We start from the raw sequence: 55973 nt of genomic DNA, 5'->3' as shown, positions 1-55973 counted from the left end.
GCCTGTGCAGCTTAGCTGAGATCTGGTCCTTGCTGGGACGTTCTCATTGTAGACCGGAAATTTCAGCTAAGATGGGCCTACTTATAAAATTAAACTACCAAATTAATAAGTGCATATTGCAGAATATGTGGAAATGGTGGCTGAGTCCCTTTTGAAAAGGGTGATTGTTTCTCATTGCAACACACCCATGCTGTCTTTCTATTCTCAAAGTATGTCTGTTATTTCATTAAGGTAACTGTTTATTAATTGCTTCTCTGTCTGGACCATTTTCCCTAATTAATTTATCCTCTGGGAGTAACTCATCTATGCAGTAAACAGAAATGTGTTAAATGCAGGGCGTGCTAGACCTCCATGGCTCCAGACCTCTCAAAATACCTTGTGATCAAAGCTAATGGCTGGATACCATCCCAGGTGTTGCTCAATTTAATCACAACAACCCCAATACTCCTTTGTTTGAAGGGTGGAACACTGAAGCTAAAGAACAAATCTAGGTGGCTAGCACCTTTTCACTAATTAAAGCACATGGGTCTCTCCTCTTGTATTGTTTTCTGGAATTCCTGTGATTACTCATGTAAATTAGCAAAATGCTTTGAAAAACATTGGATTGAAGAATATAAAAGAGAAGCAATGGAAATAAGCAAGCAGGCAAGCTTCAAGAGAAGAGGAATCACTCTTGACAAGAAACTGAAGAACTACCATCTTGCCCAGCTGCCTTCTGAGACCACGGATCCAGGCTCTCAGGGGAAGCTTCTAAGAACCCATCACCGCCTCTTGCCTGCATTGGTGAGGATAATTGCTTTTGCAGCTAAAATATACTGGACTTTTGGTTTGGGGGCTCATTTTATATGTTTATAAGTATAGTAATTAAAGCCTTTCTGTCATTATCGAACGAGAGTCGTGTCAATTCCTGAGCACACTAATAGCAGATCCCAGTCTGTGAGGTAACACTCGTTGGGAGGGGAAGTCAGCGCTTCAAGCCAGGCCCCTCTGAGAGAAGGCCAAAGCCGTGGAAGACAATACGATGGCATAGATAACTGACTGAATCTATTTTAACTGTAAGTAAGCAAAAAGGTGCCTACAGACCTTGTGTCAGCCCGCCATGGGTGTGAATAAGTTTAGCAAATTTATATTTTTATTTTTTCATAATTTCAACAGATACTACCGATACTTATTTTTAAGCATTTTAAAAAATTTTTAGCCATTAATTTTTCCCTTTAAGTTCTGGGAAATGATTTGGGGAGACTCAGATAATTATTAAATGACAGTGAAGACTGTGATGTAAAAAGTCTAAGCTTTTTAACTGTGTGAACAAAATTTGTCAACATAATGTCAAAATATACGAAGTCAATCTCTAATCATACCTGTTCCTTCGCTAGCCGATTTGTAAGAAGCCTAATTCAGACAAATCTAATAATTCACTGAATTTTGACAGGAATAAGCAGTCATGCAGCATTTATCTTACTTTGCCTATTGGTAAATTTTGAATATTACCAATGGAAATATTTATTCATCAATTTGTTTTGCTGCAATGAAATTAACATTTACCAATAAAAATGTGATACTTGCTAGCCTAGTTATGCATTAGAGCTCAGAATTAAAGTTCAAAAAGTCCTTGACAAATTGGGGAATTGGTCTGAGATTAAATTCAATAAAGACAAGTGCAAAGCAGGAAGGAAAAAATCAAATGCAGAAGTACAAAATGGGGAATAACTGGCTAGGTGGTCATACCATTGAAAAGAATCTGGGGCTTATAGCAGATCATAATTTGCACGTGAGCCAACAATGTGATGTTATTGTGAAAAAGGCTACTATCATTCTGTGCTGTATTAACAGGAGCGTCGTATGTAAGACATGGGAGGTAATTGTCCCGCTCTACTTGACACTGGTGAGGCCCCAGCTGGAATATTGTGTCCAGTTCTGGATGCCACACTTTAGGAAAGATGAGGACAAATTGGTAAGTCCAGAGGAGAGCAACAAAAATGCTCAGAGATTTACAATACCTGCCCTGTGAGGACAGGATAAAAAACTGGCCTTGTTTAGTTTTGAGAAGAGGAGACCGAGAGGGGACCTGATAACAGTCATCAGATAGGTTAAGGGCTGCTATAAAGAGAAGGGGGATCAATTGTTTTCCATGTCCATTGATGGCAGGACAAGAAGTAATGGGTTTAATTTGCAGCCAGGGGTATTTAGGATAGGTAATAGGAAAACTTTTCTGTCTCTAAGGCATGGTCTACACTCCCGGCGAAATTCAGCGGCAGTTGACAGGAGATATGCAAGCTATATAGAGTAGCTTGGCTATCTCCTGTGGACTTCCTAACTTCTACTTACCGTGGCATCACCACTACACTGCGCTGATGGGAAGTGCCCTGCTGTCAATGCAGTGTTAATCTTTCTGCGGGGGTGGATTAACACTGTTGGCTTCAGGATCGATTATGCAGGTCTCCACTGCCACTCAATCAATCCTGAAGATTCAGTCCGGAGGCACTGACAGTTCTGCAGTCAATACAGACGTACCTTAAGGATCAATGACCAGGCTTCCAAGGGAGGCTGTGGAATCCCTATCATTGCGGGCTTTTAAGAACAGGTTGGATAAACACCTGTCAGTGCTTGTTTAGGTTTACTTAGTCCTGTCTCAGCACAAGGGGCTGGACCCGATGACTTCTTGAAGTCCCTTCCAGCCCAACATTTCTATGATTCTGTGAAGGATGCTTAGTTGAGCAGCTAGTCTCTGTTCTGGGTTGTAAGGGAAATCAGCATGCACGATCAAATGGGCCCTTCTGGCCTTCAGTGTCTATGAAAATGTGGCCAGGAGTGTCACACTGAGAGCTGCAGGGAGCTGAGCACTTTTGAAGATCTGCCCCATAATTCTTTATTTGTGGAGGGAGAAGGGGAGCCAAGGAAATTCCCACACCAAAAACTTTGTGAATTTACAATTAAGATTGCTATAGTCAATAATCTATTTTCTTCTTCTTTTTCTTCTTTTTCTTTCCTATGGCTTAGAAACAGCAATGCTAGATGTCCAAGCTGGCTGATCCAATTGATTGCTTCAGGTGACGCAGAGCAGATGGCAGAAATATCGCCAGGATATGTTGGTTTGGAACACTGGCTGATGACATGTTCCATAGTTTCGAGGCCATTTCCACAGTCACAACTAGGTTGTGTCTCAATCCCCATTTATGGAGAAGAGAGGAGCATCTGCCATGTGATATGGAGATGCTCTTCTAAGTAGACCATATTTTCTGTGCGAGTGAAAAGCAACTGGGGTTTTTGGTTGGGTCTTTGATTATGTGTTTGTTCAGGATGTTGGTGTCCTTTCACCTTGCTACCCATTTATCTTTGAGGGAGAACCCTGAGTTTTTGATCTCCTGCGCAGAGAGTCAAAAAAGATTTTCTGGATTACAACCTCAGTAAGTTACTTAGCTCTTCATGTATTGGAAGATCCTTGTTCCCTCAAATATGATGGGATTCTCTATAATCTAACTTCCTCTCCTGCAAAGAGAATTACCACTAAAAAACCCTTGAGTGTAAAAATAGACAGCTGAAGTGATTGACATATTTATTGGATTGCCTTCATGGTTCGTCAGCCAGCAAGCAGTGCAAGGGACATGTGAAAATCCAACTTGCATCCTCCTATAATACCCCATAACTAGGCTTGGCAGAATTTGATTTTATTGGTAAATGTCAGTAAACTTCAGTTTCACCAAACACTCACATACACACACACACACACAAACCAATGAAAAAATATTTCCATAGATAATAATCAAAATCTACAGACAGACAAAGAAAGAAAAATGCTTCTTGAGAACTTATTTGAGTATGCTTTAAGAATGTTTACTCCGTCTATTTTGACGTCATGTTGACAATTTGTGTTTGAACGGTTATAAAGCTTTAACTTTATGAATGTCAACAACTACTGTCATTAAATAATTATTTTCTGACTCCCTCTAATTGCATGAACCGCTGTAATTTCCCACAACTGTGAAAATTTAAGTAGAGAAAGTACAAAAAGCTGAAAAATAAACATTGATCTTATCCATCAAAATGAAAAATACAAATCGAATTCTGCCAAGAGTACCCTAACCTTTGCAGGTTTTCTTGCTTGTAAGTCTGGAGTTAAATGACTCAGGTCAGACAGCAGAAAAGCAACTGTGTGCAGAATAAACAGATCAAGTCTACAGGGGAAATTTAAGTATTGATTTTGGTACCCTTTCTGCCAGCTGAAAAAGACGTGGCTGTGATATCTTATGTAACCCTTCTGCCAGACAGAGTCGGCAGCAACCAGAGCAGGGTTCTATATCTAGGGGTTCCTGTCAATGATACAACACCAAATCAGATCGAGCCCCCACCCAGTCACCTGGGAAATCACACACTATCCCCTGGGCGCCCCCAAAAGGCAATACCTCTCCTCTCGCAAGCACAGAGTCTGAGTGCTCTGGGTGTGCAGAATTGTTCGGTGTTATCCTGGGCTGATGTGGAATTTCATGGTGTCGGACACCATCAGATGGTCCAGGGACACCTACATGGAACACATCACTGGGCATACGCAATACCAGCAGGAATGAGCCAGAGCACAATGGAAAAGTGATGCAGAAAGACCTTTGTTTTGTGGATTGTATTTGCTGAAGGACTAACCAGAATGTATCATTTAGTGAGGGACAACCAACACTCATGGTTATAGTTACTTGTCACTAGTCAAGCTCAATATTTCTTTTGTATGAGTGATGTACCCGAATGTTTCAATGTTTATATCTCAGCTGTATCACTAAATTGATATCCTTTTAATTTAGGATCATTCATAGAATCATAGAATATTAGAGTTGGAAGGGACCTCAGGAGGTCATCTAGTCCAACCCGCTGCTCAAAGCAGGACTATCCTCAGCTATATCATCCCAGCCAGGGCTTTGTCAAGCTGGGCCTTAAAAACCTCTAAAGATGGAGATTCCATCACCTCTCTAGGTAACCCATTCCAGTGCTTCACCACCCTCCTAGTGAAAAACTTTTCCTAATGTCCAACCTAGACCTCCCCCCCTGCAACTTGAGACCGTTGCTCCTTGTTCTGTCATCTGCCACCACCGAGAACAGCCTAGCCCCATCCTCCCTGGAACCCCCTTTCAGGTAGTTAAAGGCCGCTATCAAATCCCCCCTCACTCTTCTCTTTTGCAGACTAAACAAGCCCAGTTCCCTCAGCCTCTCCTCATAAGTCCTGTGCTCCAGCTCCCTAATCATTTTTGTTGTCCTCCGCTGTACTCTCTCCAACTTGTCCACATCCTTTTTGTAGTGGGGGGCCCAAAACTGGACACAATATTCTAAATGCGGCCTCACCAATGCCGAATAGAGGGGAATAATCACTTCCCATGACCTGCTGGCAATGCCCCTCCTAATGCAGCCCAATATGCTATTAGCCTTCTTGACAACCAGGGCACACTGCTGACTCATATCCAGCTTTTTATCCACTGTTACCCCCAGGTCCTTTTCTGCAGAGCTGCTGCCCAGCTCGTCGGTCCCCAGTCTATAGCTGTGCATGGGATTCTTCCTTCCTAAGTGGAGGACTCTGCATTTTTCTTTGTTGAACCTCATTAGATTTCTTTTGGCCCAATCCTCCAGTTTGTTTAGGTCCTTCTGTATCCTATCCCTACCTTGCAGGGTATCTACCACTCCCCCCAGTTTAGTGTCATCCGCAAACTTGCTGAGGGTGCAATCTATCCCATCCTCCAGATCATTAATGAAGATGTTGAACAAAACTGGCCCCAGGACCATACTCTTTGTACTGTATGACTTTCAAACCAAACCATGTGCCTTTTGGATAATATATGGATTATTCCTAGATGTACAGAATTTCATCCCTTCAAAAACTCTGTATTTGATCATTTTATAACATTAGCTTTAAGAAATTTTTTTAAAAGTAAATCTTTTAATAGAAGTAAGGAAGTAACTCACCCCTGGTTTCGGAAAACAGTGCAAACAATTCATGAACACAAAACCACCCGAGAGTTCGTGGGGCCATGACCTTTGACTCTCCCTTCTCACTTCCCCTTACACTGCCATCTTCTCATTTCAGCTCTCAGTTCATGGGAAAGCCCTCTGCTGACACAGGACATTTTCCCCTGATATAAACAAAAGAAAAGACTCCAAAAGGAACCCCAATAACTCTGTCTTTGAACAGTGGGAGGAAATAGTCAATCCATGCCTGAAGGCTGCCCGCAGTCAGAGCTGGGGCAGCCTCAACAGGAAGACCATAATCCATCCCCTCCCTGCTGCCTTCACAGTGTCCTGGCATCTAAACCCCTCTTTTCTTGGGTTCTGTTTGGATGAGAGTGAATATTTCATCAGATCTGGCTAAGCACAGCTCTGCTGCCATTTGTTCATTCAATAAGGGGGCAACATTTCATTGCCCCTGCAATTAGCACTAAAGTGATTCGTAACCCAACCCCCGCCAGACTGACCATTTCCCATCATGCTGAGCACCTCGGTGTGCTTATGCAGATACAGTGCAATCATGCTGAGCAGATAACTGTACTCATGCAAATACAGAGCCTATGCTAATAGAGTGCCCCCCCTTTCAGTTGGCTGAGAAGGGGAGGGCCACTCAGATCTCACTTACATCCTCCCCCACAGCTGAGAATTTGTCATTCCAGCAAATCATGCTCCAGATTATACGAACCACTTGAGTTCTCCCCAAAGGGTCTAAGAAAACCTACTACAGGTGCCACAAGTCTGTCAACTAAGTGTATTACTTCCTCACTATTCACCCCAGGTGCATCATAAATTAACCTGTTGACTGGCCTTATAACTCTGTTGTGCCTCTTGAGTGTGGGTCTGGCAGGAGCAGGGGGAACTTCTTCTTGGGCTAGGGATGGTGAGGGTTCCTTGGTGGGTCTCTTGGCTACAGGCACAGGCCCTGCATCTCTTGTTCTGGTCCTCTCTGATCCAGGGCACCAGGGACACCTTCCACCTGTATGTCCCCACTGTCCAACAGCCTAGCCGTGTCATCACTGGTCTGTTGCTCTTCCACAAGGTCTGAGAATGTTGGTGAGAAAAGCTCATTGTCCCATCCTGGTCCCATTGTCAGTGTGGGTGCATCATCAACAAGCCTAAATGCTTCTGCCATGGGCTTTACAGCTGAAGAATTGGAGCTCTCGCTGGACTCCTCTGATCGAGGCTGGGAGCTGGTCTCCATCCTGGGGTACATTACTGGAAAATCCTCTTCTTCAGACTCACTCTCAGATGTTCTCAGTAGGGGTTGGTTAACTCCTGAGGGGCCACTGCATGTTTTGGGTGGTGGATTTGGTCCAGTGTCTCTGTTTCTCCCTAGTCCCATGTCATAGTCCATTCTATCGGGACACTTACCAGTTCACCCACAGGTAGTAAGAGGTTTCTATGCACCATCTTCATTTGTCCTGGCCCTGCCTCAGGACTAATCTTGTAAATCAGCATCTCCCCCAGCTTTTCCACCACCAGGGAAGATATTGCCTTCCATCGGTCAGCTATCTTCTATCGCAATATAGCACCATATTGGTGCTTGTTTCTATCTGAGTTCTTGCGGGCAGCAGGTGTATCTAAGCGATAAGCATCCTGCAGCTTTTATCTCAGTTGTGAGACATATTGCTGATGTGTCTCATAGCTATCCCCATCCTCAGATACGCCGAAACACAAGTCTATGCGTAATCTTGGTTCTTGCCCAAACATCAAGAAATAAGAGGTGGCACCTGTAACATCATTCTTTGTGGCATTGTAGGCATGCACCAAAAATGCTACATCCTGGCTCCAGGTTGCCTTTTACTCTGGCTGTAAAGTCCCCAGCATATCCAACAGAATTTGATTAAACCGTTCTGGCTGAGGATCACCTTGCGATTGGTAAGGTGTTGTCCTGGACTTCTTAATTCCAGCCATTTCCTTCAGTAGGTGACTCTCAATGTCCCGTCCCCGATCAAAGCGTATCCGAGACGGGAATCCATATACTGAAAAATATTTCTCGCACAACATACAAGCGACAGTGGTAACCTTCTGGTCACGTGTGGGGTTGGTCTGTGCATACCATATAAAATGGTTCACCACCACTAAGATATTCCTCACATTCGTCCTGTCCACTTCCAAAGACAAGAAGTCGATGCATACCAGCTCCAAAGATTTGCTGCTGGTGATATTCTTCAGATATGCTACTGTGGTGGGCAAGGTTTTCCTTTGAACACACCTAGAGCAGATCTCACATTTCTTGTGAACATCCTCAGCCATCCGGGGTCAATACAACCTACTAGGAATGAGATTCAGGGTTCTCTCCATTCCCAGATGTCCAAGTCATCATGCAGGGCCCTCATGACCAGGGCTCTGAAATCTTTTGATAGCGCTAGTTGTGTTCATTGCTTTTGCAAGTGGTTTGTGGTGATCCGGTGCAGCACCCCCAGGATCAGTTTTAGTTTGTCCCATTCTCTCAATAGGAGTTTGTATTCGGGCTTGAATGGAATCAATGTGGCAGAGTTTCACCCCTCCCTTTTAGCAAGTAGAGTGTCACAAATGTCAACATCTTGCAGCTGGACTTTTTGCCAGTCAGCAGCACTGAGGATGGGCAATAGAGATTGGTCCAACACAATATAGTTCACTGAGGCGGGTGGCACACTTTCAGAGGGCAGGCTCAGAGTTTCTTCCACAGAACTATGAAGGCTCTTCTAGCCCCCTGGCTCTTGACAACTCCCACTGCAAATAGCTCTCACTCCATCCATAGGAATCATAGGAAGGTTATGGGCACTGGGACAGTGCATATGCATCTATATTGCTTCTCCCTGATCAGTATTGAATGGTGAACTTGTAGCTGACCAAGGGAGCCACTCATCTCTGCCCGGTAGCACCCAGCTTAGCACTTGTTAACACATAAGTCAGTGGATTGTTGTCTGTTCATACTTGAAACTGAGCACCACACAAATAGTCTCAAAACTTTTTGGTGATGGCCTATTTCAAAGCCAAGACCTCCAGCTTGTAAGCGGGGTAGTGGGTTTCACTGTCCGAAAGTCCTCAGTTGACAAAGGCCATAGGTTTTCATATGCCTTCAATTTCCTGGTATAAGATGGCTCCTGGACCCTCCAAACTGGCATCCATGTGTAGGATAAATGGTTTCCCTGGGTCAGTAAAGACTAGGACTGCAGCATGAATTAAGTAATTAATGATTTCTCAAAAGGCCCTTTCATATTTCTCATCCCATCATGATAGAAAGGGCTTTAAGTGGCCATAGAGTCTCAGCGCAAGAGGCCTTCGTGACCTTCCTTTATTTTGGGGCTTGGATTTGTTCTTGCTGGACGGGTATCCCCTGGTAAGATCATTCATAGGCTTTACAATGGCAGCATAATTCTTCACGAACATGTGAAAGTATCCACTAAGTCCGAGAAAGATCTTGAGCTCTCGGTAATTTCTTGGGCGCGGCCATGTAGTTAGTACTTCTATTTTATCTGGATCGGTATTCACAGTCTCTTGGGACATGATATCACCCACATACTTCACTGATGTTCTGCAGAACTGGTATTTATCAATTGAAAACTTCAGTCCGTAAGCCTCCACTTGTCAAACACTTTTAGAAGTCTTTCTTCATGCTCCTCCGAGGTTCTCCCACACACAATCAGATCATCCAGAAAAACTAAAACTTGCAGTAAGTTCATGTCTCCCACAACTCTCTCCATAAGATGCTGAAATGTGGCAGGTGCCCCTGAAATCCCTTGAGGCATGCATTCAAACTGATAGAAGTCTAATGGGCAGATGAAGGCCATTTTTTCTTTATCTTCCTCTCACAGAGGGATCTGGTAGTATCCACTCTGGGGATCCAATACTGAGAACCACTGGCTCCCCAGAAAACAGTCTAATGCATGTTGGATTTGAGGCATGGTGTACTGGTCAACTACAGTGTATCGGTTTGAGGTTCAGTAGTCAATACACGTCTGGATTTTTCCACTTTTTTTTATGGACCACCACAATAGGAAAGGCATACGGACTGCAGGACTCTATAATGATGACATTCACAAGCAGCTCCTGGAGTTGGTGTCTTCCATCTCTGACAGAACAACCTTCCTCGATCTCTCCCTGAAAGGTTGGGAGACTTGGAACCTGATATTGTGTTCCACTACTTTTGCACATCCTACGTCTCACTCATGTAGTGAGAATACCCTGGATCTTTCACAAAGCTTCTTTCCCAGGTGATCCTTCACTTTTCACACAACGGCAATTCTCCGAAGTCAAACCTTCCAGGATCTACTGCCAGAACTTCAGCTTCATATTGGGGTCGCACAGTAGTTTCAGGCTCAAAGTGGTCTGCTATCTTCTGCCCTTGCTTCACAATGACATCATAGCTTTTCATTAGTCATCAGTATAATCACCTTTTCCTGGGCTTCAGTAGGTAAGGTTCTGACTCCACTGGGGACCAGCACTACTTCAGGGAGTCCTTCTTCATCCAGATGCTCTACCATTGCTAATGTTCCCTTATTGCGTTTTACACAGGTACTCACGACAGGCACTTCTCTCTCCGCCCTTGCAGGCACTACTAGCTCAGACATCTCTCTCAGAGCTCTCAAATTTCCTATAGGCTTCAGCCCAAAATGTATGGATCATCAGTGTGTTTAGGTATTGATCCCCAGCTCGTTGTTCGTCAGGGGCTTTATAGGCAGATGCAGAAGCCTTTGTTGGTAGAACGACTGAAATGTAATAGTCACTTGAGATCCAGTGTCAAGCATTGCTCTACATTCTGTCTCTTCAGTCCTTGCTGTGACCTTTGCTCGAGGCCCTATCAGCCCTGGTGGGATCCCAGCTGAACAATCATTTCCAGGGGAGGCTTCAAATCCCATGGGCCTGGGTGGCCCCTTTTCCAAGTTCCTCCTGGAAGTCCCTTGTGTGACCAACCTGTGCCTAGGATAGCCACCTGAAAATGACAAGGTCAGAGCAGGCTGCAAAAGGACAGCAGATTCTCCCAGAACTGGTGGGTGACACTGAAGTCAGACTTCCCAACCAGCCACAAACAATGCTTCTGATTCCCCACACTGGTTATTAAGAAGCTAAAACAAAATATACACAGCCTCCTTTCCTGCATTTCAGCCTCTGGCTTCCAATCAGCCACCAGATCCAGTAAAGAGATAAGTTATTTAAAACTCTATGCTCTTTACCAAAAATGTTCTCCTGACCCCAATGGGTCAGCCACAGTACCAGCTCAATATAAGTTTGGCTCTTACCCAAATACCACACTGCCAGCCAATCCGTTAGTGACTAAAACTAAAGATTTATTATAAAAGGAAAGAAACAAACTATAAGAGAAATGTTAAATGATTAAAGCAATCAGATACATACAAATGATTGGAAAGTCCATATATATCAGGTTTCCAGTAGAAATGTGGAGTTTGCAGGATTGTAAAGTCCCTCTGGTGTATATCCAGTACCTGGATGAGTCTCAGTCTTTGATTCACAGCTTCAGTTAGGTGAGTTGATCCAGTGGTAGGTGAAGGCTGAAGACTAAAGACTGACTGAAGACAAAATGGATGTGGGGCAGCTGCCTTTTATGTTCCTTGGCCTCTGCCATGCTGCTTGTGGAAATTTAGAGAAATAAGATGAATGGAGTCCAGAGCCACATGAGTAAGTCCTGGTGACTCATCAGGTTTAGCCCCTGGGTTCTTTCCCTAGGCTTATTGTACCTTCTGAATGGACTTTGCTAACACCTACTCAACCCATTGTTGTTCCTTACCCTTGGATGTATATATATACCCCCTATCTGATTTCTATTTCATGCATCTGATTAAATGGGTTGCAGTCCATGAAAGCTTATGCCTGCAGAAATTTGTTAAAGTGCTACAGGACTCTCGTTGTTTTTGCTCTATACAGACTAACATGGCTAACCCTCTGGAACTTTAGCCATCCTGATGTCGCCCAGAAACACAGCACAAGTTGAAATACAGATACAGCAAATATATCCATAACTTCCAATACAAATAAGACACATACACATAAACTATATCATCATGCTTTACAAATTATAACTTTTCTAATGGTAAGTGCTATGGCATGTCTCATATGAATTATTGTAATTTTGACATATGGATGTTAAATAATATCATAAATAGTCCCCCTAATCCAGCCTGTGTCACACCCCCACTGATTGGTATTTTCTGCCCTCTTTCCCAGATCTCTCCCTGTCTCTGTATCGCATTAACCTGAGGGAGCACCAGCTCTGTAACCCCTCCCTGACCTGGATCTCGTCCGCTGTGCATCGCATCATCATCCTCCACAACAATAAGGATGGCACATCCGTCGCTGACATCGCCATGGTACAGCTAAAGGACCGTGCCACCTTCACAGATGAAATCCACCTCATTTGCCTGCCGGGACCATCCACCCAGTTACCAGCTGGGCAAATGTGCTGGGTCACTGGTTGGGGACACATCGGATTGGGGTGTGGAGGTGCGGGGGGGGTGGCTGGGAAATCAGTGAGTTTAATTGGGGGCTGGTATTCAGCCCTTATTCAGTGGGTCTCTATTGTTTCCAGAACTTGAGAGCCCTTCTCCTGGAGTCTTAACAAACAGGGTTGTGTAGGCACAGGAGGGAAGTCACACACAAACACACACACATAGAGCCCCGATCCTTCCTGCACATACACACACACGGAGAATCTCCCCTCGCTATGACTTTTATGTGCATTATGAGTGCAGCCCCGAGATGGCGGCACTGCTCATAGGGACAGCTGTGCTTTATTTGTAATGAAAGAGGTGCCAGGGATCAAGCAATATTTTACTTTCATAACTGATGTGGCAAGCCCAGAGGTGCTGGGGCTATGAACTGCCAAGCCTACATGTGCTGGGCTCTGTCCTGGCAATCCCTGGCACAAATTAAGCACTGATTGAAGGAGACTTTTCCCAGCACATCCCTCTCCTTTCCAGCTCCCATGGCCTCCGAGTGTGCTTCATCCCTGACTCTCTCATTCCAGATACACTTAAATCAAGGCTTGGGGTGGAGTGCCGAGATTGTGGAAGAAGCTATGGGAGAGTGGGTGGGGCTTGTATTCCAGCCATTTTCCCTGCCTTCCACCCTCCCACCCTCAATCGGACTCTAATGCTGCACCTCCCCCAATGACCCTGAGTCTGTGACATCTCCCCAACAGTTCCATTCCCTCCACAGGTGCAGACGAGAGTCAAGACCAGCCAGGTAAGAAGCCAGGACTCCTGGGTTCTATCCCTGGTTCTGGGAGAGGAATGGGGTCTAGGTTTTAGAGCAGGGGGGGCTAGGAACAAGGACTCCTGGTTCTTTTCTTGCCTCTGAAAGGGGAATGGAATCTAGTGGTCAGAGCGATGGTTGTTCTTCTAAGTACCTTTTATTCAGACTGAATGTAAGAAGAAAGGAAGCCCCTTTGTGACTTGAGAGAGCTGGACACAGTAGAAGCCATCGTCCAAGGCAACCAGCCACATGATGAAACCTGAATGATGCTGTGGAATCTAAAGGACTGGTTGCAAAGGCAGAAGCAATCAGTGTTTGAGAGACGAGAGTCAGCTGACAGTAAGAGAAGCGGTGGAGAGCATGAGGGGGAAAAGACAGAGCTCCTTCCAGCACAGGACTGGCTGCTGGCACAGCATTAGGAATTGCTGAGTAACAAAGCAGCCTGCTGTGGTTTGTTCCTATTGAAGTTGAGGGAAGTAGGGCTTTGTGTGTGCGTTCTTTGTGAACAAACAGGATTGCCCCAAAGAACAGACCTGACTCATAGCATCTTCCTTGTCTTCTTGCAGAAAGAATCTGGCAAAGCCCCAAATGTTAGTGAAACCTCTGGAGCAATGGGGCCACATTTCCTTTGTAACTTCTCCCCAGCACATTGTCAATATTGAGAAGGGATCAGCTCTTCATCTCCAAGAGCCACCTGCTGCTGTTTAATTTGCCTTGCTGTTAACAGTGGTAAATAGCGATGTTGTTGTTTTTTTAAAGTGCTGTAGGGCTATGCCTGTGAGTTGCTAAATAAACCCAGGCACATTGGCACCATCCAGTTTGACTCACTGCATTATGCCTGAGAGAATTGGCCATATGATATCAACAGAGTACGTAACAACCCTCTCAGACCTATGGATAGAACCCAGGAGTCCTGGCTCCCAGTTCCCACTCCCTTCCCAAAGCCAAGGACAGACTGAATACAGCATTCAAAAATTACTGTGTTACAGACGAAGAGACCAACATCCAAACAGAGCAGTACCATCGAGTTTAATGTAAGGGACCTTGCAGGCTCAGCAAAAAGCTTTTCTGTGTCTACTTAGATTGCAATTGCTCAGTCGGGGTCTGTGCAGCACCTGGCACAAGGGGGCCCTGATCTCAGCCTGGGTCTGTGTATTGCCTGGTACAATGGGGCCCCAAAATCAGTTGCAGCCTGTGCAGCGCCAGATGCAACAATGGTGACCCTGATCGCAGTACGGGTCTATTCAGCTTCTGTCACAATGTCCCCCCCACTCCCAATCTCAGTTGGTTCTACTCCTTCATTTTTACTTTGATTAATAAAACATCTGTTTATAAGGAATGTCACACCACCACTTTGATCAGTAACCAGTATCTATGTGTGCACATACTATAAAACCCGTGAAATCCAGCCTATCCACTGCTCAGAAAAAAGGTCTTTTTCCATCCAAAATGTTGACTTCGTCTCATAAAAAAAAAAAAGCAACATTTTTGTCATAAAACCCAAAAGGTCTTGAGATTTTGGGTTTTCCAAAAAATAAAATAAAATAATTTTTTTCTCCCTGAACAGATAGCTACTGTGGGAAAAAAATCTGTGGAGTCTAACACCCAGTTTTCCCATTTAAAAAAACAAAACCAAAACTAGTCAAGGGCGCTGAAAATAAATGCCAGGGGTCATTCCCCCATGGAAAACTTTGACTTCTTGTTGAAAACACAAAAATCCAAAAATCTGGGGCCAAAAACTTGATTCCACTCCCACTGTACCTGCCCGCCCCCGCGGATGCTTTTCAGGAAAAATTCCCCTTAACATTTTAATTTCCCATCAAATCCTAGTTCTCCTTCAGAATCCCAGTTCCACCTGGAAATCCCAATTTCCCGTCATGCTCCCTATTCCAAGTTGTGCTCAGAATGTGGTCTGCCCTCAGATTGCCCTCTTGCATCTCTGGCTTCCAGCCATTACCACTTTTTGGGCAGGGACCCACGTCCCACTCCTTCATGAACAGCAATCCCCTTGCCTTTCACAGTATTTATCCCAGCAAATTGGACTAAGAGACCAACACCTCTCCAGTCGATATGGCCAGGGAAGGCCAGCAGTTACTAGTAACCCTCAGTTTTTCCAAAGCAGAGGGCACTTATTTAAGGGCAAAAGCAGGACAGAGAAAATGTATCAAACAAAAGAAAGGGTTTCAATGCATGTAGAGGGTTTACCAGTCCTCCCACTCCAGCCCTTCCATGTCTATGCTGCACACAAAATTTGTGTCTGTGGGACCCAGGCTTGTGACCACAGTGTTTCCAAGCTACCACTTGAAAGTTGCTGGACGTGGATCTCCCAGCCATGCTAATGTGCCCCTACTGCACTAGGCGGCCCTTCTGTCACAACCAGGATGAGGGCGGTCTGACCTAGTGATGAGAGCAGGAGTCAGGCCGGGTCAGATTCCAGGAGGTCAGTGTCCAAGACTGGCCAGAGACCGGCAGACTGGCAGTCAGGCATCACATAGAGTCAGATTTCCAGAAGATCAGGGTCGGGCACCATCTTACCGACGAAGTCATGGATGAATCCGGGACAAAGCCGGAGCCTGGGCTCTGTTGCTAGCAGGGTCTGGAACAGAAGCAGACAGGGAACTCCCCTTCATTGCTAGTTTATATACTGATAACCAGCCAGTCAGTGGCTGTGAGGGGCTGCCCCTCGTGTCCTGCAGGGCGGGACTTCCTGCCGAGCCTAGCTTAGCAGGATCCTCCTGTAGCTGCTCAGCCTACGCCTCTGGTGGTGCTGTGGTGGGGTGAACAGTCTACACCTGCCCAGGTTCTAGCCCTCCAGATTCTTGCACCTTTTAACTCTGGGCTGTGTCCACACTGCAAACTGCCAGCGCTTGGACCTGAATCACAGCAGGACTGGGAATTACCCTCCTCTGCTCCCTAGGTCTTGAGTGCTTGCTAAGCAGAGTCATACAGATTTGTGTGTGGACAGAAGGGGGGCTTGGGCTCAAACCTGAGTCAGAACCTGGGCTTAGGGTGCAGTGTAGACAAACCCAAAGGCTGAGAATTTTGTGTCACCAGTGATGGGCTATTGGCATGAATATTGGCAAGCAATTCCTGATGCCACATCAGGAGCACCCACATGCACAGACCTCACAGTGAGGCAGAGGGCAGTGACTATTCTACAGACTCATATCGTCCAGCCTGCCTCAGCTTAACGGTCTTTGGAGTTTCGTGCTGGCTCCCATGGCTGGAGAAACCTGTCTGAAGTGGAAGCAAGAGGACCCCAAGATGCCGCAATATCAGAAGGTTACTGGGGATGGTGGCAGATGGATGGGAACAGTTTAGAGTGACGGTGGTAGGAGGTTTGCCACTGCTCAGATGGAATTTAACCACCATGAAAGTCACACCAAGCTCATTCTCCTGGATCCAATCGTGGGCATTTGGGCGGTAAACCCCAGGGTAACCAGCAGCCACACTGGTTACCCTGTTCAATGTTGTCATCAGTAACCAGCTCACAATCCCAGCAAGGCACCAGGTCCCATCCTCTTCACACACCAGGGGTCCCCCAGAGTCACCCAAGAAACAGGGAAAGAAATGGGGTTTGAGGGGGACCCGTCTCCATCATCCACAAGGGAAGTGGTGGATTATTCATCTCCAGATGGTGTCATATCCCTACTGGCTGCCTTTCTGGGAGATGCCCTATCCAGACACAAGTCTCTGGGCTCGGTGAAGAGGTAACTGGGTGCAGTTGCGAGCTGGATAATACAGGAGGCCAGGCTGGATGATTCAATAGACCTTGCTTACTTTATGCTCTATGGACGCATCCTCATGCCAAGAAGTGTCTTGTCTAAGCACTGAGACATGAACACAGGGCTCAGCGCCTCCATCCAGGCCCACTCTTGGGTGGGTCCCCCTGACACACAAAACCAAACCAACAGGGACAATAGGCCTGCAATATCTGTTGGGGTCTGTGCAGCGTCTGGCATGATAGTGGCCCGAATCTCGGTTGGGGTCTGTGCATCGCCCAGCACAAAGTGAGCCTTGATCTTGATCACAGAATCTCACCACAGAAAAGCTTTTATAGGCACAAATCATGTCATCTTTGATGGCGTTGTAACCCACAGTCTGCTGTAATCCTTCCTGGAAATGATCATTGCAGATTTTGGGGTCTACTGTGAACACCTCCACCACCATAGCTGCTGAGACCTAACCCTCCTCATCTCCAATGGGTAACCACATGGACAAACTTTCCTCTGTTATCCAAGCCCAAGCTATTGTCTCTTAGCCCAGGGCCCCCCCCCCCCCTTCCCAGCACTCTCCAGGGATTCTTTTGTCTTTGTAAATCTCATCCAAAAACTATACAGAGGCTGTGTCCAGTTTTCAGACCCTCCATCGGATTTGGAACACAACATCTTATGTTACCTAGCTCTAAACTTGTTTCTCACACACACATTTCACAGTAACCATGACAATTAGCTCAGCCTCAGAGATTACAGGTGCCTCTTTCAGTGTAAATGGTTGGGCACAGATATAATATCCTTGCCGGCATGTGGCTGGGAGAGTTTGGGCATGTCTATGTCTCAAGCACTTAGATTGCAAAGAAAGAGCAGGCAGGCCTAGGATTGTTATGGGGTTGAGGATACCATGGAGGTTAGGTTAAGGTTCTCATGGGATTAGGGATAAGGTTATCATAGGGTTAAGGTTATTGTGGGTATAGGTTTATCATCAGGGCTAGGTCTGATGTGGTATCAAGGGGAAACAGACACTGAAAAAGAGAAACCTGCGTCCCATTGAACTCACAGGGCTAATTCTGGGGAGTGGAATGCAATGAGGCTGGAACACTTGGGTTCCCTTGTGAATTGTGGGCTCAGCCCCAGGGCACTTAAAGTTAAAATTATTATTTACGTAGGCCAATTAAATGAACACAAGCCGTCTTGGGAAAACATTAACTCATCCTGTCTTGGTTCTGCTACTATGTGAGAAAGAAAGAAAGAAAGAAAGAAAGAAAGAAAGAAAGAAAGAAAGAAAGAAAGAAAGAAAGAAAGAAAGAAAGAAAGAAAGAAAGAAAGAAAGAAAGAAAGAAAGATCCTAAATTTCTACCCTAACTGCATGATAAATTTTGTCATAACCCCAGTGGTAACCTCCACCCAGTGATACCCTTTACCCCAAGATAACCTGAATCCTTAACCCTAAACCCAGTATCCACCCTGCTCCAACACACTAAGACCCCACTCAAGTCTCAGATCGGGAAACTGGACCCAGGATTCCTGACTCCCAGTCTCATTCCACATGCCCAGGGCAGGTAAGGCTGGTGTTTCACTGAGATATTAACGTGGGGGGAGGAGGAGTTATACACAGTGTAGGGTGTAGCTGGGGCAATGGTTACCAGTGGTTCAACCCACAGTTCCCAGGCTCCACCCACTCGCCTGAAACAGCCCTGCAATGGTTAAAAATCTTAGCAGTGTTGCTATTCAACTCACCCTCTGTAGGATGCAAAGTTAACAGTCCCCTTTGATCTGAACGGGGTGGCTCAGGACTGAATGCAGCAATCCAGGCTAGATGGGCGGAGGGTGGCATCTATGTAGGTCCAAGGGGTTGGATCTCCCTGTTATTCACTAGTCTAATTCCCTGCCCCACAAACCCGTATCTCTCTCCCCTCCCCATGGGAGGTAGGGTACAGTCTCCCATCTCCACTCCACACTCACCCTGCACCAGGCTCATCACTAGCAGTGCTATGGCCAGCGGGAGCAGAGATGACCAATGATGTAGCCTCGCCTGGTCCTGTCTTGGCCAAATCTAACTGCCTGCATCACTCTGACCAGAGCCCAGCTGGGGAATGAATGCGCTAGGGCAGGTTTTAATAGACATGGCTCCTGCCTCTGCCCTCCCCAGGTCTACAGAGAACAGATGTGACTGATCCCACAATGAGCCACTCAGGGAAACAAGTCTGTTCTCATTCTGCCCTGCCTGGAATTGCCCCCTATGGGCGCCCTAGAAAATGAAATGAAAATCAAACATCACCAAGCAGTGTGGATGCCTGGGGTGATTTTCTCTTCACTGTTTTGTTAGCAGCTGAATGGGGCAAGAACAAATGGCCAAAGAGATAAAGATATCATGGGGTTGAGACTAGCAAGGGAGTTAAGAGAAGGCTATCAGAGGGTCAATATTGTAATTGGGGTTCAGATAAAGGGGTTCATAAATTCTAAGGTGCAAAGGCACCACTGCAATCATCTAGTCTGACCTCTTGTCTAACACCAGCCAGAGACCTGCTCTCAAATAATGCCTAGAGCAGATCTTTTACAAGAACATCCAATCTTGAATTAAAAATTGTCAGCAATGGAGAATCCACCATGACCTTTGGTAAATTCAAGGAGGACCTCAGAGCTTCCTGCGTCCCCTGCCCACTGAGTATCTTGAATGGCCGGCCTGGTGCCCCTCTGCAATCCAGCACCCGGGGGCCTGGCCCCCCTCATCCTCCCCCTTCGGTACACCACTGGTTCTCCAGGTAGGTATTTATAGACTGTGATGAAGTCACCCCTTAACCTTCTCTTTCTTAAGATACAAACATACATTGAGCTCATTAAGTCTATCTTTTTAAGGCAGGTTTTCTAATCATTTAATCATTCTTAGGTGTCTACTCTGAAGCCTTTCCAACTTATCAACATCCTACTTGAATTGTTAATACCAGGAATGGACACAGAATTTCAGCAGTGGTCGCACCAATACCAAATACAGAGATAAAATAACCTCTCTGCTCCTGCTCGAGAGACCCCAGTTTAAATATCCGAGGATCACATTAGCAGTTTTGGCCACAGCATCACACTGTGTGCTCATGTTCAGCTGATTATCCACCATGCCCCCCAAATCTTTTTCAAAGTCTCTGCTTCCCAGGAGTGATTCCCCCAGCCTGTGAGAATGGCTGACATTCATTCCTCCTAGATGGTACATTTACCTTTAGCCACACTAAAACATACAGTGTTTGCTTGTATCCAGTTTTAAATGTGATCCACTTCTCTCTTGAATCAATAACCTGTCCTCTTCATTATTTACCACTCCCCTAATTTTTGTCTTTTGCAAACTTCATCAGTGATGATTTTATGGTTTCTTCCAGGCCATTAATAAAAATGCTACTAAAATGCTGATAAATACAAAGTAGTACACGTTGGAAAACATAATCTCAGCTATCCCTACAAAATGATTGGATCAATATTAGTTGTTACCACTCAAGAAAGAGATCTAGGTGTCATTGTGGACCGTTCTCTGAAAACATCTGCTCGATGTGCAGTGGCAGTTAACGAGGTAACTGAGTGTTGGGAGCCATTAGAAAAGGGCTAGATAATAAACCAGCAAATATCAAAATTCCACCATATAAATCCATGGTACGCCCATGGCTTGAATACTGCCTGCAGAGCTGGTCGTCCCCTCTCGAAAAAAGTTATATGGGGATTGGAAAAGGTACAGAGAAGGGCAACTAAAATGCCTCACGGGGGAGTGTAAGGGGAGACTGGGCAGGTCGGCCTCTGGGTAAAGAGAGCTGGAGCGAGGCCTCTGGTCCTTTTACTAGTGGCTATTCCACCAGAGCTGTGCACTGGGTTACGAAACCAGTGAGTGAAAGAGAAACTGAGGGGGGTTCTCCCTTCCTTCCAGTAACTCCGGGCAGAGAGAGACACAAAGAGAGCAAAGGAGGCAGAAGGAAAAAATCAGAGACAAAGAAAGAATTAACCTCGGGGTCTGCGCTCGAGTCTGTTCACCAGGGTGAGCTACAGGAGCAGAGCTGGGAGGAGGTGAGCCCAGGGCTGAGCTACAGGGGGCTGCGGGTCGGGATTCAGGGGCACTGACAGAGCTGTGGTGGGAGGGGCCCAGGACTGGGCTAGCAGGGGGCTGCGGGTCGGGAGTGAGGGGCACTGACAGAGCTGTGGGGGCAGAGGCCCAGGGCTGGGATAGAAGGGGCTGCAGGTTGGGGCTGAAGGGTACTGATAGCGCTAAGATCCATGAATGACCCATCCGTGACTGGAGCAGCCAACCTGAAAATGCCTAGTTCAGGGCAGGCTGCAGAAAGGAGAGCAGATTCTCCCAGAACTGATAGCTACCACTGCAGTTAGATTCACCAACCAGGGGCACAGACAGGGCTCCTGATCCCTCACACTGGTTATCAAGCTAAAACAAGAAGTTACTCAGCCCCCTTTTCTGCATTTCAGTCTCCGGCTCCCAGTCAGCAACTAGGTCCAGTAAAGAGGTAAGTTACTTAAAAAAACTCTGTTCCCTTTACCAAAATGTTCTCCTGATCCCCCAAGGGCCAGCTACATTGCCAGATCAATATGGGTTTGGATCGTACCCCAATTGCCATGCTGCCAGCCAATTTAGTAACTAAAACTAAAGGTTTATTATAAAAGACAAGAAACAAACAAGACAAGAGATGTTACATGATCAAAGCAATCAGATACAGACAAATGACTTCAAAGTCCATATATGCCAGTTTCTCAGCAGTATTGGCGTTCGCAGGCTGGTACAGTCCCTCTGGTGTACATCCAGGGACTGGATGGGTCTCCATCCTCTCTTTCACAGCTTCAATTGTAGGTGAATTGATCCAGAGGCAGGAAGCAGGAAAGAAGAGAAGATGGAGAGGGTGAAGTTGCATTTTCTGGTCTGCCGTGTGGCTTGTTTCAAACACAAGCTCACAGCCCATGGGCCAGGAAAGGCACTTACGCCTCCCCTGACCACAGACATGTCCCTACATGTCCTCATAGCCATAGGTGCCAGCCTAGCTTCTCTCCTGGGCTCATTGTATCATTGAGGCCCTCCATGAATCATTACTAATCTGCCTGGGGGATGCGACCCAGTAGCACAGCACAAGTGTTTGGACACAGATCTAACACACATCTCCATAACTTACAGTGTGATGACAATACATACACATTAACAGCACTATCATACATAGCAAACTATAGCCTTTGCAGTGCTACCTGACATGGCCTAGCTTGCGAGAATCATTGTAATTTTGTCATATTGGTATTAAATAATATTACAAAGGGTCATTCATATTCCAGACAACGTCACACTGTGGTTGAAGGTATCTCAGCGGCAGCACAGTCTGAGATCTGTCTCCCCCTATTCTACCTCCTAGACCCCACTCTCCTCTCAGAGGCAGGGATAGAACCCAGGAGTCCTGGCTCCCAGCCCCCCTGCTCTAGCATCTTAGCCCTGGTGTCCCCACTTGCTAGATTCTGACCCAGTGGATCTCCCCAAACCTGCAGGGCCGGAGGGATGGAACGACTCCGGGAGGATGTCACCTGCTCCATCTGCTTGGAAACCTTGAATGACCCTGTCTCCATCGAGTGCGGCCACAACTTCTGCCAGGGCTGCCTCTTGACTCACTGGAGCAGAGTGTCGGCCCAGGGCTACCAGTGCCCCGAGTGCCGGGCTCTCTGCTCCAAAGACAGGATGATCCCGGACACACGTGTCAAAAGACTGGTGGAGAAAATCACTGAGCAGCTGCAGGAAGAGACAAAGCAGGTGAGACCAGACAGGCTGGATAAAGGGAAAGGAACTTTCCCATCAAGGGGATGCCGGGTCCGATCCGGCCCTAGGGTGGGGACTGGCTGGCTCAGAGGGGTGGGGAACGGGACACATGAACTCATAGTCATGAAAGCCAGGAGGGACCATCATGATCATCTAGTCTGACCTTCTGCACGTCACAGGCCACAGAACCTCACCCGCCCACTCCTGTAATAGATTCTTAACCTCTGGCTGAGTTACTGACGTCCTCACATCATGATTTAAAAACAGCAAATTGCTCAGAATACACCATGTCCATTCACTCCTGTTCAGCCCAGCCAATGACCTGCAGGGAAGGTTAAAAACCCCCAGGGGTTTTGCCAATCTGACCCGAGGGGAAATTCCTACCCAACCCCAAATATGGTGACCAGTTAGCCCCTGAGCATGTGGGCAGGACTCAGCAGCCAGACACTGGAGAAGGAATTCTCTGTAGTAACTCAGAGCCCTGCCCATCTAGTGTCCCATCACTGGCTGTTGGGTGCATTTGCTGCTTGCAGTCGCAGATGGCCCATATCCCATTGTAGGCAGTCTCATAATACCATCCACTCATAAACTTGTCAAGCTCCGTCTTGAATCCAGTTAGGTTTTTTGCCCCCCTTGGAAGGCTTTTCCAGAACTTCACTCCTCTGATGGTCAGAAACCTTCATCTAATTTCATGTCTAAACTTGTTCCTGGCCAGTTAATATCCATTTATTCTTCTGCCAACACTGGCGCTAATAACTCCTCTTCCTCCCTGGTATTGATCCCTCTGATGTATTTATAGAGATCAATATTTCTCCACTCAGCCTTCTTTTTTGTTAGGCTAAACAAGCCAAATTCCCTGAGTCTCCTCTCATAAGGCAGATTTTCCATTCCTCAGATCATCCTAGTCGCCCTTCTGTGCAACTGTTCCAGTTTGAATTCACCTTTCTTAAACATGGGGGACCAGAACTGCACACAGAATTCCAGATGAGGTCTCACCAGAGCCTTGTATAATGGTGCTAACACCTCCCTATCTCTACTGGAAATACCCTGCCTGAAGCATCCTAGGACCACATTACACTTTTTCACAGCTGCATCACATTGGTGGTTCATAGTCATCCTGTGATCAGCCAATACATCCAGGTCTTTCTCGTCCTTTGTCACTTCCAACCGATGCATCCCCAGTTTATAGCAAAATTTCTTACTGTTAGTCCCTAAGTGCGTGACCTTGAACCTTTCACTATTCAATTTCATCCCATTTCTATCACTCCAGTTTTCAGGGTGGTCCAGATCTTCTTTTACAGATTAAGTACAAATCCTTGCTATTGGGATTGCAATTTCATGTGCCAATTTCTTTAATATTCTTGGATGGAGATGATCCAGTCCCCCCAGTTTGGTCCTGTTAAACTGTTTGAATTTGGCTTCCATTTCAGCCAATTCTGTCATAATTTCCACTTCCACATTCTTGTTCCCATCAGCCACCTTGTCACAAGCTTCCCCTTTCACTTATTAAAAACTGAGGCAAAGTATCTTTTATCTCCTCCCAAGAATATTAAAGAAATTGGCCCATGAAATCGGCCATTCTTCAGTGCACCTACTTCTTCGTTCCTTGTTCTCTTTTTATTGATATGGCTAAAGAACTTTTTCCTGTTGGTTTTAATTTCCTTTGCAAGGTTCAGCACTGCGTGGCTTTGGGCAATTCTCACTTTTCCCTCCACTTTCTAACCTTCCAGAGGGAACTTTCCTTGCTGATCCCTCCCATCTTCCATTCCTTGTGGGCTTTCTGCTTTCTCTTAATCACCTGTCTGAGATCCTTGTTCATCCAGATTGGTCAGCTGCAACCCTTCCCTATGGGCTTTGCCCTGGATGCAGACTCCAGATAGTTTCTGCAAGTAATTTCAAGTCTCCTCCACATCCAAACCCTTCGGCTTTGCAGGCCAGTCCACTTCCCTACCTAAATCCCTTCACTTTTTAATTTGCCCTTTGAAATCCATAACCCTAGCTTCTGACCTAGGGTGGTTTATCCTTCCATTTAGTTTAAACTGAATTAGCTCCTGGTCACCTCAGCCAAGGTTGTCCTCTACAGCCAGTTCTTCAGAGAGGTCCCCATTACTTACCAATACTAAATCTAAACTGGTATCACCTCCTGTGGGTTTGGTGACTATTTGGTGAAGAAATCTGTTAGTTGTCACATCCAGGAATATCTGGACCCTATCATTATTAGTAGTAGTGCTTCTCCTCCAGTCTATATCTGGGAAATTAAAGTCTCCCATAACCACACAATTCCCAAGGGGATTTATTTCATTCAGACTATTAAAGAAGTCTCTGTCCATATCCTAACCAGATCCTAGACCCCAAGCTCTATCCCAGGGCAGCCTCTGGTAGTTTTCTTCCCCAAAGCGCTTTTGACCCAAACGGATTCTGTTTTATCTATTCTTATCACTTCTAATTTCTTCCCATTTCAGCTGCTCATTAATACACAATGCTACCCCACCACCTTTGTCTTTCTTTTGTCTTTCCTGTACTCCAGTCATGTCTGCGATTGCTCCATGTTTCTGTTACCCTGATAATATCTGGTTTTACTCCCACACTTCATTGTCCATTTTCTCACCCAGGCTCCTTGCGTTGCTGTGCAGACATCTTATTGCTTCTGCTTGGCTTTGCCCAGATCTCTCACCCCGGGAGGTACAGTCATTTTACTGCCAGTATCAGCTACCCAGTGTTGGTCGTCTTGGCACTAGCGTTCCCCTTGTCGTCCCTTCTCCAACCCTCTCTCGTTCCTTTCTCCATTGCTGCAGCCTCTCCTACTTGATTTTCCTCTTGCTCTGTGTTAGGATCAGGCGTGGAGATTCCACAAACATCAACCAGGATTCCTAGTTTTAAAAGCTTTTTAATCAGTTGTGTCAACCTCCCTCCTGGAAGTTTATCTCCCTCCCTGCTGAGGTGGAGTCCATCCCATGAGAAGAGTCCTCTGTCTGTGAGCACCTCCCAGTGGACAAACATACCAAGTCCTGCTTAGCCCCACTGCCTGAGCCATCTGTTGATCATCATCATCTTGTCTCACCTTCGCTCTCCTCCTCCAGGGACAGGAACAATTCCACTGAAGATCACCTGAGTGTCCGTTTCTTTAAGCATCTTCCCCAGGCTGGCGCACTCTCCCTTGATGTGTCCCAACCAGAATATAGGGATCATTCCCCTCCAGGGACTGCTGGCTCTGATCCGGCCCCAGGGCAGGGGAAATGGGGCTCGAGAGGCTGTGGAATGGGGTCTGGGGCACTGATCTGGGGTGAGTGGGGACTGGCCGTCTCAGGGGTGGGGTCCCAGCTCTGACCCTGCTCTGTCCCTGCAGCAGGGGCCAGAGCTTGAGCTGGAGCAGGGGCACCCGGTGCAGCTGGTGCATATCGATGAAGAAGGAGCTGTGGTCCTGGACGAGGAGGCCCTGAGCTTCTGGCTGGAGCAGGGTGGGATGAGGGACACCCCCATCTGCCTGATTTCCATCATCGGAGAGCAGCGTTGGGGCAAATCCTTCCTGATGAACTACCTGCTGCGCCGGCTCCAGAACCAGGTGAGTGTAAACGGAAGCAGGAGTGAGCTGTGGGTGTGAGCAGCCCCAACCTCCCCCTGCTGGAGGGCTCAGAGCTGCACATGCATCTTTGAGCGTCCCTCCCTCCTCCCCAACCTGTCCGCTTAAGTGGTGCCATGGCTGGACCCTAGTGTGTCTGTCTGCCTGGAATTCTGCCTGATATTAATGTCTGTCTGTCTGTCTGTCTGAACCCAGGCATGTCTCTCTGTCTGCCTGTGTGTCTTTCTGGAACGCAGTGTGTCTGTCTGTTCATCTCTCTGTCTAGGCGGCAGTGGTTCTGCTGATTTGCCTGTCAGAGCCTGAGGACAGCCATCACCATGTATTCCTCCCCATGCCACACTAGTGCAATTAACCCCCGTTTCCCACCCCACCGAGAGGTTGCATCCTGGGGGCAAGGGGGACCAGTCACTCTCCTCCCCCACCCTGGACTGACATCCCCCCCACCCCCTCCTGTGTGTCCTTCCGGCAGGAGGCGAGCGAAGGGTCGTGGATGGGCCAGGAGGACGAGCCCCTGGAGGGGTTTGAGTGGCACATGGACACACAGAGAGTCACCAAGGGCGTGTGGGCGTGGAGTCAGCCCTTCTGGGTGCCGGACAAGGGGGGCAAAGTAAGTGGGGTTGTGTTGGGGGGTGCAAAGTAATAGAGGAGGAGGTCATGGGGGCGTGGGGAGGAGGAAAAGAGGAAAGAGAGAAGAGGGCTGGGAACAGAGGGAATGGGGGAAATAGGGAGGGAAGGATGGAGACATGGAAAGGCCCCAGGGGTACCTAGCAGGATGGATAATGGGGGGATGGAGAAGCGCAAGAGGAAGGAGCTAACACTGGGACGGGCTGGAACAAGGTGCCAGGTGCCATTGGGGCTGAGCACGGGGCAGGCTCTGGAGGCTGGAGGGTCCGTGAGTTACTGCACAAAGCCGGGAGCTGACCTGAGGTCGTCACTCTTGTCCCCCAGGTGGCCGTGCTGCTGATAGACACCGAGGGCTCCATGGACATTGGAAGTAACAAGGAGACCAGCATCAAACTCTCCGCCTTGTCCATGCTGCTCAGCTCCTACCAGGTTGGGGAGCTCACCAGGGGATGCTGTGCAGCAGCAAGTGGGGATGGGGGGGGGACTGTGCTGCAGGGAGCAGGATGGGGGCCCATCAGGGGGTGCTGTGCTGCAGGAAGCACTGTGTGGCATGGAGTGAGGTGGGCATTCAGCAGGGGGCGCTCTCCCCTAGCAGACAGGGTTGGCCCCAATGCCCCGTGTGGCGCTATGGGGGCTGTGCTGCGTGGTGGGTGATGTGGCTGTGGCGTGGCCTGCTCCGGCAATCCCTGCTCGTGGCTGTAGCTCTGTCCATCTCCTGATTATTTGCAGATACTGAATATTGGCAGTCAGGTGAAGGACACGGATCTTGAATACCTGGAGGTGAGGCTGGGCAGTGTGATGCAGAACTCAGCCATGCCAGGTTCTCTGCAGACCCCCCAGGGTTATTCTCCCTCCCCATTGGTCCTGTGGGGACACTGAGGCCCAGAGAGAGAAACTGAGTCTCCCATGGTCACATAAAGGTCTTGAGTCAACCCACATGCGGCCCAGTCTGGCTCCCTGCTCCCAGGTGTCTGGCATTGGCTACTAGGACAAAGTTTGGATCCATCACTCCCCTCCATCCCAGCTCTACCATTGATGGGAACGCTCTGCATCCTGCTCTGCTTTGCTCTTCTCTTCAGGCTCTTACCCAGCCTCAGCCCCCTCAGGTCATGCCCTAAGCTAGGTCCTACCATCTGCAGCATCTGGCGTGTCCTGCCTTCAGCCGTGGCCTGGGGGAGCAGAATCTCTCTGCATGGGATGGGTTGGCTCTGGGAGGGATTCTATCCATCCACGCAGCCCCAGGTCCAGTCACTGGTGAAAACCTGCTTAACACAGAGTGATGGTAACCCAGGGAGAGCCCAGGTAAATTCTGCAAGGTGTGAGCATAGCCGTGGCTTGACCCCGGGGCTGTTCAAAGAGTGTTGATGGTGTCCGTCAGCCTGAGACAGTGCTCTTTGTGTGGGGTTCAGGTGCATCCCGGGAATGCCTCGGGGAAAGGACCCCACATCAGGATCACATACCCAACCCACCTGTCACCTCCACGGAGCACCCTGGAGAGAGGGAGTGAGCCCTGGAACCAGACATGCGCGTCCATGGGGCACAGTGTGTGGAGGAGGGGTGTGCACTGGTGGCCATCCCCTGGCACCAGATCTCGGTGTCCCCCTCCCCTCCCCCCCGGTGTCCCCGCACACCCCCTTGGCCGGGTGCAGCCTGCTTCTCTGCGACCTGTGAAAACGTCTCTGTCCAAATCCAGTTTGCTTTTGTGCTTGCCGGGCCTCGCTCTCTGTGATGGGTGGAGGTAGCAGCTTAGATGGGGGGAAGGGGCTGTCAGATCCCTTTCTGATCACAGGCAGGGTCCCCTCCCCATCACAGTAAATGCCTGTGGGGCCCCAGACTCACCATCCCCCTGCTTTGCTCTGCAGATGTTTCTGCATGTGGCTAAAGTGGTGGGAGAGGCCTACGGACTGGAGCCTATTCAGGTGAGACAACATCACCCCCCATCACCCACCCTGCCCCACGTATTCCCCCATTGCACCCCTCCCCTATGCGCATCGTTATAGGGACTTTCCGTGCAACTCCGTTACCGTGGCTGCCAATACATAGTAATGCAGCATCGCCCCATATTCGCTCTGTCATGCTGCTGGCTACGAGCCATGAAAATGGCGACCTGCCTTTCTATGCAGACCTCGTCCACCACCCACCAGCTCACCTGCCTTCCAGACGCTCTTTAGGGTCATTTTATGGCACTGTGGGGCATGCAGGTGGAATCTCTTGGCACAACGAGCAATCAGCGAATCTCTCAGTCGTCACCAACCCCAGCATATGTCCACCAGGTTTGGACCTGCCAAGGCACCTGAGCTGGTTTCGAACAGGTCAGGGCAATTGTGTGGCTGGTTCCTTCAGATGGGGTGGCTCTAACAACCTGCGAGCCAGCTGTGCTCATCTTCAGACTACGGTGTATAGCCTTGACGAGGGCCTGCTGACTTATGTCTACAGCGGGCTGTCAGCTCTCCACCTGGCTGACGGTGATGCTATCAAATGGCTGGGCACGTTGCGCATATACTGAAGACCCCTCCCCCTCCCCACAGCCTGCTCCTGCCCCAGGCACCCTCTGCCCCATTCCTTAAGGGTTCAATTTCTCCTCCTGACATTGTCCTTCTCCACATCCCAGCATCCTCCAGCCCCACAGTGACCCTCCTCCCCTCCTGTCTCCTCTGCAGCACCTAGACCTGCTGGTGCGGGATTGGAGCAGCTCCCTGGTCTTTGGAGACCAGGGTGGGAAGAAGTATCTGAGAGACATTAGACAGGTGACTCTGGGGTTCATGGGAGTGGGGACTGGGATATGGGGCCTTTCCCCTCTAAGGGGCTGGTAGCACCACACTGGATAAAAGTTGCCTGACAAATCCCGTTATAAGACCCCTTTTTAGTTGCTTTGCCAAACTTTAACTATTTGGGCTGAAATTTTCCATGCTTGTTCTTTGCCTCAGGATGAATTCTTTCTGTATTTCTCTGTAAGAACATGAGAACTGCCAAACTGAGTCAGACCAATGGTCCATACAGCCCATTATCCTGTCTTCTGACAGTGGTCAATGCCAGGTGTGACGTTCCCCTCTGCAATCTGGACTGGTGTATTGCTCTTACCCCAAACCCTCACTCTCAGAGCCCACCTCACTCTGCTCCGCTGTGTGAATCCTGGGCAGTCCAAGAACAGCCCCCAGCAAGCAAGTTGTTCCCCACTAAGTGAGTGAGTGCCCCCTACTTGGGATTATGCAATGGAATGACTCCAAAACTCCCTGGGCAGTCCAGGCACAGCCCCCAGCAAGCAATGGCTGGGTTATGTCAACACTTTTAGCCCATATTTTCCATCTAAATTAACACAATGGACCCTCACTCCTCCTGCTCTATCCTCCTCTCCCCATGCTGGGCACCCACGTGTTCTCCACCCCTGCTGTATTCCCCCACTGCTCCCATTGTTCCTGCAGAACTGGGTTGTTTTATGCATGCCTTCGTGAGGCCTCCCCTGCTGTATTCCTCTGCTGTCCTTTGGGAATATTACTGCTGACATTGGAATTCACCCCACTGACATATTCCCCACCTTTATCTCCTGCTGATCTGTTCAGGGGACAACAAGCAACGGTTCACACATTCACATTCACACACCCAAGAGTTGAGGAGGCTGATATAGTAAAATTACCAGTCCTTAGTATGCGTTGCTCAAGCCAGCCTATCAGCCAGATAGACTGAGCACGAGGTGGGAGCCAGGCCTCTGTCAGTGCGCAATCCGATGGTACTCTATGATAATTGCAGAATGGACTCAAAGTTTCCATGTTCTTAACCTATTTTCATAGTCGCTGGCTCTCATGTAAGTCTATGGGTCTTCCTGTGTCCTGCTGTCTTCAGATTCTGTACGGTAGCCAGGCACCAGTCAGTGGCAAGCGTGCCCTCTCCTTTTCTTATTTCACATTTTGTTACATTCTCAGGGTGGATTATCTCATGCTTTAGGGTTGTTATCTGCATTCTTCAGCCTTCAGGGCAGGGTGATACTTGCAGCTGGCATCTTTATTCCCCTCTTTGTTGTCCGAATGGTTTGTGCTGGCATCTCTCCTTATCTATTTAAACCCCACACACATTCCTCACTCCTACTTAAAAAGCAACTAATCCAAGGTTAAGAAACACAGCAGAATGAAGGAACCTAACAAAATACAGTTCACTTATGACAAGCAGTAAAGAAATTCATTAAAGAACAGCATCATTTCTAATATTACATTAAAAATCACACAGGGCAATTAGCAAATATCAATATATAATTGGCAAATAGTAAAAAATCGATTCATATCTGGTTTGCTTACACATCTCTCTGGCTCACAATTACACTACAAGGGTGAACAAGAATGATACACAATCACACCACAAGGGTGTACATGCTGGTGCAGTGTGTCACACCAGGTACTTCAGAGGGGACGAACAGACCAGGCAATCGTCATCCCTCCAGCTGTTTCTGAGAATGTGGCTAAAGAAAGACACATGGTTGGGCAATATTGAAAGAAAAATTCAGATGTTCCTTTTTTTGAACATCTCTAGCAACCGCCCCACTTCAGAGCAGGGACTTGACACTTAGCAGGGGGTGGCCCATGTGTCAGAGATTTGCCCTGGGCTGTTCCAAAGACAATCCCCCCCATTTGGCCAAGTAACAAGCCAGGCCAAGTAATACTCAGGAGAGACTTGCAAGGTCAGTGTCTCTCGGTCGGGGAGGGTGCGACCCCCAGGGGGGCTGTGGGATGGATTCAGGGGGCAGAGCCAGTGTTACGGGGGGTCACAGTTGTGTTTCACCACAGGGGACACTGCAAAGCTAAGTTACATGGGTCAGCCCAGCAGCTCAGGACCAAGGGTAAGAAGGAGTCACAATTTTTTCAACTCAGGGGCTCACAGTTGTTTTGAAGTTCAAAGCTGCAGTCTTCCAGCACAAAAAGGTTAAGAACTCTGTGCTAGTGTTTTCCTGCTGCAGTCTCCAAACAGTCCGTTCAGAAGCATGCTCCAGCCCGGGGCTGCAGAAGCAATGCTGGAGTCTCCCTGTAATTCCTGCCCAGACTAGGTGCCAGAACTGAGAGCGGGGGCGCCTGTCACCCCATGTTTACAGTGAGCCCAGGCAGCATGGAGGAGGAAGCAGCTTCATTGCAGTGTGGAGGGGATAAAAGCCAGGCCATGGAGAGAAAGGACAACAAGGAGCATGGAGAGGCTGGGAGCTGGAGAAGTGGAGACTGGGACTGGGAGCCACTCCTTTCTCTTCCTGCCATCCCCTGCCTCATTCACTGCACCCCTCCCAACGTCTGCCACAAACCAGGCAGGCTCCTCCAGACCCTCTCCTACTGCCCAGCAGCTCTGGCTAACGCTAACACTGTGTATCGTGTGTCAGTGTAACGATTCCCCCTGGCTCCGGCAGATGCTGGCGGTGACGTCCCCTTGCAAACACCCCAAGGCCCTGGAAGCACTGAAGAGAAGCAGCACCCGCTGTTACCTGATGCCCTTCCCTGGCAAAGGGATCATGAATGGAAGCGAGGGAAGGCTGAGAGGTAAAGGACCCAGGAGAGTGGCTCTCACCCCCCTGCCATGTGCAGAGCAATGTGACTGGGTCACTGATCATGCCTGGGCATGGAAGGTAGAGAGAAGGGGGATCAGAGAGGCCCTGGATTGACGTCCATTGTCCATCTCTCTCCCCTTTGCAGACATGGATGAGGATTTCCAGGAGAGCCTGAGGGGCTACGTCACCTCCCTGGTGGGCTTCGTTGGCCAACACGTCCGGAGGGACCAGCATGGGGAGCCACTCAACAGGACACAACTCACTGCCAAGATAAAGGTGGGGAGAGGCCAGGTGTGCTGCAGAATGTAGGACAGGGAAACTCTCCCTGGGCAGTCACTGATAACCCTAATAACTGTGCGGCATCATAGAATCCTAAAATCATAGAAGATGAGAGTTGGAAGGGACCTCAGGAAGTATCTAGTCCAACCCCCTATTCAAAGCAGGACTAACCTCAGCTAAATCATCCCAGCCAGGGCTTTGTCAACCTGGGCTTTAAAAACCTCTTAGGATGGAGATTCCACCACCTTCCTAGGTAACCCATTCCAGTGCTTCACCACCTGCCTAGGGTAAAAGCTTTTCCTAATATCCAGCCTAGACCTCCCAAACTGCAACTTGAGACCATTGCTCCTTGTTCTGTCATCTACTACCATTGAGAACAGCCTAGCTCCATCCTACCTGGAACCCCCTTCAGATATTTGAGGCCAGTTATCAAATCCCCCCTCACTCTTCTCTTCTGCAAACTAAACAAGGCCAGTTCCCACAGCCTCTCCTCAGAAGTCTTGTGCTCCAGCCCCCTAATCATTTTTGTTGCCCTCCACTGGCCTCCCTCCAATTTATCCACATCTTTTCTGTAGTGGGGGGCTCAAAACTGGACACAATACTCCAAATGTGGCCTCACCAGTGCCAAATAGAGGGGAATATTCACTTCCCTCCATCTGCTGGCAATGCTCCTACTAATGCAGCCCAATATGCTATTAGCCTTCTTGACAACCAGGGCACACTGCTGACTCATATCCAGCTTCCTGTCCACTGTGACCCCCAGCTCCTTTATTGCTGCTAGCCAGTCAGTCCCCCATCTGTATCAGTGCAAGCAGGTATCACTGTGCGGCTCTTCCCTAGCTGACCCCACCTCCAGAGGAGGCCACATCTCAGCACTGTTCCCAGCCTTTCTAAGCCCTGTGGAGTCTGTGACGTGATGGTTTGTTTTGGTTCCTTTGCAGAATTTATCCGATGTGATGAAGAAATGTCACTTTGGCTTCTCCTCTCCCTGTCAGGTAAGGTCTCTGTCTCTGACCTGACCATGGGGTGTCTCCCCTCTTCCCTCCATGCCAGGGCTGGGGTGGTGTTGGGAGTTGGGTGCATTCTGCTGAAGGCAACTGGGAAAGGGTTTGGGTCTCAGGTTTTTGGACTCTGGGATGGAGGAATTTAACTAGACTAGAGGGTGACTGGTTCTGGACGGGTCACCCAGCCTATGGACATGTCTCCAGTCCGTGAGACCCCTAACATGAACCAGCCCTGCGGGTGTGGTGTACAAATGAGAGCCATCTATCAGAGCTGGCCTGAAAATGGGGATTTTTGTTTTTCCTCCAGGAACTGCTGAGTTTCCTGCAAAACCCCCAAATGTTTCCATTTGGCAGTGCCGCCAAGGTGGCTCCTGGGAACTGTAGGAACACATTCCTCACATGCACCTTTCTCCTCTATGGGTCAGGCACTCTGGTGGGAGAGCAGCTCCCATGATCCTGGAATCAGGGACCTGGGTCTCAGGACCCTACGGGGCTGGAGGGTCAGAGCCAAAGTCAAACTGGGAGCCAAGGTTCAAGCCCTGTTCCTTTCAAGTGTAGACGCAACCCTGAAAGTATCCCACAATCCCACAGGCCGACTTCCTTTCTCCTCTGGTCAGTGAAATTAAGAGGACAGTCCAATTTTCCCAGGCTGCACCACCAGCAATGGGACAGGGCAGCCGCAGCTGGCGAGAGCACTAGGGAGTCTGGGATACGGGTGGTTGCACCCAGACCTGCATAATGCATTGTAGATGTGCACCCAGACCTGCATAATGCATTGTAGATGCTGGAGCCCCAGGCTGGGACCACGACCAGATTAATCTTTTTTGGGTCCCGGTGCCTGGACTGTAGCCCTGAGTCCCCCTCCAGTTCTGCCCCTTCTTCCTGAGGCCCTGCCTATCCTCCATCCCTGCTCAGAGGGGGTCTGGGTGCTGGGGCCCCTTCTGAGTGTGAGCCCAGCACCACGGCGCCATTGTAAACCTGATACAGGCTTGGGTGTCAGACTCAGATCAGCTGGGAGAGGTGCTACGCAGGCCCTCTTCTAGAGGAAAATTGGTGGTGGGAGGGCTTATCTGCACAGGGGAATAGACCAGCCTAGCTATTCCGAAATAACTACTCAGCAATAGCCACTCCAGAACAGTGCCACAGCAGAGACTATTCCAGAGTCATTCCTGCTTCATAGCAAGGTTTAACCCAGCCCAGAACAGTACCCTTCCCTCCGCCCCACACCAGAGCTGAGAGTCGCATCCAAACAATCTGCCTCCCCGAGATCGATAACAGCCCCCAAATACCACCAGACCCGCAGGATCCGGTGTCACTGATGCACTGTTGGGCATCAGCCTCAGGCTGAACCTGGCTGGGGCAGGCGTTTCCACAGTTCTCAGCTATAGGACAGAGCCACAAATGAAAAGTGCAGGTCTGGGCAGGGAAAGGAGTCGAGGCTGGGCTGCCGTGAGGATCAAACTGATGACCGGCGGCACTAGAAGCCCCAAGCCACTGCCACACTGGATAATGTTCTGTTACGTGAGGCAGCTGTGATAGAAGCTCCAGTCCTCGGTGGAGACAGGGTCCCACAAGCTGTGACTCACCCCAGCCTTATCCTCCTTGTGCAGATGGCCATCACCTTCCACAACCAGAGAGCCATGGACAGAGCCCGCATGGACCATGCTGCCTTTCTGAGGGAGAAAGTGAGTCTGGGAGAAGCTGTGCCCCCAGCCAGGGGAACTCCAGGGAACCATCCCGGCCAGCCCCACAGCCTCCTAGCTTAGGGGCAGGAGATGGGAGTTCATCTCTCCGGCTCCCAAGGTGGCAGCAAAAATGGGAGACTCCAAGCCCGGCACAATGGGGGCCCTGATCTTGGTCAGTGGAGTGAGGGGAAATTGCTGTGCTGAAGCCTGATGGGCCATTGGTGAGGCAGGGTTGCCGACCGTTGCCTGATTTTCAGCGTTTTGTAATTGAACAGGATTATAGGTTCATCAATGGATCTGATCAGAAGATAATGAGCTATTTCTAGGGATTTTGTGGTGTGCTTGTGGAGTTTATTTGGGGCATAAACTGGGTAGTCCCCGCTTGTTTTGGTACCTCCTGACTTATCTAGGGTAAAAGTTATGACCATATATGCATCTTATCCTTTAACACATCATTACTTATCTGGGCCAAAGGTCCCAAACATATGTATGCAAACTGCATTAGCTCTGATACAGGATGTGGCCTGTAGGCCTCTTGCATTACAGGTATAATACGTTAATATGAATCTATGACTCTATTATTATAAAACATATGTTTTATGCTTAAATCTATAAGGAAATGTGTATATGTGAAAGTAAGCAGGTTAGTACTACAGGCTACACAACCCGCCCCTTTTAACAGCCTTGGGCCCCCTTCTCACCCCCTCCTCTCCCGCTCAATGCAGAATGGCCTATCCCAGCGCAGGATTGACTGTCTGAAGGTAACACCGAGTGTCGTGGGGGAGCAGTTCGTGGAGCAGCGCAGGTTGCTGCTGGAGCGGTGCCGGGAGCTGATGATGGAGCAGGAGAAGGAGACCCTGCTGGCAGAGTTAGAGGCAGAGCTGTCTCAGGAGGCTGAGACCTTCCTGGAGACCTATGGAAGGTGCTATCAGCGACATACCATCAACCAGAGAGTCATGGACAGAGCCCGCACAGACCACGCTGTCTTTCTGAGGGAGAAAGTGAGTCTGGGAGAAGCTGTGTTCCCAGCCAGGGAAATGCCAGGGAACCTTCCTGGCCAGCCCCGTGGAGATGGGACCTCGTACCTCTGGCTCCCAGGGTGGCTGCAGAGATGGGAGATTCAAACTTCTGCACCAAAGGGGAAGGGGGAGGAAGGTTGCTCTTGGTCACCCCCCTCTGGCCAGCTGCAGTAGTGGTGGCATCATGGACCAGGTGATTAATGGGCTGGACTGGGTGTCAGAACTCCTGGGTTCTGTCCACAGTGCTGCCCCAGACTCCCCTGTGTGACCTTGTGCAAGTCACTGAGTCTCTCTGGGCCTCAGTTTTCCCATCTGTAAAATGGGGAGAATGATCCTGCCTTTGGGTGTTTAGACTGTGAGCTTTTTGGGGGAGGAGGTCTCTCACTGAGTTTTGTGTGCAGCGGCTGGCACAATGGGGGGCCCTGATCTCAGTCCAGGTCTCTGCTGCACCCGGTGTGTGAGGGTGCGGGCGGATGGGCGGGGTCTATGCAATGTTGGCCCCTTGTAACACATTTGGCCATCTCCTCTCCCGGCGGGTGCAGGACGGCAACTCCCGGAATATGATCGCCTGCCTGAAGGTGCGGCCGAACAAGATGGCGGAGCAGTTCACAGAGCGGCGCGAGCTGTTGCTGAGGCGGTGCCAGACAGACATGTGGGAGCCGGAACCGGGGGAAGGGTCCCTGCTGACAGAGCTGGAGGAGGAGCTGACGTCGGAGGCTCACAAATTCCTGGAGACTTACAAGAAGCGCTTCAAGAAATTTGCCATTGGGGTGGGCATTGGCGTAGGGGCACTGGCGCTGGCACCAGTGGGCGGAGCTGTCGGTGCTGGGATTGCTGTTGGTGCTGTTGCTGCTGAAGTTACTGTGGGTCTCATTGGAGCCGGGGTGGGCGTCGCAGCTGGGATAGGCGTCGGGGGGGGGGTGGGCGGGGGAATCGGTGGGAACATCGCCAAGAAGGATATAAAGAGGGCCAAGGGTGCCGGCAGCCAAAGGGAGGAGGAGGAGGAGGAAGACACTGAGGATCCGTCTGACAAGAAGCCCCTGATCTGAACCGCAGCGCCCTCACAGGGTGACGAATGGGGTGATGGAGCTGCAGCGTGGCTCAGACACGTCACTCACAAACCACCCTGGAGCGGGGCAGACATCCAGCCCCGGGTTCTAAGAAGAGATGTTTGGATCATCTCATTTGACCTGCTGTACCACCCAGCCTGGAGAAAGTCGCCCACTTCCCCTGTGTTGGGCCCAATATTGCACGTTGCACTAACTAAATCATCTCCTTACATAACTAAATAAATCAACGTCACTCCGCAGTGTAGACATACCCTAGGATTTTGATTCCTTTAGTCCCATCATGTTTGACCATCATATTTACAGTTCTCAATTGTCCTTTAATGTGTGTAAGCAGAGCAATCATACTTGAGTGTGTTAGCATGCGTTGTACCAAATCAGTGTTGCCTCCCAATATCATGGTGTGACGCTAGGCCCAAAAAGCCAAGCAACTTTGCAAGTTGCATGGCCCAACTCTGACCTTTCAAGATACATTATAGGAAAATACAAAGGTCGTGAGGGTCATTCCTTATAAGTAGGCGAGAGCTTTGATATGCAAGTGTCTTGTTGGTAGTTATTTGATGTTATTTACATATCTCTGTTAGAGGTTAGCAAGGTAGATAAACTGCTTTCCTGTCTGTCAATGTTCTATTGATTAAGAGTTCAACAGGAACATATGAACATTGAGATGGAATTTTGAATGTAACAATACTATTCTTTGTGTTTTTCTTTGAAGTTTAAATAGTGAATACCTGTGAACGGCTGTAAAAGGCCAATTACCTTGTGCTAATGTAACTAGTTACCGGTGTGCTCGGGACATAGGAGATGGTACTTCAGAGTCCCAACTAATCATCTATTAATTGTTCAAGGAGATACCTGCTGTCAAGAAAGTATCGGTCAGCTTGCATGGATCTATAAAAGACTCTAGAGACTGATCCTTTTATCTCAAATCTGTCCAAGCTTGTCAGGGAAAGTTTGGATTGCAAGATTGAGATCCCAGCACCAGCTTGGAATCACCCTGCTAAGTCTCATGGGAGAATTTGAACAAACTCTGCACATGGACTATTTAGTCTCTATTGCTCTGAATCAACTCATCTGTGACTGAAGCTGTGAAACAAAGAACTGAGACCCATCCAGGTACTGGATGTACACCTGTTACCTCACAGACTGGGATCTGCTATTAGTGTGCTCAGGAATTGACACGACTCTCGTTCGATAATGACAGAAAGGCTTTAATTACTATACTTATAAACATATAAAATGAGCCCCCAAACCAAAAGTCTAGTATATTTTAGCTGCAAAAGCAGTTATCCTCACCAATGCAGGCAAGAGGCGGTGATGGTTTCTTATCAGCTTCCCCCGAGAGCCTGGATCCCTGGTCTCAGAAGGCAGCTGGGCAAGATGGTAGTTCTTCTCAGTTTCTTGTCAAGAGTGATTCCTCTTCTCTTGAAGCTTGCCTGCTTGCTTATTTCCATTGCTTCTCTTTTATATTCTTCAATCCAATGTTTTTCAAAGCATTTTGCTAATTTACATGAGTAAACACAGGAATTACAGAAAACAATACAAGAGGGACAGACCCATGTGCTTTAATTAGTGAAAAGGTGCTAGCCACCTAGATTTGTTCTTTAGCTTCAGTGTTCCACCCTTCAAACAAAGGGGTATTGGGGTTGTTGTGATTAAATTGAGCAATACCTGGGATGGTATCCAGCCATTAGCTTTGATCACAAGGTATTTTGAGAGGTCTGGAGCAGTGGAGGTCTAGCACGACCTGCATTTAACACATTTCTGTTTACTGCATAGATGAGTTACTCCCAGAGGATAAATTAATTAGGGAAAATGGTCCAGACAGAGAGGCAATTAACAAACAGTTACCTTAATGAAATAACAGACATACTTTGAGAATAGAAAGACAGCATGGGTGTGTTGCAATGAGAAACAATCATATCTTTTCAAAAGGGACTCCAGCCACCATTTCACATATTCTGCATTATGCACTTATTAATTTGGTAGTTTAATTTTATAAGTAGGCCCATCTTAGCTGAAATTTCACAGTCTACACACCAGAGGGACTATACAAGCCTGCAAACCACAATTCTACAAGAAACCTGATATATATGGACTTTCCAATCATTTATACGTATGTGATTGCTTTCACCATTTAACATTTCTCTTATAGTTTATTTCTTTCTGTTTATAATAAACCTTAGTTTTAGTTACTAAAGGATTGGCTGGCAGCGTGGTATTTTGGGTAAGATACAAAATTGTAATGATCTGGTGATGTGGCTGACCCTTTGGGGTCAGGAGAACCTCTTTGGTAAAGAGTATAGAGTTTAAATAACTTCTCTCTTTACTGGACCTAGTGGCTGATTGGGAGCCAGAGACTGAAATGCAGTAAAGGGGGTTGTGTATATATCTATTTTAGCTTCTTGATAACCAGTGTGGGGAATCAGAAGCACTGTTCGTTGCTGGTTGGGAAGTCTGACTTCAGTGTCACCCACCAGGGCTGGGAGAATCTGCTCTCCTTTTGCAGCCTGCCCTAACCTTGCCATTTTCAGGGGGCAACCCTAGGCCCAGACGGGTCACACATGGGTTGAACCTGCTGTACAACATTAATATCTGCTACTAACAACTAAAATATATTTTTTGGTACTTCATAAACTACATCACAAAATTGCAGTACAGCAACATTACAATAACATTTATTTTGGGTAGGATTAACATCTTTTTTGTAAATTCCATTAATTACAGCTTGAGTACATTGTGTGCATACACAAACACAACTTTGTCCAATATACACAATGGTAGAATTAATGCTACTATTGGGTAGCAAAGCAAATTGACAATTTCATACATCCAATTCATCTTTCTTACAAGGGTATGTAAATTGTCTCAGTGGTTCTTCACAAATATATCCCAATTCTGATCCAAACATGGCTTCACATGTGCAACCTTGTAAACTAACCAATCAAATTTAATTTCCTTTTTTCAATCCCCATGTCAGGTGTTCAATAGGCCATAACACTCCAGTTTTTGCACTGAGGCCTAGGGGGACAACTCTGTGTATGTCTATGATGCGAACATTAGACAATATCATTACATATGCTATAATCACTTGAGCTTGGGCATCTACTGTAAAATTTAACATCTTCCACCAATGGCTTAAGGCCCTTTCTTGGGTGGTGGCATCATCCCAAATCAATTTCTTTATTTTATCAGGTAGGACTCCACTAAGTCCTTGTCAAATAATACCTTGGCCTATTCCTTGAGCCCAAAGCTGTGCTTGTATGCAACCTAAAGCTTCGAAGGTAGCATTTATTACGGTTTTTGTGAGGTGTAATAGGCCCAGGAGTGCTTTCTCATTATTCATATCCCAGGGTACCAATATATCTCCAAGTAACTTTTCTCCATATCCCAAGACTGAATGTGTGTGTACTATGGGATCTGATAAGGCTCCAAGGCTCTTGCCTAGGGCGCTTAACTTATTTGCCAAAACCTCTTCATTAATTGCATTCAGCACCCCTGCCGATGATCCTATACCTCCCAAAATATCTCCTCCAATATCTTACTTGGGGCGTGCATGTTTGTTAGCATTGTGTGTTACCCAGGTGTCCATCAAGTGTAGCCATTCTCGTACTACGGGTGTTACAACTGGTGTACAATGGTGATGTAGGTTAGATATGTTAATATTTTGCATGCCTACATGTATTTTCACAAGGTGTACCTTAGGGGTTTCCAGCACTTGGCTTCTATAATTTTCTTTTAACACCAAGTCCCTGACATTGTATTCTTTGGGCTTAGGAGCATAATGTACAACTACACTCTGATAGGTGTTTATGTACATCACTACACTGGCAGAGGGATTCACTAAAACCCATTTTGGATAGTATATCTTCAGCGCAGTAACAGGTGTCTTTCCCTTCAACAGACAAAATATCCCCATGTAGTAGTAACTAAAATCGGCTTTGCTGTAAATTACTTCAGACCAATTTTGACACCATAGTAGTGTGCTGTTCTTTTCCTCTCTGGTCCAGTTCATTCTGTATAGATAAATCAAATCATCTGGGCTGGCTTCCTCTTGGGGGAGAGGGGTACTCTTTTTGTTGACATTAATTGTGAGTTGCACCTCAAAATTACAAAAAGCCATTATCTTAAGTTCCAAAGCATCTTCCCCCAGCCACATGGTAATTGGCAGGGGTACCATCCTGCAACATTTGTCTAAAATTGCACCATCTATCCCGTTCACACCAGCATAGCACAACAAACACACAAAATAAAATCAAAATGGTGAGAACACCATACAACTCTCCTTCATATTGCACAGCTTAAACTTCTGCTGGGAATGCATCGCGGCCCAGATGTACCTGTGCTTCGAGTGCCATCACCCTGTTCCACGCACAGAATTATCCCGGACACAGAGGTCAAAGCCTGGTGGAGAAAATCAGACACACAACACACGAGGGGAGAGAGACAGAGAGGGTGAGACCTGGGGATGCTGGAAATGAGACATAAGGAAACCCCCCTAGGGAACCCAGCTCTGATCCAGCTGCAGGGTGAGAGACTGACTGGCTCCTGCGTTGGGGAACGGGACATGGGACTTTGGTCTGGTGTAGAGGGGACTGGCTGGCTCAGGGGTGGGATCCCAGTTCTGACCCTGCTCTGTCCCTGCAGCAGGGGCCAGGGGCTCAACTGGTGTGTCTAGATGAGGAAAGGACCCTGATCCTGAACGAAGAGGCCCTGAGCCACTGACTGGAGCGGGGTAGGGTGGGAGACCACCTCCTGTCTGCCTGGTGTCCATTGTTGGGGAGCAGCACCAGGGCAAATCCTTCTGCTGAACTGGCTGCTGTTCTGGCTCCAGAGCCTGTTGAGTGTAAATGTGAGCAGGAGAGCTCAGAGCTCCACATGTGTCTGTGAGCGACCCCCACCAACATGTCCAGTTAGCTGGAGCCATGGCAGTACCACAGCATGTCTTTCTGCCTGGACACTAATGTCTTTGTCTGTGCAGAAAGTCCATCAGGCCAGACACAAGTTGGTGACACGGAGCAGTGACCCATCAATGAGCCACACTGGTGGATATTATTCAGCTCACCAAGGCAAGCAGTCTGGAATTACATTGAATAGGACAGCTGTGATCTGGGGATGTAACCGGCATTATCTAAACCCAAAGCTATGGTAATTAGGCTCTGTTTTCCAGGCAGTGGCAAAACATAAATCAATAGGGATACAGCACCTCTGTCTGATAAATGACTGGTACACACAAGAGAGCTCCCACCCAAAACTCCTTGTTTTTATTGAGTTCAAAGCATACATCAAAAACAGCAATAGTCTAAAAGCACCCCAGAATATAGTTACCCAAAGTCTGAGGTGGTCTCGAGGAACAGCAACGGGTTTCTGGTAGCTTGCCTTCCACTTAGCTGCTGGGGAGTTTGATGCCAGTCTCTTTGCTTGTAGATAATCCTCTTGAATTTCTCTCACAACCTTCTCCAAAGTGCACACACTGACTAATCTCTTTGTTATGTAACACAAAACAAAGCATAACTCAAAGTAATCATAATGGGCCAAAACAATTTCTATATATATATTTATATATTTAATAATACTGCTTATCAGCAAAGCCAGTTTAACAAAAACAAAACAAAACAAAAACCCTGTAATAATTACAGGTACACAGTAAGAAACTTAGAGAGAATCAAGGTCAGTTTTTCACACTTCCTTCCATTCCCATAAATCTGTCACTTCACTATATCTATCCTTGTTAGTAACACACTACAGTTGTGAAGTTGTTTTTTTCTGCCTGAGCAAGGGCAAATTTTCTTCTGACTCTGTCATTTTCTTGTTTCCAGCTTATGGTGGTTGAGAGCACAAGATGTCTGTGGCTTATGCTATGTCCAGTCCTCTCATAACAGATGAATCAAGGTTGGGCAGCAAAGGAGGCTGCTGTCTCTCGGATCACTACTTCATTTGTTGCAGAAGTTGGAAGGTGTGTGGAGAATGAAGCAGGGGATGGCAGGATGAGAAAGGAGGGTCTCCTGGTTAAGGCAGCTGATGTTTCCCTGGGAAAATGGATTCTCTCCCTGCCTCAGGGCATCCAGTTCTTGTGTGATGTTGGGCAAGTCACTGAAACCAAATGTTTCCCAAGTGGCCACTAATGGGATGTACCTCATTTGCTGGGCACCTGACTCAAGACCCTGGGGTTTGATTTGCAGAAGTGCTGAGCACTCTTAGTTGAAGCTGACATGAAAAGGAGCTGTGCTTCTGACATACAAAGTGGTAAGAGAATGCAAAGTGCTCGAACAAGTCAGGCTGCAGGCATCACCAGTTGGGCAGCCAAAATTAGTGACTACTTTTGCCCCTGTAATCCCTCTATAAAAGGGGGCTCAGCCCCCCCATCCCCACCTCACATGTGTTGTGAAAAGAAATCAATGCTTGTGAAGCCCTTGGGTACCAAAGAAAAACCCATGAAGAAATTGATCATTCTGACTTCAGAGCAGGATGTGAAAGTAAGTAGGAAATAAGGCTTGAGGCCACTCACTGCACAATGAGGGGAAAACAAAATCTCAGACACCAAGCACTGAATCCTGGGGAAAACAACAGTATGTAATCATGGAATTAAAGACCATATGCCAAAGCACGCACATAAGGGGGCAGTGTTAAGGTTGTGCGGGCAACCTTGATCCTGGCAATGCCTATTTTTGGAGTGCTTTGCATTACAGCCATCATATGCCTTTAGCGTAGGAGAAAGGCAGAGCAAGAATCACTGGCTGGAAGTTAAAGACAGACAAAAGCCAATGAGAAATAAAGCACCAGTTTTTCACAGTGTGGGAGAGTAACCACTGGGACAAACTCCTGATGGCAATGGTGGATTCTCTGTGCCTTGATGGCTTCCAGTCCCAGCTGGAGGCCCCCCTGGAAGGTGTTTAGTTAAAACCACATAGCAGGGGCTCATGGTCTGACTGTTGTGTTGATGGCGATGCCCTTTCACTGTGGGAGGCTGCAGCTCTCTTGGTTTCCTGCCACCTGATGTTGCAACTTGCCACTCACCTCCCCACCCACATACATCCCAGCCGTAGTGCCCATCCCAACCCCCACCCCAACCCGTATGGCCACTGCCTCGGGAAGGCTTAGCTCTGCAGCCTCATTGGAAAAAATGCCGAGTGCCTGACCTCATTGTCATGGGTGATTGGTGAAGCCTCCCCTCGGGAAGACTAGCTCCCTGTCTTGCCTCTTCTGCCCCAGGCCCGGCCCACACTCCATCCCCGCTCTACCCAAGGCCCCTCCCCAGGATCCGCCTCCCTCTCTCCATCACATGCATCTCCCCACATGTACCTGGATGACTCCCTCCTCTCCTCTCCTTCCCCCATACTATCCCCGCTCCCCTTCCAGCATGAGCTGCCACCTATGTGTGCCTCGTAGGCAAGAACTAGGTCAGCACGAGACGGGAGCTGCCCTCGAATGACTCATTCAGTCTGTTCCTCCCTCCCTGGCTGGCTATGGGCAGTAACCGTACCTACAGTCCCAAGCATTGCGGGGGTACATTAAACAGATCTTGGGACAGACACAGGACGTTTGGGCAGGAGGAAGGAGGGTTGCAGCACCCATGGGAGAGGAGGTGAGCTGGACGAGAAGCTCCATATCCCAGCAGAAAGTCCTGGTGGGTGGCTGGGCACCCTCCCTCTGTCCTGTGCCCGAGCTGAATGCTCATTGCTCACACACATTCCTGCCGTGGTGCTGCTCTGGTGTGTATCTGCTGCAGCCTCCCCTCCCTAAGAGCCGGGGTCTGTGCGATGCTACACAAGCCCTCATCTCCTCTCCCCTCCCCCATCTCTCGTGCTTGTTCAGCCCCTAGTACTACTACTGAAAAACCCCAGGTATCTTCACAGTCCTGAGCGCTCCCCAAAACACACTGCGCCTCCCGCCAAGCCCAGCCAACCTCCCTCAACTGCAGCGCTACCCCTACCCCTAATTGTCACAAGCCTGCGATCAAGCCTTAAATGACGGATGGTCCAATGTCACACTGGACGTCTGGGATGGGGGCTTTTAATAAAACCCCAAATCTTCACATTGCTAGCTCAGCTTTCAACACCAAGCCATGCTGCTTCTTCCCTTCAATTTTATTTTCCATTTCCCTTAACTGGAAAACAAATGAGTGTCTTTGAAGGGACTCTTAATTGATCACTGAACATGCTGGGCTGTGCATGTAGGGTAGTTAATTCAATGGTATTTGTGGTACAGTACAGTTCATAAAGGAATCCAAGAATTTCAACGATTCCTCGTTTCACACAGGAATTGAATGTGAGTTTTTTATGACGTGTACTTTTAGAGAGACTTGTGTGTCCATCCCCCCAACCCTCCGGACTATTATACTCACTGCCCATGAAGGTGGGTGAGGTAATTTATTGAACTGACTTCTGTTGGTGAGAGAGGCAAGCTTTCCAAGAGCCCCCCCTCTTTTAAAAGTGACCTGGCCAGCCTCCCTGTTCCAGCACCCTGCTTAGTTGAGTTGCTCCAGCATCATCACAGCAGCAGGAGGAGTCCCACAGCTGGGCCAGGTACAGGAGCCACTAGCCAAACATCAGTCCAAAAGGCAGAGGCGTGCAAATGCCATAGGCGATTACTGATTAAGTGGCACCAGCACAAAGTCCAAAGAAGACAAAAGTGAACTAGTCTTGGTGTTTCCTGTTAAAGTTTATTTTCTACTTATGCCCAGGTAGGCAATGATGCTACGTTTAGCAATCACTGAAGCAGCAACAAGTGCTCACAGCTCCCTGTTTAGAAATAAATCTATTACTTCTTAGAATCAGAATCACCGAAGATGAGGGTTGGAAGGGACCTCAGGAGGTATCTAGTCCAACACCCTGCTCAGTGCAGGAGCAACCGCAACTAAACCATCCTGGCCTGGGCTATAGATACAGATATGATCTTCTTACATCATGCATTTATTCTCCTAACTCTCTCCCACCGTTCCCACACACATTCTCTTTCTCGCTGTGAAATGTTTGTTTTGCCACTGGCTGGCAGTGGCCCAGCTGTGGGATTCCTCCTGCTGCTGTACCTGGCGGCCACGCAGGGGCCACTGTTGTTATGTTTGGATTCTTGGAAGTCACTTGCACTCAGAGAGAAACCAGCAGACAGATACACAGAGAGATGTAAACACACAGACAGGGTTTCTTGTACTACTCTAAGACCAGGCAGAACTGGCTGAGCTATCCCATAATACTCTGGCTTTGTGGCTACGGCAACAAGCTAGGCTCTAGAGGTGTTAGTCTGTATACAGCAAAGATAACGAGAGTTCTGCAGCACTTTAAAGACTATCAAATTTAATTTCAGCAGGCAGAAGCTTTTGTGGGCTTCAACTTCATCGTGGGCGGCAGAGGAGGCCGTATCTGCTTCTCAGCTTCCCGGGCTCCTCAGTAACTCCCTGGGAAGGAGTCCATGCAGGGAACCGGGAAGCTGAAGAGGAGATACCGCCAGGGAGCCCACGTAGAGCATGAAAACTTTTGCCCTCCCAGCAGGGAAAGAGCAGGGCCACCACAGGCCCCATGCCTTCAGCATCACGGGAGTAAAACTAACGCTGCCAACAGCACAGCGCCGACCACCACCACCAAGACTGGATTCGTAAATCCATTCTTCTGAGAGCCACCGTGGTCTCTGAGGCTACTGTCATAGGCTGTCATCTGCCTGTTGTAGTGACTCTGATAGCGCACTCCATAGGTCTCCAGGAAGGTCTCGGCCTCCCGAGACAGCTCTGCCATTAGCTCTGCCAGCAGGGTCTCCTCTGGCTCCATCATCTCCATCCGGCAGCGCTTCAGCAGAGACTTGTGCAGCTCCCTGAACTGCTCCTCCATTTCACTTGGTGTCACCCTCAGACAGTCGATCATGTGGTGGGACAGGACGTCCTGCATTGAGCGGGAGAGGAGGGAGAGAGAAGGGGGCCCAAGGCTGTTAGAAGGAACAGGTTGGCAACCCCAGCTCACCAATGTCCCCTCTGGCTACAGCACAGCAACTTCCCCTCACCCCCATGACTGAGACCAGGGCCCCCCGTTCTGCCAGAGCTGAAGTCTCCTATCCCTGCAGCCACCCTGGGAGTGCAAGAGATGAACAATGAAGTCCCATCTCCTGCCCAAAGCCAGGAGCCCATGGAGCTGTTGGGGATGGTTCCCTGGGGTTCCCCAGGCTGGGGGCACAGCCTCCCCCATGAACTCACCTTCTTCCCCACAAAGGCAGCGTGGTCTGTGCGGGCTCTGTCCATGGCTCTCTGGTTAATGGTGTGACTCTGATAGCGCCTTCCATAGGTCTTCAGGAAGGTCTCAGCCTCCTGAGTCAGCTCCGCCATTAGCTCTGCCAGCAGGGTCTCCTTCTCTGGCCCCTTCATCTTCTCCCGGCACCGCTCCAGCAGCAACCTGCACTGCTCCACGAACTGCTTCACCACTGCTCTCGGTGCCACCCTCAGACACTCGATTCTGCATTTGGACAGGGCGTCCTGCATTTAACGGGAGAGGAGGGGAAGAAAAGGGGGGCCAAAGGCTGTTAGACGGGGTGGATTGGCAAACTTGGCTCACCAATGTCTCTTCTGACAACAGCACAGCAACTTCCCCTCACCCCACTGACCGAGATCAGGGCCACCTGTTGTGCCAGGGTTTGAATCTCCCATTTCAGTAGCCACCCTGGGAGCAGGAGAGATGAACGATGAAATCCCAGCTCCTCTCCCAAAGCCAGGAGCATGTGGGGCTGGCCGGGACGGCTCCCTGGGGTTCCCCTGGCTGGGGGCACAGACTCCCCATTAACTCACCTTCTCCCTCAGAAAGGCAGTGTGGTCTGTGCGGGCTCTGTGCATGGCTCTCTGGTTGATGGCATGACACTGATAGCGCCTTCCATACGTCTCCAGGAAGGTCTCAGCCTCCTGAGTCAGCTCTGCCTCTAGCTCTGCCACCAGGGTTTCCTTCTCCGGCTCTTTCATTTCCTCCCGGCACCGCTCCAGCAGAAACATGCGCTGCTTCACGAACTGCTCCCCCACAACGTTCGGTGTCACCCTCAGACAGTCGATCCTGCACTGGGACAGGCCGTCCTACATTGAGCAGGAGAGGAGGGGGTGAGAAGGCGGCCCAAGGCTGTTAGAAGGGGTGGGTTGTGTAACCTATAGGGCTGGCCTGCTTACTTGCACATATATACATTTCCTCATAGATTTAAGCATATGTTTTATTATAATAGAGTCATAGATTCATATTAACGTATTATAGCTGTAATGCAAGAGGCCTGCAGGCCACATCCTGTATGAAAGCCAATGCAGTTTGCATACATTTGTTTGGGACCTTTGGCCCAGATAATTAACGATGTGTTAAAGGATAAGGTGCATGTATGGTCATAACCTTCACCCTAGATAAGTCAGGAGGCACCAAAACAGGGGGGGCTACTCAGGTTATGCCCCAAATAAACTTCACAATCACACCACAAAATCCCTAGCAATAATCCATAATAACAAAGGGAAGATGAGTGAACCATCTGGAAAGAAGACATGCATCAATAAAACGCACGAACCTGCCAGCCTATACAATAAGTGTACGCTAATAATTTGGGGGGTGAAGAAGCCAAGTTTGGACGTAGAAGGAGGACCCATATTATTCAAGGTATAAAAGGGGAAAACCAAGTTACTTGGGTGCGATCGTCAGCTAATCCTTCTTTGAGCTTCTTCTTCTTTTAGACTTCTTTTGGTGTTTGCTAGGATCTTTTATTCTTAGTTCATACTTAATATTATCCATAGTCTTAATCTTATAGCTCTTACCTCTCTAGCACTGCCTAGCTCTCCCCCTTCCACTCAAGAATTGAGGTACTGAACATCTCTCTTGACCGGGTTATCAGGGGAGGGTGTGAGTATATTAATCCAAAGTATACGATATACATGTGTATATTATATGTGCATTAAAACAGGACGGTAATTCTAACCATTATCCATTCAATTAGTCATTTGTCTGTCATTCTATGCCATTCAATAAAAGCCTGTAAATTATGCATATTCGGTTATCAGTGTGAACACTCCTGTCGTTCACCCTGGGGGTCCTTGTAAAGCTCTTTGTAGCCTGATTTCGGGACTAGAACCTCATTATCTTCTGATCAGATCCATTGACGAGCCTATAATCCCATTCAATTACAAAATGCTGAAAATCAGGCAAGTCAGCAACCCTGCCTCAGCAATGGCCCGTCACGCTTCAGCACAGCAATTTCCCCTCACTCCACTGACCGAGATCAGGGCCCCCATTGTGCCGGGCTTGGAGTCTCCCATTTTTGCTGCTACCCAGGAGCCGGAGATATGAACTCCCATCTCCTGCCCCTAAGCTACGAGCCCATGGGGCTGGCCAGGATGGTTCCCTGGAGTTCCCCTGGCTTCAGGCACAGCTTCTCCCAGACTCACTTTCTCCCTCAGAAAGGCAGCGTGGTCTGTGCGGGCTCTGTCCATGGCTCTCTGGTTGATGGTGTGATGCTGATAGCGCCTTCCATAGGTCTCCAGGAAGGGCTCAGCTTCCCGAGACAGTTGTGCCTCTAGCTCTGCCAACAGGGTCTCCTTCTCCGGCTCCATCATTTCCTCCTGGCACCGCTCCAGCAGCAACCTGCGCTGCTCCGCACACTGCTCTGCCATTGTTCTTGGTGCCACCCTCAGACATTGGATCCTTTCCTTTGACTGGGTGTCATGCATTGAGCGGGAGAGAATGGGGAGAGAAGGGAGCCCAATGCTTTTAGAAGGGGCGGTTTGGCAACCCCGGCTCACCAATAGACCCTCAGCTAAAGCACAGCCACTTCCCCTCACCGCCCTCACTGAGATCAGGGCCCCCATTGTGCAGTGGCTGGAGTCTCTCATCTCTGCAGCCACCCTGGGAGCCAGAGAGATGAACTCCCATCTCCTGCCCCAAAGCCAGGAGCCCATGGGGCTGGCTGGGATAGTTCCCTGGGATTCCCCTGGCTTCAGGCACAGCCCAGCCCCGCCCCCAGACTAACTTTCTTGCTCAGAAAGGCAGCGTGGTCTCTGCAGGCTCTGTCCATGGCTCTCTGGTTGATGGTGTGACTCTGATAGCGCCTTCCATAGGTCTCCAGGAAGGTCTCAGCCTCCTGAGACAGCTCTGCCTCTAGCTCTGCCACCAGGGTCTCCTTCTCCTGCTCCATCATTTCCTCCTGGCACCGCTCCAGCAGAAACATGCGCTGCTTCACGAACTGCTTCCCCACGATGCTCGGTGTCACCCTCAGACAGTCAATCCTGCGCTGGGACAGGCTGTCCTGCGTTGAGCAGGAGAGGAGAGAGAGAGAAGGGGGCCCAAGGCTGTTAGAAGGGGCGGGTTGTGTAACCTATAGGGCTAGCCTGCTTACTTGCACATATACACATTTCCTCATAGATTTAAGCATATGTTTTAGTGTAAAAGAGTCATAGAGTCATATTAACGTATTATAGCTGTAATGCAAGAGCCCTGCAGGCCACATCCTGCATGAAAGCTAATGCAGTTTGCATACATATGTTTGGGACCTTTGGCCCAGATAAGTAATGATGTGTTAATGGATAAGATGCATATATCGTCATAACCTTCACCCTAGATAAGTCAGGAGGCAACAAAACAAGTGGGGGCTACCCAGTTTATGTCCCAAATAAACTTCACAAGCACACCACAAAATCCCTAGCAATAGCCCGTAATAACAAAGGGAAGATGAGTGAACCATCTGGAAAGAAGACATGCGTCAATAAAACACACGAACAGGCCAGCCTATACAATAAGTGTACGCTAATAATTTGGGGGGTGAAGAAGCCAAGTTTGGATGTAGAAGGAGGACCCATATAACCATCTTATTCAACATATAAAAGGGGAAAACCATGTTACTTGGGTGCGATCGTCAGCTAATCCTTCTTTGAGCTTCTTCTTCTTTTAGACTTCTTTTGGTGTTTGCTAGGATCTTTTATTCCTAGTTCATACTTAGTATTATCCATAGTCTTAATTTTATAGCTCTTAGCTCTCTAGCACTGCCTAGTTCTCCCCCTTCCACTCAAGAATTGAGGTACTGAACATCTCTCTTGACCGGGTTGTCAGGGGAGGGTGTGAGTATATTTATCCAAAGTATATGATATATATGTGTATATTATATGTGCATTAGAACAGGACGGTAATTCTAACCATTATCCATTCGATTAGTCATTTGTCTATCATTCTATGCCATTCAATAAAAGCCTGTAAATTATGCATATTCGGTTATCAGTGTGAACATTCCTGTCGTGCACCCCAAGGGTCCTTGTAAAGCTCTTTGTAGCCTGATTTCAGGACTAGAACCTCATTATCTTCTGATCAGATCCATTGACGAGCCAATAATCCCATTCAATTATAAAACGCTGAAAATCAGGCAACAGTCAGCAACCCTGCCTCAAGAATGGCCAGTCAGGCTTCAGCACAGCAATTTCCCCTCACTCCACTGACTGAGATCAGGGTGCCCCTTGTGCTGGAGTTGGGGTCTCCCATCTCTGCAGCCACCGTGGGAGCCAGAGATATGAACTCCCATCTTCTTCCCCAAAGCCAGGAGCCCATAGGGCTGGCCGGGATGGTGCCCTGGGGTTCCCTGCCTGCAGGCACAGCCTCTTGCACAGACTCACCTTCTCCCTTAGAAAGGCAGCGTGGTCCATGCGGGCTCTGTCCATGGCTCTCTGGTTGTGGAAGGTGATGGCCATCTGCGCAGGGAGGACAAGACTGGGGTGAGCTGCCGTTTATGGGACCTTGTCTCCACCCAGGGGCCATATCTTCAACTGCAGCAGCCTCACGTAACAGAACGACACCGTTATCTGATGTGGAAGCGACTTGGGGCTTCTAGTGCTGCTGGTCACCAGTTTGATCCTCATGGCAGCCCAGCCTCAGCTCCCTTCCCTGCCCCGACCTGCACTTTGCAATTGTGGCTCTGTCCGGTAGCTGAGAACTGTGGAAACCCCTGCACCAGCCAAGTTAGGCCTGAGGCTGACGCCCGACAGCACATCAGTGATACCGGATCCTGCAGGTCTGGTGGTATTTGGGGGCTGTTATCGATCTCGGGAAGGCAGATTGTTTGGGTGCAAATCTCAGCTCTGGTGTGGGGTGGGGAAAGGTACTGTTCTGGGCTGGGTTAAACCTTGCTATGAAGCAGGAATGACTCCAGAATAGTCTCTGCTGTGGTGCTATTCTGCAGCGGCTATTGCTGAGTATTTATTCTGGAATATCTAGGCTGGTCTATTCCCTTGTGTAGATATGCCCTCCCCCCACCAATTCTCCTTTAGAAGAGGGCCTGGGTAGCACCTGTCCCAGCTGATCTGTGTCTGACACCCAAGCCTGTATCAGGTTTACAACGGCGCCATGGTGCTGGGCTCACACTCAGAAGGGGCCAGCGCCCGGACTGTGGTCCCACCCCACACCCGTGCTCCACCGTGAGACCCTGCCCCCGCTTGGCCCCTTCTCAGTGAGGCCCTGCCCACAGTTTTTCCTCTCTGCCCCTCCCCCGCTCAACCCCTGCTTGCTCCTCTCCACCCCTCCCCTCTGTGGGAGCGGTGGGCGGGGCCTTAGGGGGAGAGGCTGAGTGGGGATGGAGCATGGCAGGGACTTGGGAAGAAGGGGCAGAGAAGGGGTGAGGGCTCAAGGCAGAGCTTGGGCAGAGTGGGAGGCCCACAAAAGTTTAATCCAGCCATGGTCCCAGCCTGGGGCTCCAGCATCTACACTGCATTAGGCGGGTCTGGATGCAACCACCCGTATCCCAGACTCCCAACTTCCCTCCCCAGCTATGGCTGCCCTGTCCCATTGTTGGTGGTGCAGCCTGGGAAAACTGGACTGTCCTCCTAATTTCACTGTCCAGAGGAGAAAGGAAGATGACCCGTGGGATTGTGGGATACTTTCAGTGGCCTCCCAGAGGATGAGTCCAGCAGGGCTGTGTCTACACTTGAAAGCAACAGGGCTTGAACCCTGGCTCCCAGCTTGACTCTGGTTCAGACCCTCCAGCGCTGTAGGGCCCTGGGACCTGAGTCCCTGATTCCATTGTCTTCTGAGTCTAGGCTCATGGGAACTGCTCTCCCACCAGAGTGCCTGACCCACAGAGAAGAAAGGGGCATGTGAGGAATGTGAATTACAGTTCCCAGGAGCCACCTTGGTGACACTGCCAAATGGAAACATTTGTGGGGGTTGGAGGAAACTCAATGGTTTCTGCAGAAAAACAAAAAAATCCCCAAAATGGCTCTCATTTTCACATCGATACCCACATGATTGATTCATGTTAGGGGTCTCACTGACTGGAGACATGTCCTTAGGCTGGGTGACCCGTCCTGAACCAGTCACCCTCTAGTCTAGTTAAATTCTCCTACCCCAGAGTCCAAAAACCTGAGATTTTAGCAGATCCTTTCCCAGCTGCTTTCAGCAGGATGGACCCAGCTCCCAACACCACCGCAGCCCTGGCATGGAGAGGAGAGGGGAGACACCCACGGTCAGGCCAGAGGCAAAGACAGTACCTGACAGGGAGAGGAGAAGCCAAAGCGACATTTCTTCATCACATCAGATAAATTCTGCAAAGAAACCAAAACAAACCATCACATCACAGACTCCACATTGCTTAAAAAGGCTGGGAACAGTGCTGAGATGCAGCCCCCTCTGGAGGTGGGGCAAGCTGGGAACAGTCAGACATTGATACCTGCTTGCACTGCTACAGACTGGGGACTGACTGGCAAGCAGCAAGAAAGGACCTGGGGGTCACAGTGGACAAGAAGCTGGAGATGAGTCAGCAGTGTGCCCTTATTGCCAAGAAGGCTAATAGCATATTGGGCTGCATTAGTAGGAGCATTGCCAGAAGATGGAGGGAAGTGATTATTCCCCTCTATTCGGCACTGGTGAGGCCACATTTGTAGTATTCTGACCAGATTTGGGCCCCCCACTACAGAAAGGATGTAGACAAGTTCTGCAGGAAAGGACCAGGGGGTTACAGTGGACAAGAAGTTGGATACGAGTCAACAAATGGAGACACTCCAGCAGAGGACTACAAAAATGATTAGGGGCTGGAGCACAAGACTTATGAGGAGAGGCTGAGGGAACTAGGCTTGTTTAGTCTGCAAAAGAGAAGAGTGAGGGGGATTTGATAGCATCCTTCAACTACCTGAAGGGGGTTTCCAGGGAGGATGGAGTTAGGCTGTTCTCAATGGTAGTAGATGACAGAACAAGGAGCAATGGTCTCAAGTTGCCGGGGGAGAGGTCTAGGTTGGATACTAGGAAAATGTTTTTCACTAGGCGGATGGTGAAGCACTGGAATGGGTTACCTAGGGAGGTGGTGGAATCTCCATCCTTAGAGGTTTTTAAAGCCTGGTTTGACAAAGCCCTGGCTTGGATGGTTTAGTTGGGGTTGGTCCTGCTTTGACCAGGGGGTGGGACTAGAGGACCTCCTGGGTTCCCTTACAACCCTAATCTTACAGGATTCGATGATGGTGCATAGGTAGAAGGGTCATCATTGACTGCCAGGTGAGAGCATCCCCATCCCAATCCCCGCAGCACACCTGTCCTGTCCCCACCTTTATCTTGGCAGCGAGCTGAGTCCCGGTGAGCGGCTCCCCATGCTGGTCCGTCTGGACGTGTTGCCCAACCAAGCCCACCAGGGCGGTGACGTAGCCCCTCAGACTCCCCTGGAAATCCTCATCCATGTCTGCAAAGGGGAGAGAGGATGAACGATGGTGGGGAATGTAGGGCCTGTCTGATCCCCTTTCTCTCCACCTTCCACGCGTGGGCAGGGAGCAGCGACCCAGTCGCATTGACCTGCACATGGCAAGGAGGTCAGAGCCGCTCTGTCGGGTCCGTTACCTCTCAGCCTTCCCTCGCTGCCATTCATGATCCCTTTACCAGGGAAGGGCATCAGGTAACAGCGGGTGCTGCTTCTCTTCAACTCTTCCAGGGCCTTGGGGTGTTTGCAAGGGGATGTCGCCGCCAGCATCTGCCGGAGCCAGAGGAAATCATTACATTGACACACGATACACAGTGTTAGCGTTAGCCAGAGCTGCTGGGCAGTAGGAGAGGGTCTGGAGGAGCCCTGCCTGGTTTGTGGCAGACGTTGGGAAGGGGTGTGCAGTGAACGAGGCAGGGGATGGCAGGAAAAGAAAGGAGTGGCTCCCAGTCCCAGTCTCCACTTCTCCAGCTCCCAGCCTCTCCACACTCCTTGTCCCAGCCTGCTCCTTTCCCTCCCCTGGCCTGGATTTTCGCCTCTCCACACTGCAATGAAGCCACTTCCTCCTCCACACTGCCTGGGCTCATTGTAAACACGGGGTGAAGGTGCCCCTGCTCTCAGTTCTGGCACCTAGCCTAGGCAGGAATTACAGGGAGACTCCAGCATTGCTTCTGCAGCCCCGGACAGACTCTTTTTGAGACTGCAGCAGGTAAACTCTAGCACAGAGTTCTCAACCCCTTTGAACTTCAAACACAACTGTGACCACCCTACTTGAAAAAAATTGTGACTGCCCCCCGTCTTATCCTTGGGCCTGAGCCACTCTGGGCTGAAGCATGTACTAGCCTTGCGGCGTTCCCTGTGGCAAGGGGGCCCTGGG

The 55973-nt window shown here is 48.9% G+C and overlaps 3 protein-coding genes across 3 annotated transcripts; 1 reads left to right on the top strand and 2 right to left on the bottom strand.

The window, feature by feature from the left end:
• Nucleotides 1-22413: 22413 nt before the first annotated feature.
• Nucleotides 22414-37503, top strand: LOC137166301 (RING finger protein 112-like). The gene is made up of 12 exons (XM_067567953.1): nucleotides 22414-22662; nucleotides 26015-26230; nucleotides 26718-26855; nucleotides 27197-27301; nucleotides 27602-27652; nucleotides 28735-28791; nucleotides 29533-29619; nucleotides 32253-32382; nucleotides 32536-32666; nucleotides 33611-33664; nucleotides 35284-35358; nucleotides 36920-37503. The coding sequence occupies exons 1-12, from the start codon at nucleotides 22414-22416 to the stop codon at nucleotides 37424-37426; spliced, it is 1800 nt and encodes a 599-aa protein (XP_067424054.1). The 3' UTR covers nucleotides 37427-37503.
• Nucleotides 37504-46089: 8586 nt separating this feature from the next.
• On the bottom strand, nucleotides 46090-50058 carry LOC137166302 (uncharacterized). Its single transcript, XM_067567954.1, has 4 exons — nucleotides 49827-50058; nucleotides 48210-48485; nucleotides 47625-47900; nucleotides 46090-47316 (listed from the first exon to the last, which is right to left on the bottom strand). The coding sequence occupies exons 1-4, from the start codon at nucleotides 50049-50051 to the stop codon at nucleotides 46972-46974; spliced, it is 1122 nt and encodes a 373-aa protein (XP_067424055.1). The 5' UTR covers nucleotides 50052-50058; the 3' UTR covers nucleotides 46090-46971.
• A 135-nt stretch (nucleotides 50059-50193) lies between these two features.
• LOC137166303 (RING finger protein 112-like) lies at nucleotides 50194-55392 on the bottom strand. The gene is made up of 5 exons (XM_067567955.1): nucleotides 55237-55392; nucleotides 54951-55081; nucleotides 53904-53957; nucleotides 52038-52112; nucleotides 50194-50683 (listed from the first exon to the last, which is right to left on the bottom strand). The coding sequence occupies exons 1-5, from the start codon at nucleotides 55364-55366 to the stop codon at nucleotides 50375-50377; spliced, it is 699 nt and encodes a 232-aa protein (XP_067424056.1). The 5' UTR covers nucleotides 55367-55392; the 3' UTR covers nucleotides 50194-50374.
• Nucleotides 55393-55973: the final 581 nt, after the last annotated feature.

The sequence above is a fragment of the Emydura macquarii genome, unplaced genomic scaffold (genome assembly GCF_026122565.2).
Source record: "Emydura macquarii macquarii isolate MOO-44397 ecotype Brisbane River unplaced genomic scaffold, CSIRO-AGI_Emac_v2 contig_2833, whole genome shotgun sequence".
Classification (NCBI taxonomy): Eukaryota; Metazoa; Chordata; order Testudines; family Chelidae; genus Emydura; species Emydura macquarii.
This window is presented reverse-complemented; position numbering and strand designations above follow the sequence as displayed.

Coding starts and splice junctions, on each gene's coding strand:
- LOC137166301 (XM_067567953.1), top strand. CDS start 22,414: ATGGAACGACTCCGGGAGGATGTCACCTGCTCCATCTGCTTGGAAACC. Junction 27,302..27,601: donor TGCTGCTCAGCTCCTACCAG/GTTGGGGAGCTC, acceptor GATTATTTGCAG/ATACTGAATATTGGCAGTCA. Junction 29,620..32,252: donor ATCTGAGAGACATTAGACAG/GTGACTCTGGGG, acceptor TGGCTCCGGCAG/ATGCTGGCGGTGACGTCCCC.
- LOC137166302 (XM_067567954.1), bottom strand. CDS start 50,051: ATGGCAGAGCAGTGTGCGGAGCAGCGCAGGTTGCTGCTGGAGCGGTGC. Junction 48,486..49,826: donor CTGCCTTTCTGAGGGAGAAA/GTGAGTCTGGGA, acceptor TGCTCAATGTAG/GACGGCCTGTCCCAGTGCAG. Junction 47,901..48,209: donor CTGCCTTTCTGAGGGAGAAG/GTGAGTTAATGG, acceptor CGTTAAATGCAG/GACGCCCTGTCCAAATGCAG.
- LOC137166303 (XM_067567955.1), bottom strand. CDS start 55,366: ATGCTGGCGGCGACATCCCCTTGCAAACACCCCAAGGCCCTGGAAGAG. Junction 55,082..55,236: donor CAGCGAGGGAAGGCTGAGAG/GTAACGGACCCG, acceptor TCCCCTTTGCAG/ACATGGATGAGGATTTCCAG. Junction 52,113..53,903: donor GCTTCTCCTCTCCCTGTCAG/GTACTGTCTTTG, acceptor CTCCCTGCGCAG/ATGGCCATCACCTTCCACAA.